General features: G+C 41.5%; 1 protein-coding gene across 1 annotated transcript; it reads right to left on the bottom strand.

Annotated features, from left to right (window-relative positions):
* Positions 1-34,196: 34,196 nt before the first annotated feature.
* Positions 34,197-40,365, bottom strand: LOC117493747 (cbp/p300-interacting transactivator 3-like). Its single transcript, XM_034144327.1, has 2 exons — positions 40,202-40,365; positions 34,197-37,653 (listed from the first exon to the last, which is right to left on the bottom strand). The coding sequence occupies exon 2, from the start codon at positions 37,638-37,640 to the stop codon at positions 36,825-36,827; it is 816 nt and encodes a 271-aa protein (XP_034000218.1). The 5' UTR covers positions 37,641-37,653; positions 40,202-40,365; the 3' UTR covers positions 34,197-36,824.
* Between the last annotated feature and the right edge of the window lie 31,724 nt (positions 40,366-72,089).

Below are 72,089 nucleotides of genomic sequence, written 5' to 3'. Positions count from 1 at the left end.
TTAGACTTTCTCAATGACTGAAAGGGATGACTTTCTACCTTGCTCTTGAAAGGATACGTTTTTTCCTTAAAGGTCCCGTATTATACTGTTTTTCATCAATATATTATAGGTCTATAGGTATATACAAAACATGTCTCTGAAGTGTTTGGCTCGAGATACCAAACAGATCATTGTAGCATCCCATAATCCCCTCTGTTTCAGCCCTGTTTCAAAAGTGCTGATTCTCTGATGAAAATAAGGAGCCACTCCCCACGCCCCTCTGAGAGATGATTGGTTAAAAAGAACACAATAGCCGCGTTCACTTAGTGCCGGCACTAATTACCCCAGGGCACTTAGTACAGATCGCGTTCACTCCGGAATAAGTTCCCTGAGGGAAGATTACGCAAATGAGCCGCTGACGTCACTTCGTCTTCTTCTGCTTTGGGTTTACTGGCAGGCCGCAAACCACTTCACGGCGTATCCTGCCACCCGGAGTCCCCGGCCGGAAGTCCCCGGAGTTGGGGAAGGCTTCAGTAGAAGCTGCTGGGACTCCCAGCAGCTTCTACTGAAGCCTTCAGAGTAAATCGCCAGAACGCCGACACCTCCTCATCTCCACCGCTCCCATGTTTTATTTTGTGTTGCCATAAGTTAGTCTCTCTGCGTTTGTGCGCTGGGTGAATGCTAATGCTAATAATGCTAATGCGAGGATAATAAAATGGCGGCTCTACAAAACATTTCAGAGTTGTACGGGGAGTGGTTTGCAATTCGCCCAGCCAATCAGAACTGGGGCATTTTTTCCCCCAGGAGAGTACCATCTCTCAGCAGGCACTAAATATGGGTGTAAAAGTTCCCGGCACTAAGTGCTCTTTTTGGTGTGAACGCGACATAAGGGGTACTAACGGAACTAAACGGGAAAAGTACGGGGAAAAGTACTCCGGTGTGAACGCGGCTAATGGTCCTCTAGGAGGAGATTCAGGTGATAAGGTGGGTGGGGGGTTACCTTGGTTGGTGATTGCCTAATGGTTACACAAAACATCGTTATGACATCATCAAGTGGCCAAAATCTGATCAGCTCATTTTCAGACAGGTTTTTATAGAAATGGATCAAAAAGAGAGAGAATCTTTGTTCCTGAAACTTTCAGAATCTCTTTCCACAGAGGGGACACATGTTGATGAAGAAGAGACATGAAGAAGAGGGGACACATGTTGATGAAGAAGAGACATGAAGAAGAGGGGACACATGTTGATGTAGAAGAGACATGAAGAGAGGGGGACACATGTTGATGTAGAAGAGACATGAAGAAGAGGGGACACCTGTTGATGTAGAAGAGACATGAAGGAAGAGGGACACCATGTTAGATGTAGAAGAGACATTAGGAAGAGGGGACACATGTTGATGTAGAAGAGACATGAAGAAGAGGGGAACACATGTTGATGTAGAAGAGACATGAGAAGAGGGGACACATGTTGATGTAGAAGAGACCTGGAAAAGAGGGGACACATGTTGATGAGAAGAGACATGAAGAAGAGGGGGACACATGTTGATGTAGAAGAGACATGAAGAAGAGAAGGGACACATGTTGATGAAGAAGAGACATGAAGAAGAGGGGACACATGTTGATGTAGAAGAGACATGAAGAAGAGGGGACACATGTTGATGTAGAAGAGACATGAGGAAGAGGGGACACATGTTGATGTAGAAGAGACATGAAGAAAAGGGGACACATGTTGATGTAGAAGAGACATGAAGAAGAGGGGACACATGTTGATGAAGAAGAGACATGAACAAGAGGGGACACATGTTGATGTAGAAGAGACATGAAGAAGAGGGGACACATGTTGATGAAGAAGAGACATGAAGAAGAGGGGACACATGGTGATGAGAAGAGACATGAAGAAGAGGGGACACATGTTGATGTAGAAGAGACATGAAGAAGAGGGGACACATGTTGATGTAGAAGAGACATGAAGAAGAGGGGACACATGGTGATGTAGAAGAGACATGAAGAAGAGGGGACACATGTTGATGTAGAAGAGACATGAAGAAGAGGGGACACGTGTTGATGTAGAAGAGACATGAAGAAGAGGGGACACATGGTGATGTAGAAGAGACATGAACAAGAGGGGACACATAGTGATGTAGAAGAGACAAGAAAAATGGATTTTGTAAAATAGGTGACCTTTAAAAACAAACTGGATAGGTTTTGGGAAATCTTGAAAACCCTTTAAGCTCTGATGAGAGCTTACACTTTAAAACAGCTTTGCAACGCTTGCTTACCCTTCAATAATCCTACACTCTTGTTAAGGGTTTGTCCAAAAGTGGTTTAGTAGTGCAGCAGCAGCATAATCGTCTTTAATAAATGTTCCCTAAAGGAGCACGTTGAAACGGTCCTGCACACATTTATAACAAATGAACAGTTTAATATTGCTTCAAATGCTCCAGAAGATTCAATATTAAATGTTCTATATGCATTGCACACGTATATTTTACTTGACTTACTTCCTACAGTCATAACAATTATTTGGAGTATGTTAGAAAAATATCACTCGTCCCCACTTTGAGCTTCAATCTCAGGATCCATGTATCTGTGATCCTCTCCAGAATGGAAGAAGTCATCACATACAGAGCATCAACTAGTTCCTGAACAGTGTCCTTCACATGCTGATATACAAGAGAGGGAGTTACACAGTCACAAGATGGAGGAATACCGGTTCTTCTAGGTATACATACATCCTGTCATGAACAAAATACTGAGTTTTTTCTCAAAATGTTGGCTTTTTTCTCAAAATCTCAAAATTATTACTTTTCCTCAAAATCTTAAAATCATTACTTTTCCTCAGAATTCTGAATTTTCCCCCAAATTATTACTTTTTCTCAAAATTATTACTTTTTCTCAAAATTATTACTTTTTCTCAACATTATTACTTTTTCACAAAATTATTACTTTTTTTAAATAATGTAATACTCACTCGTCACCGGCTTGAGCTTCCATCTCAGGATCCATGTGTTTCTGATCCTCTCCAGAATGGAAGTAGTCATCACATACAGAGCATCAACTAGTTCCTGAACAGTGTCCTTCACATGCTGATATCCAAGAGAGGGAGTTACACAGTCACAAGATGGAGGAATAGAAAGCAGTATTCAATGTTTACTTCAGATTAGCTCCATGTCAGAAATGAGCATGCTTGTCATATGTCTATCTCCATAGAGGCTGAATCATCATGTTAATCACATAGCTATCATATGCCTCAAACAGTCCTGATGCTCTTCTAGGTAATCACACATCCTGTCATGTACACAGCTACAGTCGGGATACCTTTGTTAGCATGTTACTCTGATGTTGGAAGAGTATTTTCCCAACAGAGTAACTTTTAAAGGAACTACCTACTTTGTGATTGAGTAACAGCCTTCTTGTCTCCTTAAATGAATCCGAAAGACCTGATTGGCCTGTATGAGTGGCCCGGGTCATGCTAACATGTCATGTTGACGCCCCTGCTTGCCCTCTTAGCGCCCCGCAGCTTCTGCCAATGTCTCGTTAGCATGCCGGTAGCCGCTCTTTTAGCAAGGTCACCAGAGACTGAAGGTGGTCTGAGAGCACTGGAGTGAGCGGGTGAGGCGGGGGGAGAAATGACGACGGTTGAGGGAGAGGGGGGGGAGTCAGTTTGAGATATTAGCATTCAGCGGCTCCTCGCGCATCGCTAAATTTTTCAGTAACCTCCAGCTGCTTGATGTTCGAGCAAATCACCAGAGAGGCTCAACGCTATCCGCCTCGTCTCATCCAGGCCTCTTCACTTATTCATGTGTTTATTTATTATTTCATCGGCTGCGTCTGAGCCGGAGAGAGGAGGCATCTAGTCGTGAGAATAGTCATTAATTCATTAAAGCCTCTTCCTCTCTGCTGTCCTATCCATCTCTCTCTTTATCTCCCCTTCTCCGTCAGGGACTCTTTCCCTCCCACACAAACACTCAGTCCTATTGCCATTCTCCTGTTGCCCTCCTGTCTCTTTCACTCCGTCTTCCCTCATTCTTTCTGGTTTTCTATTACAATTTTCCATTAACCAATTCCTTGCATTCACTTCTCTTTCCTCCCTGATTATTGATATTGAAAGACAGTTGCAACGTCAAAAAGTTGGTTTGAAAGAAACATGTTGGGTGGCAAACACGCCTCAACGGTCCCAAACTCTTCCATGATGAGAAACGCCCTGCCGGTTCAGAAACGATGCAAATGTAAAAACACAAATGGGCCATGAGGAAACATAGCTGGAACCGGAGTGCTTCAGGATTAAAAAGCTGGACAACTGTCTCTGGAAACTGGCTCATTTAAAAAATGTGATCACATGACTCCTTCTGATCATATTGCAGATCTGCTGCCTCCTTCAGGTTCTTGTTTTCTTAGGTCTGTCTTTGGTGAACGGAACAAGTGATGGGAAGCAGAAATATGTAAGAACGTCACACTGCGCATGTCTCCTCTCTATCATGTCAACATCAGGAGTCTGTGTGTGTGTGTGTGTGTGTGTGTGTGTGTGTGTGTGTGTGTGTGTGTGTGTGTGTGTGTGTGTGTGTGTGTGTGTGTGTGTGTGTGTGTGTGTGTGTGTGTGTGTGTGTGTGTGTGTGTGTGTGTGTGTGTGTGTGTGTGTGTGTGTGTGTGTGTGTGTCCTCAGGGGCCGGTGTGGGGGCCCCTGCGGCGGCTCCGAGGGTTATGTATTGGATCGGGGCTCCTAGGTGCTCGCGGGCCTGTCTGGGTTATTAATGACAGCGATAGACCGGACCTCACACACTCCATCACCTTGTGCCTCACACACACCAGCAGCTCATCCAACACACTGACACCTGGAGCCTCACCACCCCCAACTAACCCCCTGCCCCACCCCTCACCACCAGCCAGGACAAGAGCAATGGGGCCCCGACAACATTTTGGCTTTGCTGTCAGGCACATCTCAGCATATTCATGACATGAGGGTGGATGTTAGAGAAGAGGTTTATCAACTGAAGGTGACAACCAGTCTTTTTTTTAAACACTTAATGTCTCTTAAAAAAACAAAAACCCAACATGATCAAATAGAAATGGGAAGAATGTAAATGTCCTTGTCATATATGCACCTCAAGCTTCTTGCATGTAATTTAAAGACCCGTTTGCACCAGTTCAGCCCCGAGCCTGTTTTTCAGGCCTCAGGCTCGAAAATGATATTCCCAGAACAAATGACCATATCTTCACTTCTAAAAGGGGTAAATTCATAATCTTTTTACTCAAAGCAATGATAAACCTGTGAGTTGGATGTAGAGAAGTCAGAATCAATATAGAATTTTTTTATTTTAAAGTAAATTCAGATTGAACATAGTAAAACAATGTATATTATAGTGTCCGTCCAAAAAAAAACATTACTCATAGTGAACCCTTAAATTATGGGATCGGAGACTAAAAGCTTTAGGAATCCAAACTATAACATATAATAAGTACCCTGTATCAAGATTGATGGTCGATTTTGATGATTGACACCTCTTTTTAACCGTTAGAGCCAATAGAATCGAGGGGAAGTTCCTAAAATCCATCTAAACATTACCCATTGGTGAATGAGTGATGCACAGCCAGAATGCCCAAAACCGGAAGATGTCATACACCAGGGGTCGGCAAGTAAGTTTGACCTTGGGCCAATTATTTTCTGAGCCACTAGATGGCGGGCCGGAACATAATCAAAGGCTTATTTAAGTAATTGATTGTTGAAACATGTGACACGTTCGCCGCTGCGGTGCCGTTCTGTGATTCTCCAGATTCTACAGATGGCCAGTCCGCCACTGCTCACAAGCTTATTAAGATCCAAAGCTTTAGTGCGTTTTGAATCAATGCTGAGTACTGTAGGCTACAGCCAAACTTCACAGTCTCTTCTCTGTCATTGTAGACCGAATGCTGCTCGTTTTGCGCCGTCCCGTTCAAATAACAATCACATTTCCATGCTCGGGCCAGGGCCGGGGGAGGGGTTACAAGGCTCGCGTCTTGTGCTGCATTCACTTTCACTCGGACATTCGGGATTTTCTCTCATAAATGTCCTTTTCTTTCAAAACAAAGCTGGCAGCTGGAGTGGCAGCATATGCACCACCACCCCTCGCCCTCCATGATCAAGCAGCTTCTCAGATTTTGTTGCCAATGTTTTGACTGAACTTTGTTACTGTTCACATATAAGTAAACATTACGTTTGAATGATTTAGTGAGCTGGTGTTATTTGTTTCAAACCACAAACCGCATGTTGGCTATTTCAGCACCACGCGCTATCCACCTACTTATTGATCCACGATCAGCGTCAGTGCAAGCCGCTGCCAGATTGTGCCTGTGCTGTGTGTCACTCTCAACATGGATAAAAGTACGATAAGCATTCTTCAGGTGTAGGTAGATTCTCTATTCGGACATTATAGCCTATATGTGTGACTGTCGGTCCGATATTGTAAAAAAATAAATCTCAAAATAATCTTTTATTTTTATTCTCAAAATAATTTTCCGGGCCAAATATTATTGCTGGCGGGCCGCCAATGGCCCGCGGGCCGCCAATGGCCTATCGCCTATTGCCGACCCATGTCATACACTCTGGTAGCTATCATAGCAGCTATATATGAAAACCCCGTTATTGACATACATATGAAGATGGATTATCAGTAATCATTTCAAAGTGACACAGACACATTGGATTAACCTTCAGCAGCGTGTTTATTGCTTTAATGCCATTGAACACAACTTTTGATCAGAAACAGCAAAAGGTAAGACATTTCTCCCGTGTTTGCTCCGTAAAGCCACGTTGTGTGATGTCTGGGTTTGGTTCCCCTGTCGCGAGTTCTGATCGCTCAGTGATGATACTTATATTTCTGGATACTGTGGAATCTCAGCTTGCTAATCAATATCTTGTTTGTGCAGATCCGATAAGTAACAAGGGTATTTTACCATGAGTTCTGTGCTAAGTGCGTTAGCATTTTTTCGCTCAGGGCTAATTCAGAGCCTTTCTTATTACCCTTTTGTTCGTTTTGCTAAAAATGATTAATATTGTCTGAAAGCTGAGTTTCTTCCCGTTAAGTGGGTATGACACATTCATAGTTTGTTAAATGTTAAGAAGCCCTCAGACGCTGTTTCTTGCAAGATGTTGCGTTTTGCCCCTGGTACCGTGGGCATGGGGCTTAACTGGTTAATAAATCATCAAATACAGACCCAAAGTTGCAAGTTTAATTACAAGAGTACAATGGTTACGAACTTGTTCCTCTTAACTCTACTATAGCATCGTTTTCAGGGCCGTCCCTCCCTACAGGCTGATCATGCAGACTGCGTGCGGCCTCACCTCGTGGAGGGGGCCTCACCTCGTGGAGGGGGCCTCACCTCGTGGAGGGGGCCTCACCTTGTGGAGGGGGCCTCACCTCGTGGAGGGGGCCTCACCTTGTGGAGGGGGCCTCACCTCGTGGAGGGGGCCTCATCTTGTGTCTCAAATGCCTATGCGCTTATGCGGCGCAATTAGTGTGGTAATACACCCCCCCCCCCCCCCCCCCCTGTTGACGCTCACGAAACAGAGGGCCTCATCATATAACTTTGCGTGGGGCCTCCAGTTGGCCAGGGACGGCCCTGATCGTTTTGCACTTCGAGTGTTTGTAGTTTCCAACATGTACATTTAGTTTTGTTAACCTAATTTTCAGCATTTAAAGTCAGCCTTTTTTTAGCAAGAAATCTCTGAATTACTCCTCCATATATCATTCAGTGCAGAACAGCATACAGACGAGCTAGTAATCACACTCTTTAGCATTTAGAAGATTAAGAACCAGATATTTCTCTTGAGTTGGTGGAGACCAAAACAGAGGTCGAAGGACAGTTAACATTGACCTTAGTTTCATCAAGTGGGCAGAAACAAGATCAAAATGAAATGCTAGTGCCTCCATTTCTGTAGGGTGTGCACCTGCTTGCTAACATGTACGATGCAACCACTTTATAAGATGACAACCCAATAAGTGTTTTGTTTGCACCTTAGTTGATGACTACATTCGCTGTACCCTTTAAAAATGTGTTGTGAGACAACTTTCTTAACTTTTGATTGATCGATGCTCTCACCAATTCTTTGCTCAGTAAAATCAAAGAGGCAGATTTGATCCCGTCCACAGAGACTCCTCTTCACTGCCACTTCTCGTTCAGCTCAATATGAGAGGACAACTAAACACAACCAGGGGATCAGGTAGGGATTTAGTTTGGGGATATTTCAATTGATATTAAGAAGGGATCAAGAATACATTTGCTGCACAGCTTGCTACTCAGAAAATAATAACATTACCATAAAGCATTACTGATTTTCTAGGGCTTTATTATGATCCTTGGGCTTTAATTATCAGTTGCAAGGTCACAGTAAACTGAAAGACACAGTGTCTTATCAACAAAGAATAAGCTTTGAGGTATTAAGGAAGATTTTTAAAGAACTCCACTGACCACTGTAAGAAAAAGGATCCTACACAAGGATGATTGGTAAGCCTTTATATTGCGTTTTTTTGTGTGTATAAGGCACTAGTAATAACAACGAGATTTTGTTAGAAAGGAGGTAACAACTTTGTTTTTACGAGGGACTAATGTACCTTAAACATACGGTAAAGTAATATTAATGCAATCTTTCTGAAAACCTCAATGGCAGGTATAAGAAACGTACACTTTTCCCATTGGACCCAGAGATTGGTAACAAAAAATATGAATAATCATTGATTCAAAGACCCAATGGCTGCCTATTATGGACGACGGTACTCTCTACTCGGCCTATCATTGGCTGGCTCTTGTTACTTTCATTCTCTGGATTGGTATTGTTTGGGCATGAGGAGCTGGATTTGTTAGTTTGAGAGTAAGAATATCACGGTAAAGGCCCGGACACACCAAGCTGACACCAAAGAACTGGCACAGACGGACCCCCGACTGTTGTGTCGCCTCGCGTCTCTGCGTCTTGGCCATGTGTCGCACTGGAACACACCGCAAAGACTCCAGCCGACGGCCAAGAAGCACGTAAGAACTGCGCATGCGTGAGTGGCAATAACTCTCCTTACCAGCAGGCGGCGGTAGTGTGTATTCGTCATTCAAAAGAGGCAACAACCGGAAGACAGACTGCGTGATAACCGAGAGAAGAAGAACAGACTGCGTGATATAAACAAACAACAAATAGCGTGCGTTCCATGTTCACTCTACAGCGAGAAGCTCATGGGGCTTTCCCCAACCTGTGTCGAGAGCTGGAGTTAAATGAAATCTCAGATTTGCCTTCTTAATAGTTTGCTTGGGTCCCTCACTTCCGTTTCGCTTCTCATGCACTGATTCGCTAAGCTGAACAGCCAATCAGAGTGATTTGTTTTGCCGACAGCCTTTCGCCGACTGCCCACCGTTTTCGCCCGAAAGGTGTCGGGACGGCTGAAAAGACACAACGGTGCGGGACACACCAATCTGAGTAGGGCGTGTCAACGCTCATCGTCGGCCTGACGCCCATCGACAGCCAAAATCGGCTTGGTGTGTCCGGGCCTTAAGACATCATAAACTGAGTAGGGTATTTTATTTTTAATTGTATAAATAACTAAGTGGTCCATCAACCTCTATTTTCACTCTAATAACAGTGATACAAAGTGTTTGCACTGCAAAATGGTTCGATGTTCTCCCTATCTAAACTATATTGGGAGGCGTGTGGCGCAGTGGATTAGTGCGTTGGTGTTCGGATCAGGGGAGCGCAGGTTCAAACCCCACTGCAGTCAGCATGTCGTTGTGTCCCTGAGACACTTCACCCCAAAGTGCTCCTGTGGGGATTGTCCACAGTATTGAGTATGTAAGTCGCTTTGGATAAAAGCGTCTAACAAGTAACATGTAATGTAATGTATATAAACAGGGTCTTAATATAGCTATTGTCAATTATCATTTTGGCTTCTAGTACCCTGTATCTTCCATACTAAAGTATTGGTGTACTGGGTCATTTAATAAGTGATTATACTTTAGTCCCTAAATGCCCTTCTGTCTTCCTCTATTTCTTCAATGTTTTCCATCCCTTATTGTACCCGTTTCATACACAATGTTTGCTGTACCTTGCAGGCTATAATCTAAAGCCATCAGATATTCCAGTGCCAGTGTAGCTGCCAGTCAAACCAGACGAGGACGGAGGGCAGAAATGAATGGAAAGGAGCCGAGGAATGGGGTGAGATTGGCAGGAGCGAGGAAGGCCACAGAAGGTGAAGACATGTGAGTGAAAGAAGCAACAGAGTTGTGATAGAGAGGGGGAAAAGAGGGAGACCGATGAGAGACGAATGAGAGAGAGAATGAAAACAGAATAAAAATATAGGCTGAGAGGAATCCTCATTTTTCATTTCAGCCGGCGGACTGGATGCCTGGAGATCAGACAATCAGACCTGATGGCTTTGGGAGGCTCAGTCAGCTTAGGGCTCGGGAAATGATGGGAGGATGATGAGGAAGGTTAGAACATCTCAGCGAGGAATAAAAGCAGGAGGAAGAGGAGGACAGAGAAATGGTATCGGAGTAAACAACAATAGGCTTGGGGAGTAAACAACAATAGGCTTGGGGAGTAAACAACAATAGGCTTGGGGAGTAACGGATCACATGTAACAAGATATCAGGATACAAAAGAAAAGGTAACTGTAATCGATTACAATTACATCAAATGAATACGTTATCAGATTACTCGCAGGAATACAATACTTTTTTTAAATAAAGCTTGATATTATAGATAGACGTACTGAATACATGTTTCTTTAAGGTTTATATTTAGGCTACTTTAATTATTCTTTGTTTAGATGTCTCTACTCGACACCTGTGTCTTATCCAAATGTGTGTTTATATTAACTGTTGTGCCTTCTTTGTATGTATAACTCTTAATGTATGTATATGTGTCTATGTATGAGTAGGGGTACATATATATATATATATTAGTGTATATATGTATATTTACATATATCTATATATTTGTATTATTTGGGACTGAGGGAAACAGCATTCCCTTCTCCCTGTTTGTATCACACACACTTGGTAACAGAGAAGTGATCGGGTTACCTCGATATGATGTACTCAGATAGGTTACTGATACAAATTGTTGACATGTAACGAGTAACGTAATCCCTCCCAAGCCTGAATAACAGCACCACAAAAGGACAAAGGATTCAGAGATGGATTATTGCTGGAAGAGGAAGTGGGGTGATTTTTTTCCTGCTGTTGGTTTGGAGTGGTTCGGGCGTTTTTTAGTGTCACCAAATTCACCCCGAGGAAACTACCCCTCCCTGGGCGTCAACATCTAAGTCGGAGGTGAAGGGCGTCAGGGACGGACGGACAGATGGCCGCACGAAACGATGGAATTTCCTTATTTTAAGAAAGCCGTCAGCGTCCTTCACCCCAATCCTGCGTCTCCCCTCCTTCTCCTTCTCCCCCCTGTTTTCTCCCTCTTCTCTCTCAACCCCCTCTCTCATTAAAACTCTGCGCCTCGGCTTCTAATTAAATCCCACTTGAAAGTCTTAAAAGTCAGACTCAGATTGATTCAATTTGCATTTCTGAACAGGGAACATTGCCTAAAAGGATTAATAAATTGGTTGAAAAAATGCCTCTTTCTGCAACGTGCTGTTGTGGCTTGTAAGACAACAACCATTCAATACCTCTTTTACTCACATTCTTTCACTCTTTTCAACACACACACACACACACACACACACACACACACAAACTAGGCCCTCAAAGCATTGAACCTAGTTGCCCATTCATCCATTTGTCCTGTAACACACATGCACGCACACACTCGTCGCTGTGATTCTTCCCTTCAGTCGTCAATTGAATTCACATGTTTGCAAAAAAGAACGGTGAATTTACACACCAACATCTTTCCTCTGCACATACACACTTGCTTGAGCACGCTCTAGCATGCACACATTCACACACTCTTGGCAGTCTTCCAAATGTCTCCAGCAGAATGTGATGCATATAGAGGGGAGGATGTGTGTGTGTGTGTTTGTGTGTGTGTTGTAAGAGAAAGAAGAAGGGGGGAGGGAGGCAATTGCTCAAACGAGGCACGCCAAGGGATTAAAAAAGCAATAGGAAGATTGGCATGGCGAACCTCAGCGATGTTGACGTGCCGTTGATGACTCACTTGAGTGATAATATGAGAGGTGAGGAAGACTGGCCACGGGTCAATGACTCTCCTCTCTCTCCGGGGCTTAGAGAGTCAGCTATCTCACCCATCAGAGTCTAAAGACCTCCATATGAAGCTGCTATTCATGTCCACACACACACTCAGATGTTGCCGTCATTACAGGCTCCTAAAACTCGGAAAAGATGCTAGTGGAGTACTTTTGTACCAAGTACCGTTGTACAGACCGACGTTAACAGCAGCCCTGTCTGTGCACACGGAGACCGACTCTGTCGTCCGGTGATCTAACCGCCTTCTGGAAAAGCTTCACAAGTACGTCGGTACGCAAATGCGCTTTGTGACACAAGTGACGGTATGCATTTCAGATTGTTACTGCGCATGCGTACCTGCTTACCAGTTATGTGCACTCCTGTTTATAGCCCAACATTAGCCCCCTTTAGCTTAGCGGTGGTGACGTGAAGTCATGTGACCGTGCTGTAGTTCTTATAGTCTTACATTAGCCGCCTTTAGCTTAGTAATTTGACCATGATATAGTTTGCTAATAGTCTTCGTTAGCATTTATTTTGGTTGCATTTACACATCACAAGTGGAGATGATCATGCTATCAAAAAGGCTTAGGTATAATGAATGGCTTATAAAAGTTTATGTTCTGCAATATCTCGTAATACAATGGTAAAATCCCATCGGCTTTTTTGCCAAGGGAGCCGTTACGATGCTAACTTCTGGGTCATCACTTCACCATAAGACTAAATGAATAACGACCTTCCCCTGAACAGCAAATGTACAATCAAATCTTAAAGCAACTCTAACATGACTGAGGTTAGAATTCAACATATTTATCCTTTTTATACTGTATATTTTTAAGGAAAACAATAACATGTATTTTGTCACCTTGTTTCTTTATTTCCATGACTTAAACATTGATCATCACAGTAGAGATGTTTATTTGGAAAAGGTAACTTAAACCTCAGTTTTGCAGCGTAATATCATAAATGTAGCCATCAAAAGCAAATGTAGGAATATTCTAACTTTCCAGATTCAAGGAGTAAGTTGGCAACAAGTCAGACAGAGTGTTTACAACCAACTCATGCATAATGTTGACTTAATTAGCAAACTAGATGCAACTAATCAAATCCCTTAAATAGCTGAAACTAGACAGCGTCAGAAACCAATTAAGATTATACTCACTTTCAAATGTTAAAGGCATGGGTTTAAAGGCTGATCTGAGATTATTTAGACCAACATATATTAGAATGTAACTATGAGTATAGGAACATATTAACCCTTAATGGCCATTCACTATTTTGGAAAGTCAATTGATTGCCATGTTCTACATTACCCCCCCAAATTACACTGTTAGTACACCCATGTTACATCAATATCATACCCATGTTACATCAATATCATACCCATGTTACACTATTAATACACCCATAATACTCTGTTATTGGACCCATATTACACCGACAGCCTGTCAAATAAATATCCCCCAGGATACAGAAACCATTTAAGGGTTAATATTTCCACACACAGATACATCCTGGTAATGTAACAAAGGTTTTAAAAGAATGTTTTGGGAAATGAATTGTACATATATGGTTGGAAATCAATGGATATGTTACTTTTGGGGAAATAATTAGATAATACTGCAGGTTTTTTTTTGGTGTCACCTCATTTGGATTCATGAAATTCAGGCTGCTTTCTTTAAAGTAGGTATGGCTTATATAGTATAACAACTTACCCGTGTTTTTAAGTACAAATGTCTTCCTGAGTAAGCTCCAATGGAAACATTTCAACATATCCAATTAGAAGTCATCCCAATTAAGAGAATGGAAAATGGTGTAATCACAGCTCTTATTCTCACCATGTTCCACTAACAAAGCCACATCGGGAAGACTTGGCTTAAAATTCTATTTACAGGAACGCACACAACTGACATTAAAAACCATTTGGTGTGATTCATTCCTGCCCCCCAGCAACTCTCTGTCTCTCTCATCTGTTTTATTTTTCCATTTCCAAATCCAGTTTCATGTCTGTGTTACAATTAGTGCTGGTTTACTGTCAGATGTGTCCCCATTGTATTTCTGCTGCATGGAAACTATTGCCTCAGACGTTGCTGAATGCTTCAGAGATCCTTTGTTTCAGGAGCCATCAGCTTGTCACTGCTTCACACTTCATATTATCCTCTCAGTGCTCTGAGGCTGAAGCATGATGTTGCGTTTCCTCACTGAGGTCACTGGATGTTTCACATGACCTCAGATTCAGGACATCGACAAAAACCAGGGTTAAAACACGGCTCTTAAATCAGAACAACACTGACCTCAAGTGGTGGTTCCACAGCATCTCATTAAATGAATTGGAGCTCGACTTCCACATGTGTTATTTTGGGACGAAACGATCAAACGGATTACATGTGGATTACATTTATGTAATCAGGATTTAAAAAAACGAACTGTATCCATTTACCAGTACATACAAAATCTGATGAACTGTGGAGGAATACAATGTTACTAAAAATCTAAACAGAGGATAGAGGATTGTGTTTGTTGTAAAAATTATCTCAATTATATTATGTTGATATTATTTATTTTAATTAAAATTCTCACTTTTTTTCTGGAGATTCTCACTTTAAAAAAAATCACCACTTTATTCTCTCAAAATTCTCACTTTTTTTTGCCAGAAATGTTGTTTTTTCAAAGTTCTGACGTTTCTCCAAAGTCAAATTTAAATTGTAAAAATTCCCATTTTCTTTCAAAATTCCCACTTTTATAAAAAGGTATTGCCTATTTTTATAATTCTGTTTTTTTCCCATGAACTAAAAAAGAAAACCACTTTTTTTTTTCGTGTGGCCCTAACAACTGACGACTGGAGTGTTGTATTCCTTATTTGTAAGCTGTTCTGTTCTGCAGGCGAATACTTTACGTGTGAATCTATACGCCTACTTCCTGAATCTGCTTTATTGTTTCCACTTTCTTCGCTTCATTTGTTTAATTCAGCAGGTAAACCTATATGTTCATAGAATTGAACTGTGTGTACAATATTCAACTAAAATGGGTTGCATGCATTTTCAGCTCAGACTTTATTTCTGTTTTTTTAAACTGTAGTGTGCTCATGTGTTTCATTGTTGGTGTATCGGCTACATAATACACACAAGTAGTAAGTAGTATGCTGTTGTAGTCACATGGCCCCCTTCAGTTCCTCAAGAATTGTATTCTTTCAGAATTCTCAAATCATTTTGACATTCCAATTCTGGTTCCGGAATGGAATCATCATCATCATCATCATCATCATCTTCATCATCATCATCATTCAGAGAGATGTCATAGTGTTCTCAGTGCTGAGGTACTCACACTGTTAGTTTTAAAGGTCCCCAATTATACTGTTTTTCATCTATATATTACAGCTCTCAGATATATACGAACATGTCTCTGAAGTGTTTGGCTCCAAACACCAAACAGATCATTGCAGCATTACCCATAATCCCCTCTGTTTCAGCCCTGTTTCCAAAGTGCTGATTCTCTGTCTGTTACTTTAGATGAAAATAAGGAGCCCCTCCCCACGCCCCTCTGAGACAGATTTGGTTACAAAGAACACAATGGTGCTCTAGGAGGAGATTCAGGTGATAAGGGGGGGGGGGGGGTTACCTTGGTTGCTGATTGGCTAATGGTTACACAAGACAAAACATCGTTATGACATCATCAAGTGGCCAAAATCTGATCAGCTCATTTTCAGACAGGTTTTTATAGAAATGGATCAAAAAGAGAGAGAATCTTTGTTCCTGAAACTTTCAGAGTCTCTTTCCACAGAGGGGACACATGTTGATGAAGAAGAGGGGACACATGTTGATGAAGAAGAGGGGACACATGTTGATGTAGAAGAGACATGAAGAAGAGGGGACACATGTTGATGAAGAAGAGACATGAAGAAGAGGGGACACATGTTGATGAAGAAGAGACATGAAGAAGAGGGGACACATGTTGATGTAGAAGAGACATGAAGAAGAGGAGACACATGTTGATGAGAAGAGACATGAAGAAGAGGGGACACATGTTGATGAAGAAGAGACATGAAGAAGAGGGGACACATGTTGATGAAGAAGAGACATGAAGAAGAGGGGACACATGTTGATGAAGAAGAGACATGAAGAAGAGGGGACACATGTTGATGAAGAAGAGACATGAAGAAGAGGGGACACATGTTGATGAAGAAGAGACATGAAGAAGAGGGGACACATGTTGATGTAGAAGAGACATGAAGAAGAGGGGACACATGTTGATGTAGAAGAGACATGAAGAAGAGGGGACACATGTTGATGTAGAAGAGACATGAAGAAGAGGGGACACATGTTTGATGAAGAAGAGACATGAAGAAGAGGGGACACATGTTGATGAAGAAGAGACATGAAGAAGAGGGGACACATGTTGATGAAGAAGAGACATGAAGAAGAGGGGACACATGTTGATGTAGAAGAGACATGAAGAAGAGGGGACACATGTTGATGTAGAAGAGACATGAAAGAAGAGGAGACACATGTTGATGAAGAAGAGACATGAAGAAGAGGGGACACATGTTGATGTAGAAGAGACATGAAGAAGAGGGGACACATGTTGATGTAGAAGAGACATGAAGAAGAGGAGACACATGTTGATGTAGAAGAGACATGAAGAAGAGGGGACACATGTTGATGTAGAAGAGACATGAAGAAGAGGGGACACATGTTGATGAAGAAGAGACATGAGGAAGAGGGGACACATGTTGATGAAGAAGAGACATGAAGAAGAGGGGACACATGTTGATGAAGAAGAGACATGAAGAAGAGGGGACACATGTTGATGAAGAAGAGACATGAAGAAGAGGGGACACATGTTGATGTAGAAGAGACATGAAGAAGAGGGGACACATGTTGATGAAGAAGAGACATGAAGAAGAGGGGACACATGTTGATGAAGAAGAGACATGAAAATGCAGAGCTCTAACTCCAGTGTAACTGCGGTTGACTTTGAGCAGCGCAGCATTAAGGTAAAGATCCACTTGTATATCCACACACTCATAAGCTTTGTCATCATCAGCGTGGCGGCAGCATGCCATGCCTCCTGGCTTTGATTGATCATTGTTTTGATCAGCCTCGACTTTATGATTAATCAAGCCTCCTCGTGTTCATTTATCTATTTAGCTCACACTGACGCCCCCTTATTATCATCTCACATTTATGCTGAATCACACACTAAACCAGACCATTTACTGTATGAGTAAAAAACACACCTGGATTTTTATTTTTATTTTGCATTGTCCAACAGTAATTGTAATTCAGCTCATTTCACCCTCTGGGTTTACGGTTTTGCTTCAATATACTTTTTGTGTCGTCTTTACATGTAAGGTATACCCAACAAATATTATACATGTAGGACAATCACACATATCGGGACAGAACCCTACATTTGTCAAAAAACATCTGAAAATGTACCAATTTCCTGTTGGGTGTTTGGTTTACCTTCAATAGACTTGTTTTGTTGTCTCCTTCAGAGTTAGTCTGTTTAATTACTGTAAGTGTTTGTCAGTATATTTGAAATGAGTAGGTAAGCTACGTTAGCTAGCTAAAAATACCTATATTCAGAAGAGAACCTGAACACTATACATATACAGAATCAATGAGAATGTCATTAAAAGTAAAATATATCCTGTGAGGTAGCGTTAGCAGGCTACAGTATGTACAGTAACTCACCTTCCTTATATATTTGTATGTCTTCAGCATATGTTTTTGGTGAGCCTTCATATGTCAACACTGCTATCTGTTGTGCATATAATAAAGCCTCATCTTGACTGTATCATTGCAGTATGTGTCCGCGTGCAGCAGGGGGCAGCAGAGCCTCAGCTCAGTTTGCACAGTGCCCACTCATTGTTGATTACGTTTCTGGTGATGAGTCACGAGGAGGGGGTGGGAGAAAGAGAAGGGTTGGGGGGGGGGGGGGGATTGCATTTCCTCCAGGTGTCCTCTCACGTTGCCAGGAGGCGGACAGATTTCTGCTGTCAGGCCATGAATCTGCAGCTCTGTGCCTTTCCATCTATCCAGAGCGCATCCATCCCAACATGCACCAGTGATCTCCATCCACTCCATGCATCACAACCAGATCCTGCTGGAAGAAGTCCTATAGGTCAAAGTATTAATACAACAGTGTTGCAATACCCTTGTTACTGGAACAAGTCATACATTCAGAGGTATTTGTATTTTTGTTTGAGGTACTATTAATTAGCATGAGTCCATTTGAGACCATGACGTAAATGTGCCAGATTTAGCCACAGAGGCTCATTTTCATCTGGCACAAACATACAAGAGCACATATGCCTGGTGGAAGAAGCACTTAAACTTAAGTCAAAGTAGTGAAGCACTTAAACTTAAGTCAAAGTAGTGAAGCACTTAAACTTAAGTCAAAGTAGTGATGAGTGTAGAAATACTCTGTTATAGGGAAAAGTCCTACGTTCACTTGTTGATTATATTGTTTTAATATGATTGCATGTTATACATTTTTGTATTTATATTTTTGTATATGTTTTCATTTATTTAATATATTTGTTATTTTATTTATATTTTCTAACATTATTTCCTATTTTTTTATTGTTATTTTTTGTAATGTTTTCATATAAACATGTTAATATGGCAGCTTCAGCCACAGAGGCTAATTTTCATCTGCAGCCCCTGATCCTGAGTTTACAGTAAAACACCTTCATCACTCCACTTTGAGACGTTGTTTCACTTTGTTAATCTATCCAACTCAGCCTGCTTCCCCTTTCTGAGTTTCATGTCACGTATCCGGTTCTTCTCTTCTCTCAGCCCTGCAACACATCTGTGGAAGGTTGGGTTTTTTTCACTTCTTATCTCACATGTTTTATTAGTGCGGTTGACTTAACTTGAGCGTAACTGCACACACAGCTGTGAGTTAGTGTGGATCAGCTCACACGGGGGAGGCTGACTAACGTGACTAACTCTTCCTACAGGCAGAAACTCTGTGTGCCTCCAAGCCCAACGTCACGTTGTGCTTTGTTGGTCACATAGAGGAGGGATGGGAAATGTGCATGTTAATCAAGCAGGGAGGGTTACATGTTCTACTCGGTTTTTATACACACACACACACACACACACACACACACACACACACACACACACACACACACACACACACACACACACACACACACACAGTACAAGGTGCGCATGAACATGCATTTTTTTGTTATGCAAGACACAGTACGAATACACACAAGTGAACACATTAGTTAGAGTCCAGTTAGTCAAGTTATCCTCTGATTTACCTTGTCAACAATTGACAAGCATTAGGGCTCGGGGAAGGCAGCAAAATGATTGTAAGGGGATAATAATAAGTGCTTCAGAAATGGAGGATGTTTGAGAGAAGTGATGCTTGTTAGCGCGGCTCAGGAGGAAGACGGTTGTGGCTGCTGTGCTCCAATCAAATCGAAATGACAGAGTGACCTTGGAGAGGCGAAGAGAGGATATATTTTTAGCCTGCACTTCTCACAGGGATTTCCTGTCTTCTGTTTTTTATTTCATTTATGCTCCGACGCTGTTTACAGAACAGAGCTCAAGAGACATCAGCTGAGGGAGGGATTGACTGCTTCACATCACAAGTCTTTTTTAAAAGCACTGTCAATACAAAGCCTTTCTGTGCACACTGGGTGCAGGGGAAAGGGAGTCTATCTGAAATCTGGTCTCCACGGTGTCTTGGGAGCTGTTGTGCACTGAGCCGTTGGATAAAAGCACATTCTGTTCCTTTAATTTGATAATTGCTTGATGATTACAAGTATACAAAGCTATCAACTCTAAGAGGATAACAAAGTTATAATAGGTTGCACAAAAGAGTCTGGTTTCCCTGAAGAACATTTTAGGCACGACTAGACTTGCCATTCTTAACCATTTTCATTCATGTGTTTTAGTGTGAAATCAGAAAGAAATTCAAAGTTAATAATTGATGTTTGTGTCCAGTGTGAAAACATTATCTTAGGTTGAATTATAATAACTTACATACTTATTTATCCCAAATCATGACGTTTTCCTTAAGCTAACCAATGCGTATTTGCCTTAAGTAAACACTAAAGGGAACCGCAGAAGAAGACAGACAGGAAGTAAACACTGAAGGGAACCGCAGAAGAAGACAGACAGGAAGTAAACACTGAAGGGAACGGCAGAAGAAGACAGACAGGAAGTAAACACTGAAGGGAACGGCAGAAGGAGACAGACAGGAAGTAAACACTGAAGGGAACGGCAGAAGGAGACAGACAGGAAGTAAACACTGAAGGGAACGGCAGAAGAAGACAGACAGGAAGTAGAAAATGTCACAAAATCAAGTTCTACACTCAAATATTCTGATTCTGATAACCTGTGTTAGGCTTAGTTGAATACTCGATTCTGATTGGTCAATTTGGACATTTCAGAGTTTGTTAATACACACAAACAGACCGTTGCTAAGGAGAACAGACCGTTAGGCTAAGCTGAGGTGTTCAGAGGCAATACTCCGAGTATCTTAAGAATGTGATGATGTTATATCTGAATAATTAGTGTGCTTGTTAACACATAGAATAAGAATGAGAAGAGAGAGCGTGGTTGGGGGAGGGGAGGTTGTAGTTATAGAGTCCTGAAGGACACCGTGTGCAGAGGGAGTCGGGTGAGGTGTTTCAGGGAGGAGAGGAGGGGAAGAATGACTGCTGACGCATTTAGGAGCTGGTGGAGGGGGTGAGGAGGGGTGAGGAGGGGTGAGGAGGGGGCCGCTGACGTCCGGACAGCCATGCAAATCTAGGAAACCAAGGAGATGGCGCTGGGCCAACATGTGCCTGCTGAACCGTGGAGATTCCTGGCTGAGGATGAAATGAAGCAGCGGGGAGGCTCCAACAACAAGTCCTACATTTCTTTCTTTCTCTGTTTGGCAGCGTTCCTCCGGCTGCTCAGAGCGAGGGTCCACTTCAGTGAAGAGCAGCTTCTTGACAGGGGGTTTTGGACACAGATAACAGTGAAGCATGCTCAGATTTCCAGTACAAAGCTGGTAGGACAATGGCTAATTTCCCAGGACACTATTTGAATTTTTCAGTTCCTACCCTCTGTATTTCGTATAAAGTATTGTATTGATATTGCCACTTGTCTTTCAGGTCACTTGACATCATGTTGGGAAACCGATGACGTGTGTGTGGTATGATAAGAGATACCATGACTCTGGGGTTTCTCTTTGTTCCATCAGCACAAACAGAAATACCTCAGCAAACTCCATTTATAACCACTTTGTTTTGATTACTCACCACACTGACAACTACACAATCTGCTATCTGTGTAGGAACTGAATGAATATAACCCTGATGATGTCACAGTGATGTCATCGTGGTTATCCCGACTTTTAGGGAAGAGAAACTGTCGTGTTACACTTTGTGAAATGAAGGTATACTAAGATTTTAGAGTATTTTGAACTGAAAAGGTCTCAAACTAAGGATGCTCTTAATTTAGTTGGAATGCTGATACAGCATTCCAACTATATGTTATGCTACGGACGAAAAGTTTATTATTATTCCGTCCAATTATTTTGTCCGTCTTCTCCTCCCACATTCAACATCGTAGAAACTCCGTTCAAACATCAAAACGTTCAGCTCGGTCGGGAATCGATGGCTATTACTTTTATCATTCATAACTTTCATAATTCCAGAGATACATCCCATAATTCATCACATTTTTAACATTGAAGTCAATGGAGATATTCTTCAGACTTCAACAAATCTTCATGCGACTTCAACTGCTAACTGTTCATTCATACTTTCACTCAGAAACCTCATTCCAACTTTAAAATGTTACACATCTTTCTCACATTATTCGTGTAACACAACTTTTAAATCTGATTCTTACTTTTAGAGATATTAAACATTGTTCAGACCTTGGTAAAGAGGCTTTCTTCAGATTTTAACATTAACTAGAGTGCGTGATGTCACAGCTAGAGGGTAGGAAATCTTGAAATGTGCCTTCATATTTATTTTTAAAACTGCCATAATTCCCAAACCCTACATTCCTGAGACATCATTTTTCATGAGAAACGTAGGAAAACATCTTGTAGCTTGAAAAATGACAAATAATTAAGCAAAATAATTTTAAAAAATGCCTCTTGAGGGCATGAAGTGACAAAAACATTCAACATGTCTCCATTAAAGCCCATTGTAATTTCAGGCTGATATTTCCTCACAGCAGCAGCTGCACACCTTTAGTTAAACTGCCAAAAAGGCCACATTATTAACCCGAAAGTACACAAAGATTACACTTCAGATACTCAACTTCCTTGACATGCTTCACGTTTTGAAATTTCTCTCCCTCTCTCTCTCTGCCACACCGGTCCATGCCTCAACAGCTCTACGCCAAATCTGAAATCTCACCATATGCCGTTTCCATGGAAACGCATCCCTCGCCATAAAACACGATGTCCCTTTAACTCCTATGAAAATGTTCAAAAAGTGCTCAAAATTCACGTGTGCTAACAGTCCAGCCGTGAAGACATCTACGAGACAGTTTTGAGATTTCTTCAAATGCCGTTGCCATGGCAACACAATGCTCGCCATAAAACACGATGTTGTTGTGATACCTATGCAAATGATCCAAACACCAGCAGACTTCAGATGACAGTTAATGGTCCAGCCCTCAACATGTCTATATACCATTAGTGAGTTTTCCTCAAAAGCTGTTGCCATGGCAACGCATCCCTTGCAATAAAACACAATATTGCTATAACTCCTATGAAAATTGGAGTGGAAACGCCTCCCTCGCCATAAAAGACGATGTCGCTATAACTCCTATGAAAATGTTCAAAAAGTGCTCAAACTTCACATGTGTGCTAACAGTCCAGCCGTGAAGACATCTACGAGACAGTTTTGAGATTTCTTCAAATGCCGTTGCCATGGCGACAGACCACTCGCCATGAAACACGATGTCGCTGTAAGTCCAATCGACGCGCTCCAATCGTCCCCCAATCTTCACTTGTATATCACCGGTACAGCCCTCAACAGCTCTACGTAAATTATGGGGTGTCATCATCATATGCCGAACACGATGATGTCATAACTCCAACTGACAAATATTCTGCTGCTTTTCCAAGCCTTTTTACTTTCTTTTCTTCTCTCATCACACATTCAAGCCCCCAGTGTTCATGTATCATTTCAATCTAAATTCTTCACTTTCTTCTTACACATTACATTTCAGCATAGCAGTTTAGCGTCAGCTTTTCAGCATAAAGCATTCCCACTAGCAATTTCTTCAGGAATTGCATTCTCTAGTTATTTATCTTATCCCTTTCTTATCTTATCTTATATCCGCCATGTTGGCATTATGTAAACTTGACATCATGTTCTCTCTGTGTTGTTCTCTGACCGGTTCCCAGCAGCTTGTGATGAGCTCAGTGTGTGTACTGCCTGCGGCACGGTACAAATCGGCGTCTCCACACCACTCTCACCTTATTCCCACATGCCGAGCTGATTGTGACACGAGACAAATCATATTATTGTGTGGTAAAGAAAACCCTTGTTGGCATTACTTCCCTGAATATCACCTGTGTTCATTTACACAAAGTTTATTTAAATCTATAGAAGATTATAGTGAGATTCTCTGCTGTTTGTTTCGGTTTAGTTGTTGTAATCAGACCACACCTTCAGGTGATAAATGCGCGTTCAGAAACCTGTTATTATGATTGTGTCTGAGTCATGGCTCCACCTGAGTTTTCGAAGAATTTAGAATCAACCAGGTCTGCTTTTCGATCAGGTGACTGTATTCAAAGCTTCTGGAAACACACCTTGTGCAAATTTCATTCGAAATATAAAACAAAAGCCCGACGGAAGTTATGACAATGACCTTACGACTAAGGTGAGAGGACAACGAGAAAGACTGTCACAATTCAAGTAAGGTATATTTATAAAAAGTAGAGTTTAAAATGTTTTTTCTTTTATAAAAAACGTTCACTAAATCTCTTCCTTTCTCTTTCTTTTATTTGCCTTAACGATTGTGCTGCTTTAATGCGTAAAGTGATCATTTTCAAGGTTGGGTTGGCTCTCATAATGGGCCACACCTGACACACGGCACGAGCATTTCATTATACTTCATTTGGCTGACGTTTTTATCCAAATAGAATAACTGAAAGTGTAATCAAACATGAGGATACCAACTCAAAATAGCAAGAATCCTGCAGGCTTTATCAATAATACATTGAATAATGACTAATTAGCTTCAGACTACACTACATACTGATATACACCTGAACATCAGCAGGAGAGGACTCTTTGAAGTAGAGACACTACATACTGATATACACCTGAACATCAGCAGGAGAGGACTCTTTAAAGTAGAGACACTACATACTGATATACACCTGAACATCAGCAGGAGAGGACTCTTTAAAGTAGAGACACTACATACTGATATACACCTGAACATCAGCAGGAGAGGACTCTTTAAAGTAGAGACACTACATACTGATATACACCTGAACATCAGCAGGAGAGGACTCTTTAAAGTAGAGACACTACATACTGATATACACCTGAACATCAGCAGGAGAGGACTCTTTGAAGTAGAGACACTACATACTGATATACACCTGAACATCAGCAGAAGAGGACTCTTTAAAGTAGAGACACTACATACTGATATACACCTGAACATCAGCAGGAGAGGACTCTTTAAAGTAGAGACACTACATACTGATATACACCTGAACATCAGCAGGAGAGGACTCTTTAAGTAGAGACACTACATACTGATATACACCTGAACATCATCAGGAGAGGACTCTTTAAAGTAGAGACACTACATACTGATATACACCTGAACATCAGCAGGAGAGGACTCTTTAAAGTAGAGACTCTACATACTGATATACACCTGAACATCAGCAGGAGAGGACTCTTTAAAGTAGAGACACTACATACTGATATACACCTGAACATCAGCAGGAGAGGACTCTTTAAAGTAGAGACACTACATCCTGATATACACCTGGACATCAGCAGGAGAGGACTCTTTAAAGTAGAGACACTACACACTGATATACACCTGAACATCAGCAGGAGAGGACTCTTTAAAGTAGAGACACTACATACTGATATACACCTGAACATCATCAGGAGAGGACTCTTTAAAGTAGAGACACTACATACTGATATACACCTGAACATCAGCAGGAGAGGACTCTTTAAAGTAGAGACACTACATACTGATATACACCTGAACATCAGCAGGAGAGGACTCTTTAAAGTAGAGACTCTACATCCTGATATACACCTGAACATCAGCAGGAGAGGACTCTTTAAAGTAGAGACACTACATACTGATATACACCTGAACATCAGCAGGAGAGGACTCTTTAAAGTAGAGACACTACATACTGATATACACCTGAACATCAGCAGGAGAGGACTCTTTAAAGTAGAGACACTACATACTGATATACACCTGAACATCAGCAGGAGAGGACTCTTTAAAGTAGAGACACTACATACTGATATACACCTGAACATCAGCAGGAGAGGACTCTTTAAAGTAGAGACACTACATACTGATATACACCTGAACATCAGCAGGATATGTCTTCATGGTGTAACAGAGGATCATCACACTGTATTCTGTGACCTCGCTGCACACACTGTGGATTCTCGTGCGTCGCTGCTTTTCTTTTGTCCCCCGCCCAGCAGCAGCCTCCCCAGCAGAGGGGTGAGTCACAGCGGGTGAGTCAGTGATGGAGGCAGTGACGGCGAGAAACAACTTTCTCAGACGACGAGACGCAGCGAGAGAAAAACAGACGTGAGGAGTGAGACACGTCACTGCTGCTTCAGGCGCAGGGAGTGAGACCTACCTGAGAGTCAGAGTGTTCACAGGGATCAGGGCAAGGTTCACATCTATTGCATCATGATGTGCTTAACAAGGTGAACACGTTTATTTGAACTCTGTTTTTATCTCATAAAACATTCCTTCAACATAAAATAAGGTATTTTATTTTTATTGAATTTTATTTTCACTTTATCTTAGCAATAATCACATTTTTACTTGAACTTCTACATGTATATGAATATTTAATAGTTAATTTATCATTATTTAAAAATGAAACAAGATAAAATAAGTAAGATAAAATAAAGCAAGTGTCACTAAATATATATGGAATTTTTGTTCAGTTTAATACAGTACAATTTGCTAGTTTGACTTTTCGTATTGCAGAAACACTTGTAGTGAATCGTAAATAATAATTGAGTGGGGGTCTGTCCTTTGTTTTTAAAGGGCCCATGTCATGCCTTTCCGGTTATTACCCGTCCCCTTGTGTTCTGTAGCTTCTGCATGTCAACGGTCTGCAGAGTCACAAACCCTCAAAGTGCACCAAAAAAAAAAAAAAAAAAAAAAAAAAAAAAAAAGTTGGAGTGAGCTGGTAGCTGGAGAGGTGCCAGTTCACCTCCAAGGCCACTGCCGAGGTGCCCTTGAGCAAGGCACCTAACCTCGAAACTGCTCCCTTGGCGCCGGGTACCTGGCAGCCTCTCTGCTCTGCCACCTCTCCTATCTGCATGTGGTTGTGTGTGTGTGCATGTATATCCTCTGTGTTTGTGCATGTATATCCTCCCCTGTGTGTGTAATGTGTGTAAACACAACAGAGTGGGGAAAGAAATTTCCCTGTAAGGGATTAATAAAGTGTGTTTCTTCTTCTTCTTCTTCACCCTGTAGAGAGTAAAACTCTAACACAGAAAAGACCTGTCTATGCTGCCCCTGAACGCCTCATTGGAGATTTCTCTTTTTCCATTGTTTGCTTCCTGGGTTCTGTGACGTGTGAACACCCAAATCAACAACAAATGACCGGATTGGCCCAAATCGACCAATCCCCGGAGCACCTCACACACCAGGATCCCTTGGCTAACTAACAGGGAGTCCCATTGACTTGCATAGAGCTCCCTGAACGCTGGTAATAGACGAGTTGGGATGGCGGAGAAATGCTCTCTGCAGACCCATTCTCTCTGCAGACCCATTCTCTCTGCAGACCCATTCTCTCTGCAGACCCATTCTCTCTGCAGACCCATTCTCTCTGCAGACCCACTCTCTCTGCAGACCCATGCTCTCTGCAGACCCATTCTCTCTGCAGACCCATTCTCTCTGCAGACCCATTCTCTCTGCAAACCCATGCTCTCTGCAGACCCATGCTCTCTGCAGACCCATTCTCTCTGCAGACCCATGCTCTCTGCAGACCCATTCTCTCTGCAGACCCATTCTCTCCTCAGACCCATTCTCTCTGCAGACCCATTCTCTCCGCAGGCCCATGCTCTCTGCAGACCCATTCTCTCTGCAGACCCATGCTCTCTGCAGACCCATTCTCTCCGCAGACTCATTCTCTCTGCAGACCCATTCTCTCCGCAGACCCATGCTCTCTGCAGACCCATTCTCTCTGCAGACCCATGCTCTCTGCAGACCCATTCTCTCCGCAGACTCATTCTCTCTGCAGACCCATTCTCTCCGCAGACCCATGCTCTCTGCAGACCCATTCTCTCTGCAGACCCATTCTCTCTGCAGACCCATTCTCTCTGTAGACCCATGCTCTCTGCAGACCCATGCTCTCCGCAGACCCATGCTCTCCGCAGACCCATGCTCTCCGCAGACCCATGCTCTCTGCAGACCCATGCTCTCTGCAGACCCATTCTCTCTGCAGACCCATGCTCTCTGCAGACCCATTCTCTCTGCAGACCCATTCTCTCCGCAGACCCATGCTCTCTGCAGACCCATGCTCTCCGCAGACCCATGCTCTCCGCAGACCCATGCTCTCCGCAGACCCATTCTCTCCGCAGACCCATTCTCTCCGCAGACCCATTCTCTCTGCAGACCCATTCTCTCCGCAGACCCATTCTCACAGCGTTATAAACCTTTTTCTTACTCAATATCAAGCCTCACTTATTGTTTTTACTTCGGTGTTTGTGTGTTCAGGATGAGTTTCGCTTGTTCTCGCTGTATCGCCGACCCGGAAACCTGTCCGCTCCTCGTAGCAACGAGCCTCGCAACGTCCCGACCAATCAGAGCACACTGGGCTCACAGGGAGGGGGGGGCAGGAGCTCCAACAAGCCGTTTAGGACAGAGAGTGAATACACAGACTATACAGAGATGCTGTATGAGAAACCAATGTGAGTTTGGAAAATTGAACAATATAAATGTATTCTAGTAGACCTCAACAATGGAATTATGATCTGTAGAAATGGCCATGACATGGGACCTTTAAGTAAAAGCCCCCTTATTGTGCCTTCTTCGCTTGTATGTTGTTTGTATTTGTCTGGGTGTAGTATACAACAAACCAAACCCTGAACACACCTGGGTTTGTACATCTGTCGTCATCATCGCTGCAGGGACCTGACTATAACTCACTGTGACAAATTATCAATGTGATGTTATCCATAAATCAATCTGACTTTAATGAGGCACATATTTGACACATCTAAAACACATCCAAAGCATTTGGAGCGGAGATGGCTTCGACTTCTCTGCCGTTAACGCCTTGCTGTGTGAAGGGAACCTGTCTGGTGAGAAGGGACAGGATGATATTCAACACACACAGCCAGGGAACATATGACACATTAGTGTGTGTACCGTACACAGCGAGGTGTGTGATGTGGATTTCTGTTTCACTTCATGGTGAACAGTGTGGCCACTTTGACGTTAAAGATCTGGTATCACTACATCATTTCTCACTGTTACTCACAACACATTTGCTATGGTTTTCACATTGTGGAGGATGTTTGACCAATTTCCTTGTCTTATTAATTCACTCTGTGCCTGCCTGTCACTGTTTTAGACCAAAACTGGTGGATATGAGCCTAAAACCACAGAGTGTTCTCACTGTCTGACTCAGTAAACCAGACAGTAAAAGGGAAAGGTTCTCAATCATTCAAATTGCATCGATGCAATTACTGCCATTGTTATCTCAGCACGACTGCTGAACAGGATGTAGCATGTATTTCAGGACTTTGGTTTTGCCTTCAATTAAAGGAGCTCTTTGAGAAAAATGTTTCAATTTCTCAGTTTAATATTTGAAGAAAGGAGTGACTCCTGATTGAATGGGCTGCTCTGAGTGGACCATATGAGACCAGCAGCCTCTCATGTTGGGTTACACACACACACACACACACACACACACACACACGCACATGCACACGCACACGCACACACGCGCACGCACACACACACACACACACACACGCACATGCACACGCACATGCACACACGCGCACGCACACACACACACACACACACACACACACACACACACGCACACGCACACACGCGCACGCACACACACACACACACACACACACACACACGCACACGCACATGCACACACACGCACGCACGCACACACACACACACACACACACACACACACACACACACACACACACAGCTCGCTTTAGTAACTGACCCAATGATACAGTTTCCTGTTTATATTTAGTGGCGATAAGCTTCTCTTAACTTCAGGTTGTGTAGATTAAGTGGAGTTCAAGCTAACACTGGTGTGATTAAGAGAGACTGATGACCGATTTTGCAGTCCGACCCTGAAGGCAGCATCTCCCTGGTTTCTTCGACAAAAAGAAAAGAACGATTTTTCCATTGGATTTTGGAATATCGCAGAAAATAATCATAAATGTTTATAATACTTAAACGTTTAGTTCAGCAGGATAATCTCCACTTTATGATCTCTGAAGTAAAAAGCTAACGTGGTGCTATAAAGAAACTACAGTACACCGTCAACACTGCTAAGATCGCAAATGTTGGGCATAATGACGTTTAGTCGTCTCATTTAGACACTTTCTAGCAACCACCATTCTAAAATTCACCAGTGGGGTATTTACTGACGTAGTTGATGTCGTAGAATACAAATATTTTCAGCTTGTGTTATCCACAGACCCTATTTCAGGCTAACAACCAAAAGATCATTCAGAAAAACATTGACCTTCCTTTTCCTTTCAGCTTGTTTGTTCTTCATCATATCTCGTTGCTGACTGGTGACCACACCTCAGCCTGCAGCGTGGAGCTGCTTGTTACAGTCCATCATCTCTGTATTCATCAGCTTGTCTTTAACAATCCTATATCTCCTGACATGACTGACACACATCTGTATAAGATTGCTTATGTTGAAGACTGTGTCGCAGACAAGACTGAACATGTTTCTGGATCCAGTCAATTCCTGTGTGTTATTGTGCTTTAACCTTTGTGTTGTCTTGCCGTCACCTGTCTGCCGTTCTCCTGGTTTGACTGTTCAGAAAGCAGATAGTATAAATCATCACCCACATCTTTAAGTTACGCCTATTAAGCCAAATTATTTACAAGTCATCAGATCAGAAAAACATTTATTTTTGCATGATTGATTGATTGATTGATACATTTTATTTCGAACAAGTAAAATAAATAATTACAAAACAAAACAAATGTTGCAGTGCATACTGTAGTCATGTAAGAGAAATCAAAACAAAAAATGACATTTACAACAACAACAACAACAGCATTAGCAACATAAACAGTCCCACATCTAGTGTTCGAAAAGGAGTGAGAAGAAGTATAATTTATTTAATCTCACCCCCTTGTCCCTAAATGATTTATTTATAATCTATAATCTGCAATAATTATCATTATTATTAATTATTATTATTATTATTATGAATCTGCTTTACCTGTTGATTGACATATATACATATACACATATGTACATACACACATACATACACACACATACACATATATACACATATATACATATATGCACATATACATATACACACCTACATACTCACACATATACACATATACACATATACACATATACACATAGTCAAACACCTTCCCCATCCCTGTACCTCGAGAAAATAATTTCTCTGTATTTCCTCTTGAACTGGTGAATGTCTGGACATCGCTTTAGCTCCACATTCACACTGCTCCATAGTCTCACTCCACATTCACACTGTTCCATAGTCTCACTCCACATTCACACTGTTCCATAGTCTCACTCCACATTCACACTGTTCCATAGTCTCACTCCACATTCACACTGCTCCATAGTCTCACTCCACATTCACACTGCTCCATAGTCTCACTCCACATTCACACTGTTCCATAGTCTCACTCCACATTCACACTGTTCCATAGTCTCACTCCACATTCACACTGTTCCATAGTCTCACTCCACATTCACACTGCTCCATAGTCTCACTCCACATTCACAGTGTTCCATAGTCTCACTCCACATTCACACTGTTCCATAGTCTCACTCCACATTCACACTGTTCCATAGTCTCACTCCACATTCACACTGCTCCATAGTCTCACTCCACATTCACACTGTTCCATAGTCTCACTCCACATTCACACTGTTCCATAGTCTCACTCCACATTCACACTGCTCCATAGTCTCACTCCACATTCACACTGCTCCATAGTCTCACTCCACAGGCTGAGATACTAAAAGTTCTTGATCACGATCACAGACTGTATGTCTAAGTTTAGTTAGGATACTGTTGTGAAACCATTTTAAACATGAAATGGCTGTACATAATGACACCAGATGCTGTTCATTTGAATAAATGTACTGTCTTGCCATAGCAGTGGTGGAAGAATATATTCAGGTCCTTTACTTAAGTAAAATGGTTTCATCATGCAGTGTTGGAGAGCATCATAAGATGTGGTATCACTGCCTGGTATGGTTGCTTGACAGTTCAGTTGAAGTCACAGATCGCTCCCCTGGTATAGACAGCCATGAAAATGATGGGGGTTAAAAAACATCCATCTCTCAGAAACATATAAAGTCCATTATGAGACAGGCACAAAAAAAAATGGATCCCACCCACATTCTCCACCCAGAATTCAAGCTGCTACCTTCTGGTAGAACACATGTGTCAAACTCAAGGCCCGGGGGCCAAATCAGGCCCTTGGTGGATTCAATTTCGGCCCTCAGGATAATTTCTAATTCCTATTAGATCTGGCCCTCCGGTATATTGCACGCACACCTTCACTCCATCCTGAGGGTCTCCTCAGCTCAGAGCCTGACCCCAAACATTGATGACCTTGCACCCAAGATGAGATGCCAAGTATCTGAGCTAGCATCACAGAGCAGCACACTGAGTTGACATGTTTCCTTCTGCACTTTCTCTCACGACAACAGAGCATGTTTGGTTTGTTCTTTGAGGGAAATAGTTTTGTTGAAGCTGTTGTTGGCCTGTGGAGAAATGTACTCATAAGAAATGACTCTGGAGAAGCTGCAGATAGAGCCATAAGAAATGAATGCAACTGATTATTTAATGTTTAATGTTGTTTTTATAGGCAATCATTGAAGCTTTGTTAGTTCCAGGTTTAATATGTGCAATAAGTTCATTTCAATACGTTTTGCAATAAACATTGAACATTAAGCTTCTCAACACTCACATGACAAATTTCCTTTCGGGGACAATAAAGTATATCGTATCATATCGTATCGTAACAGCAAATACAGCACTGTAAAAAAAATACTTTTAAACATAAAAGTACTGCTTTGAAAAGGATACTCAAGTAAAAGTAAGTATAATCAGCAACGTCTGCTCAAACTCAAAAGTAATGTAGAAAACTCTAAAATAATAATAATAAAAAAACAGTTTCCTCAGTTTTTTTATTGGAGGTGATGTTTTACATTTGATGAATCATTTTAATAATAATTTCTAATTCTCATAATTATTTGTATTTCTTCCAGTTTCCTCAATTGTGGGCTTTTTACTTTTCTTTCATAGTTTTATCATTTGTAATTAACATGAATTTTTTTTTCCTTATGTCTTGACTTGGTTATTTTAATAATATTTTGTTTTTAACATATTCAATTCATTCATATTTTTTTTTCAGTGTCCTTGATTGTGGACCTTTTGCATATTTTGCATTCAAATAAACTTTTTTTTTCATGGTCATTCTAAAATAAGTCCCACTCATATTTGCCATGTTTTTCCGCTGCACGTCCACAAGTCACAGATAGTTTTAAATCCATTAAAAGCAGCTCAAGGACAAAGCGCTGCCTCTCAGAGCATCCGGAGTATTTCAGGTCCTGTTAATATGACTTCACAGCTAATTAGAATTTTAATGAGACTATTTTTCACATTTTTCACATAAATCCCAACGGAAACGTTCTTCTCACGGTGAAACAAAACTTATCAGACGATGTGCAGTCACATTGAGACGTAAATGAGGGTAGTATGAGGTCGTTTAAGATAGATGTTTTGAAACAGGTTTCCTATAACAATACAGTATGTAAATGCACATCTTAATCACATTAAATAAGTCAAGTTAGAATACAGCCAGACAAAAACAGCAGATTTCTTTATGATTACTTTTAAGGTTTTTATTATGTGGATTTTTTTCTAATTTATACAAATATTTTTAGGTAAATCTAGTTTTTTTTTTGTTGACAAATGTAATTTTGAATAGCTTCCAAGTTGCATTAATGCCGCACCGATTTCTACACTCAAAAAGTAGGTTACTCTTCTTTGTATGGGAGTTTTGAGCTGTATTTTATATTTTATATGAATATTTAACTGAAAATTCTGCATTTTTTTTATATCATTCTCTATCACTAGCTTCCATGTTATCCTAAACCTGTGTCAATAGAATTTGTTTTCTATCATTTGGGAATATTGTAATGAAAATGTTGCATTTATTTGCTGAAAAATGTTATTTCTTTCAATACCATCCAGAGATGAAGTAATTACAAACACGACACTGTACATGTGTACAACACGATGAAGTTAAGGAACTAACTGTGTGTGTGTGTGTGTGTGTGTGATTACAGTGTGCTGTGCAGAGTGCTGACTCACTACAGTTTAGGATCTGTTTGCACTTTGCTCTTGTGTTTGATCATCACTTCGTGTGGGTGGAGAAGAGTCTTAAACCAACAGATACAATTCAAATAGGAAAAATATACAGCACCATGGTTCACAGTGCTATATATAATAAGCAATATAAATGTATGGCTCCTGATGTAAAAATTAAAAGCATTGACCAACAGTAGAATCACTGACATCCAAGGAAAAACATTTCTTTAAATAAATATTTTATTTGAAAATAAATACATTTTCTTAAAATAGAATCAATAACATTACAAAAGCTTTGTGGAGGTGGGACAGGAAGAGGGGGGGGGTTACCCAAATGAATGATGTGTTGTAATTTGGAACAAGGAGTACAATCTCACACGTTTATCTACCATCTGAAGACGCCACCACGCGTACATTCTCATCTGCATTGTGGGAAAGTGTTGGCATCCCGAACATGCAGTCCGCCCATAAACCATCCCTTAACCCACACTGAATCTACACACCAGTTTGTAAAAATGTAGGATATAATCTCTCGTTAACACATCGAAAAATCAGCCACTGATTTACATTTACATCTGACAATGTTTTTTATCGAAAAAAAGTACCTTAAAATGTGTGTTCACCTCTAGTCTACAGTACAAAGATACGATACACAAGAAGGCTGCGCTTTGTCGTACAGCGGTAATCAGAGGTCTCGAAGGCCAGGAGGATTTTCTGCGAGCTCGTAGGCAGGAAGGCGTCTCTTTGAGTCCAGTGTGAAAAGGAGGCAGATCTTCAGAAAGACAGAACATTGAGGAGCGATGCAGGAATGAGTCCTCAAACCGGGAAACTAGTTAGCATTTTAGCACTTCTGGGCTACCTTCAATGGTTTTTGGAGCGTGTTTTTGGTTGTTAGCCTCAAATAAGGTCTGTGATTAACACAAGATGAAGAGATTTTATTTCTATGACATAAAATACGTCAGTAAATACCCCACTGGTGGATTTAAAAACAGCGGTTGCTAGCAAGTGTGTAAATGAGACGACTAAACGTCATCACGCTCAACATTAGCCACCTTTAGCTTAGCGGTGGTGACGTGAAGTCATGTGACCGTGCTGTAGTTCCTTTATAGCCCAACATTAGCCACCTTTAGCTTAGCGGTGGTGACGTGAAGTCATGTGACCGTGCTGTAGCTCCTTTATAGCCCAACATTAGCCTCCTTTAGCTTAGCGGTGGTGACATGAAGTCATGTGACCGTGCTGTAGTTACTTTATAACCCAACATTAGCCACCTTTAGCTTAGCGGTGGTGACGTGAAGTCATGTGACCGTGCTGTAGTTCCTTTATAGCCCAACATTAGCTTTGTACTTCAGAAATCATAAAGTGGTGTTAATATGTGGAGATTTTCCTGCTGAACAAAACGTTTAAATATCATAAACGTTTGTTTGACACAGAGATTATTTTCTGCATAATCCAAAATACACAATGCTACCTTCAGGGTCGGCCTACAAAAATACGTCATCTCTGCACCACTCCACATCGCCGCCCTGACCCTCTAACAGCACCACAAATAGCTTGAAACCAGTGCAGGACGTTTTCTCTCCACCAGCCGACAGCAAAGCAGCAACCTCGACAAAAACCTAATTACCAACTGCACAAAAAAAAAAGCCCTACAGAACATGTCCGTGTTATAATTATTGAGTCATTGGAGAATGTGCAAGCCGACCTCAATTAAGACAAGTGTGTGAGAACGTGTAATTTAAATGTAATCAGTGGAAAAGCAGCAGAGTAAGCTAATCTAGGGCAAGAACAGAATCAATGCCACAGGTAGCAGATTTAAATAATGATTAAACTAAGTGCCGCAGGGAGGGGGGGGGATGCATCCACACATTGTGTCCACAGTTTAAGACCTCTCTCCGATCTCCTTCAGCTCCCAGGGTTTAAGGGAGGATGTCGTTCAGCGGGTTTTAAAATGCCTCACTGCACTGACCACACAGACGTGCACAAACAACACGTGCACAAACACACTTCTTTTTTTGTCTTTTTGGAAATAAAAACCCATCTCAGATCTGTGACTTCACCCTTTCTTTGTTTGGCTTTTCTAGATCTTGTAACAGGCCACAGTTATTTCTCCCTCATTTAAGATTATTGTAATCCTGCTAAAGCAATAACCCCAACATTTTCTTTTGTCGTGGAGCAGAGGCCATTTTCTAAAAGATAAATGCTTTGTTTCTAAGCCGACTTCTCGAAGCAATGCGATACTTTCCCCGATGATTCAATCACAGTTAATTAGCGCGGAGCAGATGCGGTGCGTTTAATGATTGCTGATTTAATCCAGAGTCAGGTAAATGACACTGAATGAATCAATGCAGCACATTTCACCCCAGATAAACCTCATCAGCAAAGATCCTCCTGCCTTTCATGGAAATGTGGACGTTTTCCTTTTTTTGTAGGAACTCAATTTTTGAAGAGCCAGCCTTCAATATGCACGTCGGAAAAAAGAATCCCTTCATCCTTGTACAAACAAACTCAAGAGGACTACCTTTTATAAATGTCTCTGCTACTGTTTGAAGGTGTCAGTTAGAGGATGTAGCAGATCCCGATGGACAGTCTTTTCAGGCCTGTGTTTGTTTTAGATATCCCAAAGCCTTAGCAATGCAGGCACATGTGCTGAAGGGCCAGATGGGTCCAAACAGGACGCCTCGTCAATTCAGCCGAAGATCTTCCTGGCAACGGCTCAAAGAGGAGAAACCCAGTGTGTTTTCCTCAGTGTCAACGTAAAGGCGGCAGAAAACACAGAAACAGCCGAACAACAGAACAGAGAGATTGTCTCCTCCTCGCTGTGCTACTCATTCTTTGGGGGGGTCGTCCAGTCTTAAAACAAAGCAGCTTGGTTCTCAGCAGCTCACCGTGCTCGGCTGCTGTTTGCACACAAAGTCTGAAATGAAGTCGAACTCGTTCTGTCCCAGGTAGAGCTCGGGCAGCTCCTGAACGCGGTCCAACCCGAACTCCAGCACCAGCGACGTCAGCACCTCCTCGTCGATCAGATCCATGTCAGTGTTTTGTCCCTGAGGTCCTCCGAGGTGCTGCATGCCTGAATGAAGCTGCGCCGGATTCACCCGGTACTGAGCTCCGTTCTGCATGTGGTGACCGTTGGAAGCCAGAGGGTGTCCGTGGTACTGCGTGTTGAGTTTCTGCAGGTGCATGCTGGCCATCAGCTGCTGGGAGGTGAGGTTTCCGGGGATGTACTGCTGTGGGTGTCCCTGTTGCTGTTGTTGTGGATGCCCCTGTTGCTGTGGTTGTTGTTGTTGTTGTGGGTGTCCCTGTTGTGGTTGTGGTTGTTGTTGTGGATGCCCCTGTTGCTGCTGCTGCTGCTGCTGCTGTTGTTGTTGTTGTTGTTGTTGTTGTTGTTGTTGTTGTTGGGGGTGCATGTGGTGCTGCTGCTGCTGCCCGTTGTACATCATGTTCCCGGACATCATCTGGTGGTGGTGGTTGGCCATCGGAGCAGCGTTCACGGGGGCCATGCCTCCGGGGCCCACCATGCCCTGCCGCTGCCTCATGGCGGCCTCCATGTTGCTCTGAGGGTTTCTCCCATAATGCATCACCTGGCCATTGTGCATTGTGCGCAGGCCGGGCTGACCCTGGTGCTGAGGGGGTCCGTTCATGCCCATCCTGAAGCCGTGCTGCATGGGCATCATCATGTGTTCAGCCATGGCCTCTATCACCCTGGAAAAAAAACGACACAGAAAATTAGATTTCAAATATAACCCATTATAATTACAATATGCATTATGCCTGAAATACCCATGATTTAAAGGGGCCCAATTCTGCTTTTTGGAGTTTCCCCTCTCTTGTCAGGTGATAGAGGTTTTAATGCATGTAAATGATCTGCAAAGGCTAACATCCCAGTGTTCCCTCCAGAGGGAGTTTCTCCCCCCCACCCACCCACCGCCTGAAACGCCTCCATTGGATCGCTAAGCGGTCGACAAATCACAACAGAGCCGGCCAGCTAACCAATCAGAGCAGACTGGGCTCTGGTTTCAGACAGAGGGTGAAAAGAGGTGCTGCAGCACAGGCAGTATGAGAAAAATAAAGAGCTTGTCACAGTAGAGGACCTAAATACAAATATGAACCTGAACATGAGCAGAATATGTCCTCTTTAAATGGGCCAATTCACAATTTCCCTCATGAAGTGCAGCCTACTCAACACCAGCAGTGCTACTCAGCCTGGTTTCATGATGTTCTGTGTTTTATATCGTACTAAAGTGAATATCTTTGGACTTTGATAATTGACACATTTTTCTGACATCTTAGAGACCAAACTATTAAACCATGAAGTTATCCACAGATTCATTCATGAAGGATGATAACTGTGAGGGCTTTACAATATAGACAAGACCCTATGGGACATTTCACTATTAGAATAGTTGAAATGTTCTTGTTCTGCCCCAAAAGAGCCTTAAACAGGAGTGAAACATACTTTTAGTACTATTTGTATATGACAGAAAGATGAAAAAACGATATCTTAAATGCACAACATTATCCAATAAATGTCAGAAACACCCCCAAAAAATGAGGAGACTGCACTGTTGAGAACATTAAAAACATTACAGTCGGCCATGTTTTTTCTCCAATTGGTGTTGTGAGCCTGGAAAGCTAAGATGTGAAAATTAGAACATTTGACCAGAAAGAAAAATGAAATCAGAGTTGTCCAAATTGCAGAATTAGGATCATTTAAACATTGTAAAATCAAAAACATAAATTGACTAATCAAATGAATCCCATACATCCCCCAAAGCCTTCGATGTCACCAGGGTTTCCTGAGTTTGCTTGATATTTTGCGCATATTTTAAACCACATTTTCATCACAAATATGAGCATTGAAGAGGTATGGGCGATCAAACAAGTTAACAGCCACTATCCAATTGCATTATAGGAAATGCAGTATCCAATGCCTTGGGATTTTTACCCAAACTAGAGATTAAAAATCAAATATCTCAGCTTCAATTCAGCCCACTAATACTAAAGCACTGGAGTTACCCTTTAAAAACACTCAATCTCTGTTGAAACTCCTCTCCCTCCTTCTCTAGTTTCTATTTCTCTTCTTGAACCACATCAGAAGTATCCTTTTTTTTAAAACACTAATCTCTAACCTCCACACCAGTGAGTGTATTATCACACCGACGAGGGAGGGCAGTAATACCCTTGCTTGCAGCCAAAAGGACGCAGAGGAATGCTCCCCCTCCCCAAACCAGTCATTACAAAAAGATCCTCAATTAAGATTACCAACAGATGACAAACAGATCACACTGAAACTCTAATGTGCTGTGATTGGCTTGTTAAAGCGTTAAGCGATTTTAGCTGATAAAACAAGACACTTCCCTGTCCAATAAAACCCCGAATCCTCCTTAAAATCATGCTCTGGAGCTTCTCATTCAGACACTTGAAATTACAATATAACACAAGCATGATGTACAAAATGTACTGTTTTTGCCTCTTCACTGCTTCAATTGAATCCTTCTGGCTGATAAAACAAGACACTTCCACCTCCAACAACAGACTAAATCCTCCTTAAAATCATGCTCTGGAGCTTCTCATTCAGCCACTTTGTAAATGACATGAAACCTCTTTTTTCTCTGCAAGGTGAAATTCATTACTTTATGATCCTCCAAAAATGAACAGTTTTTACCCCTGAACCGATTAAAGCAATTGAATCCATTTAGCTGATTTGTAAATGTCCCTGCTGTGGGACAAATAAAGGAATTCTGATTCTGATAAAACAAGACACTTCCAGATCCAGTAACAGCCTAAAGTCCTCCTAGAAATTATCTGATTCAGCCACTTTGTAAATGACATTATTACACAAGCTGCCATGTAACGCTGCAAGGTGAAATCCAATCATTACTTTATGATCCCCCCCAACAAAATTAACTGTGTATCTACCCCTGAATGCTTGGAGCAATAACAGCCTAAAATCCCCCTTAAAAGCATGCTCTTGTTACCTAATTATATCGCTTTTAAAATCCAACGAAAAGGAACTGTGTTTCCCTTACTGCTTGAATCAATTGAATCCTTTTTAGCTGATAAATCCTCCTTAAATCAGGCTCTAATGTTACCTAATTATATCCGTGTAGCTTCTCATTCAGCCACTTTGTAAATGACATACACAAGAAACCATGTAACGCTGCAAGGTGAAATCCAATCATTACATCAAACAGTCCGCGGTGCGAAACCCTGTTTAAGGAGGAAACACAGGAATAAAAACAGCACCTACCCGATGTTTAAATGTGGATTTGTGGAGAAGTTTCCGTAACGGAGGGGGGTCTCTGTGCAGCTGGTGATCCGGCTACATGCAGCCCAGCAGCGGATAGGAACTGTGCGGCGTCTCGGCAGTCAGTTTGTTTTCTGGGTCAACTCAGGGATTATATGCATGTGGTATAAAGCCGAGAGAGGGAGAGATAGGGAGGGAGAGAGGAGGAGCCAGCGTCCCTCTTCTCTCCTTTGTTGCCATTGGTCCTCCCCCCTTAATCACTGAGCAAAGAAACACTCACTCTAACCTCCACTGATCCTCCGAGCAGCAGATCACTGTGACCGGGGGAGAGAGATCTGTGTCCGGGGAGAGAGCTGCCTCTAACCCGCCGGCCTTCGCCACCCTCTCCCTGTAATGATCCATAATGATCCATACTGTGTTACCGCCTTAAATATGTCTGTTTATATTGCAGCTTGGATCATGTTTAACGACCACTTCCTGCTCCTGAGAAATGATATGTTGACATGTTGCATTACACTGGGGTTGATCTATGAACACCTCTATGAAATCCTTTACAGAACAATACAATAGACATATAAAGTCAACAATAACATACATCAAATCATGGAACATAAGACCTGATAAGAAGAGTAATAACTTACAATATCTGACATATTAAGTAAGAACTCATATTGAATACCAAATATTAAACCTATTTACACCTCCAGTTGAATAAGCTACTGGCTGTGACTGAAAGCTATGTTGCATGACACCAAAACAACAAGCTAAAAGAGGCTAAAAAGCTTCATAAAGTTGTGCGAAAGTGCTGAAGTTAAGTGATCATTCTCAGTAGGGTTAATAACACCTTTCACATTACAAATTTGATCCATTATTCAATCATCAGGATCCTTTATTTATCACAAAATAGGGACATTTACATTGTAACAGGAAAGGGAATGTGCAAATAAGAGGAACACACAATCAGTAGACTAACAAATCAAAAAAGTAAACTCAGCTTTAATAAACATGTTTTGCAGTCCAACACTTGATTTACCGTTCTCCCAAGATATTTCTGTGCTATGTTATTTGTAAACGTTTGCTGCAGAGACTCAGAGGAACACGTCTTGTAAGCTTCAATTAAGTTGGATTGGACATGGATTGAATATCCGCAGGGTTAAAGTGTTATGTACAAAAAAATCTATACAGGTATAAAAGAAACAACCTTATCGACCAGAGGGAAACAATTGCCAATGAACATTATCTCTGCAGCATTTACATTCCCTTCAGAAAGTGTTAAGCAAAACCACTTGGTGTAAATATGTTATTTTTAGCAGATTGCACAAGCACACTGTCGAAGCCAAAACCAACACAACAGAAAATCCCACAAAATACAACTGTGGTGGTTTGGAAGAAATGCCAACATTACCCAAGCAGAATTGGTTTTGTCTTAGGGATTCTTATGGAAATTACAATTATAATTTGTCAAGATTAAAGAGTATTTTGACACTTTTTAACAATTTATCTGTTAGCTATGTGCCGCTCCAATATCAATGGTTAACTTGGCAGTGAAATATTTACAATCCAAAGGTTAGACATCCTCAAAATAGTGCTTTCACGTGATTTATTTTGTACCACTATCTGAAAACATACTTACATTGAATACACTGCACTTCTGTGGGCTATAACTGACCTTACTGTTTTCTTTTAGCTCAGAGAGACTCTGTCCCCAAGAAAATGTCAATTTTTAGCTTCATTTTCATGGAGTTAAAGCAAGGTTGGGTTATGTTTGAAACAACAAAAATGGCATAACCTTCCTCCTTCAAAATAGAGCAATAAAAGGCCCCACAGTCAATTCAATCCACTTTTGCTGCACCAGGCTAACTTGGTACTAAAATTGCTTTTCGAAGCTGTAGGGAAGAATTGACACATATTCAACCTTCCTGTCGTAACACAAAGAGTAATATTTGACCCTGTCGGCAGGTGAAGGTGTCCTGTCAACAGTGTTACTGACGTCTATATAGTGAAGGTCTAAGGTATTTTCTTTAGTCACATAACCACATAACTGGAAGCCAGACTAGATTGCCAATTATACTCTGTTAAAGTTTGTTTCCGAAAGTGTTATAAAGACTTTAGTGTCACCAAAACAAGCTGTGTGACGCCCCAAAAACTAAAGGATTACAAAGTTAAACTTAAAACAATTATTTGGACTTGGAGAAAGAAAGAAGTGACTTTACCAGAAATATGTAACTAGCTGCTCCTTTCTGCAGACTAGACGTGTAAGGCATTAGGACAGATGGAAGACTGACTGAACTGTTTGCAGTCCAGTTGCATTGAAGAAAAATACATGGAAATCAAAAGAATATCTGCTGCTGGTGACTATTTTGTAACTGTTAATTGTAGGTCTGACAATGATATTGGAATGCAATGATACAATGTTAAATAAATGCTGTATAATATCACTATAATAATTATAATAGCTAGCCTATCTGAAATAAAAACGGTATTTCCTGGAATGGCCACTTGAGGCTGGCTCCAAAAGCGAGTCAATCCCCATAGACCTTCATGTTAAAATTCCCAACTGTACAGCAGAAATAATAGACATGTTTACAGCCAGGTACAAAAAGCTGTTACGGTCTCCATCGCTACTTTCCCTGTTCATGACAACTGTACGGCGGTGAAATGTAATATAACTCAGCCGTTTAAATGATGTTCAGACTTAAAGTGCTGCATCATTAGAGGCGTGTCTGCTTTAGGTGACACTGATCTTGAACCGAACCGTAAATTGCATCTTAATCACGGACATAATATGTCTTGTTGTATGTCTAACTGTACCAACCAACTGTCTATGAAGCCTGTGCCCCGGTGAGTAAAGTTATTATTTCATTTAGGCCTTTACGTTAGCATTAGCAGGTAGCAGTGTCTGCGCTCATTATACCTGGCTTGTTAGCTTAGCCGTTGTACTAAAACACACACAAAGATGTGGGTTGTTTATTTATTCAATGAAACACATTAGAATCACACCAATTATTTTGTTAACCAACATTATAATACAATAGAATTTTACAATTAATATCACATTTAACATGAACTAGGGACACTTTGATAACCAAGCTAGCTAGCTAGTTAGCGCTAGCTTGTAAAGGTTTGTTATGCTAACGGGAACTAACGTCCATGTACTCAAATGTGTACTTGAGTACAGTACTAAGTTGAGTAAATGTATTTAGTAACTTTCCACCACTGCATCTTTATAATATTATATTGTAGAGACTGTCATTCTCTCTGAAGTGCTGCTGCAATCAAACTGAGTAAAAACGTCCCCACCCAGCCTGATGGTAATACCTTTTATATAAACAGTCATTGGTTAATACTAGTTTACATCTGAGAAACAAAAGGAAATCAAAGGCAGTAATCCACACGGCAATCTGCCAACAACACCAACATCTCTTCAATGGAGAGCATTTTAAATCTTTAAGACTAACTCACTTACCACTACTTAAGTACGGTTTGAGCATTATAGTCGGCTAATCCTTTAGACTAAGAGTATCAGAAGAGTTTTGCAGTCATAAACCCACCACATTTATCTATTTCTCAGTCACCTAAATACAGAAATCTACCCAAAAAATATGTTGTTTCTCAATGACTCTAGGGATAATGGTTTAGGTTATTTAGTTATCTTCAAACAACATTACATTAGATGTTACTTGTTAGACGCTTTTATCCAAAGTGATTTACATACTCAATACTGTGGTCAATCCCCACAGGAGCACTTTGGGGTGAAGTGTCCCAGGGACACAACGACATGCTGACTGCAGTGGGGTTTGAACCTGTGCTCCCCTGATCCGAACACCAACGTACTAGTCCACGACGCCACAGCCTCCCTACAACAAGCACACTACAAGTTAATCCACTTTAGATTCTTTAGAGTTTATCCCTCTGTTTTATGTGGAAAAACTGCGAATGACAACTTCCCTGCCTCGTGCACCAGATTTGAGTTTTGAGTCAATTTCGCAGAAACAAACCCCCCGTGGAGCTAACTATCCCTTAAACACTTATGCAACCGACTCATTTATGTCTAACAAAATCAATTAAAATCTTTTTACTCAGGGTTTTAAACAAAGGTCGAGGGTCAGGGGCCCTTCAAGGGGTTCCAGACAGGCATGGTGGAGGAACAGAAGGCTACAGGAAAACAGCATAAGCATATTGCATTGCTTGATATTAAATATGACTTTTAAAAATATGGTTTCTGGCTTTGAAGCACTATATTTAGTGTTTTATATCATTAAAAATTAAAATGTGAAATTCCAAAATAGGTGAAAAAATAATTGAAAGTATATTATCTTTGGTTAGTCTGGGCGCTGGTTCCTAGCAATGAAAACAAATAGAAATTCAATATGCATTTATTTTCTTTTTACCAACATTAGTTGCTGTTTAGCACACGTTACATATATGTTTGGGATTACAGATAGCTTCAGTTATTTAGTCAATGTAGAGGTGATGATTTCTGAATGGTTTTACTGTTTCTAAGGTTAAAACATGCCATGAATCCACATCTTATCACATTAAAAACGAAATATTTATTTTCAGGTTGAATTTCACCTGAGATCAGTTTGTATACTGCATGAAGCTTTCACCCCTGATTTTCTCATTTATTTACTATCTTCGATTTCATTTGCATTGGTAAAACCTAAGAGATACTGATAAGCCATCGATGCAAACGCCATTACCTTCCCCTTAATCATGTTTTAATAACAGCAAATCTTGTCGTTTGCAGCCTGATGGAAATTGAAGCACCTCCAGCCAGCCATGCAGTCCTTTTGTTTTGGCCTCCCTCCCGCTCTCTCTGTGTGGAGAAAGTCAAACCCCCTCAGCAGGAGCTTGGTATGTATTCCTGTTGACACACACACACACACACACACACACACACACACACACACACACACACACACACACACAGACACACACACACACACACACACACACACACACACACAGACAACACACACACACACACACACACACACACACACACACACACACACACACACACACACACACACACACACACACACACACACACACCCTCCGCTGCAGAGGAATGTGTCCTATTTTTGGGCCCCTGAAGTCAGCTCGACTCTCAGCCTCTTTCTAATGCACCGTTCACTTGACCATTGTGTTGTTGTGTGTTTCTCCTTCAGGAGGACGCTGTGTGTTTCTGATGAGCAGCAGCCTCCTCCACTTATTAACAAGGAGCTGAGTTGTTCTCAGCAGTGCCTGAGTCAGAACATTATTGTTTATTCTGCCAAATACAGCTGGCCTTCAATTTGTAATTTTTCAAGCGTGCATATTTCCAGCAGCTTTTTACATTGACTGTAGAATGTATTCACAATTATGAAGTACTTTTATGTAATTATATCCAAATCATAGTATTTAGTTATTGTCTAACTCTAAGCAAGCCAAGGAATATGTGTATTTCCAAATATGTTCAACCAGTTCTTTTAAAAAGAGCTTAAGCCACTACAGCATTAATACTTTGCGTATGTTAATTCATTACCAGTTATATTTATCCAGATGTGTTTGATATGAGGATGGAGGGCACGAGAAATACGCTTTTTTAGCTTTCTCCTCAGGAGTTAAAAGGTTGATACCACTCATGTACGCTAAATATGAAACCAGCAGGTGGTTAGCTTAGCTTAGCACAAAGTGAAAACAGCTAGCCTGGCTTTGTTCAAAAGTAAGGAATAGCAATTTATTAGGGTTCAGCATTAGTTGCCGGATGTATCTTTACCTTTGGGTTAACTGTATGTCCTTGTGTCCAGCCTTTGTGCTAAGCTAAGTTAGCCAACTGCTAAGAAGATGTTAAGGTCCTATTGTTATATGCATAGTAGCTACAGTAAGTCCCAGGCTCCTTAAACATTGCAACATAAATATATATATAACAATAAAAATAGTGCAAAAAGAAACAGAATAGAAATAAAATAGTGCAAGAGAAGGTGTGAGCATGTGTCTCAAAATGTCTATCTTTTCATTAAGGTATACTCTGAAAATGCAGGACATCTTAAAAGATGTGTTCCTAGATGCCATGGCACAACACATCAGTCATTCCTGCACTGCCAATCTGTCACATGCTGTTAGCAGCGGCTGCCTGTTATAACGTGACAACCCTTCAGACTGATCTGCTCGTCTGAGAGTGGCTGCTCCGACAGAGATGTGTTCTGACAGGTCACCACTGAAACTGTTACTCCTGGTTATCAATCATTACTCATAAGATCATGACTCAGCGCTCCACCACACTATACTCTCTGCAGCCTGGAGCCATGCTATCAGGAGAATATGATTGTGCTGCGTGCCACATTATGTAATGACCACAGCTTCTATGCAAAGGCTAGAGGAGGGATTGGATTTCATTTGTTTATGTGCAAATGCAACAAAGACAACAACAGCACTGATTCACCCTCTGCCTCTTTATATCTAGTTGTTTTCTTGTTTTACCCCATCACAACGTATTTACGTCCAGGTTTCATATTACTCACTGTTACTGCATATTCCAATAAGGCTTCATGCGTTGTCACAACATGATTAATGCCGTTTTTTGTTGCAAAAGGCAATTATTATTAATCACAACAGCTCTGCCAGTTGCCCTCATCCAGACAGAGCGTGGTGAAATAGATTTATAAAAAGGTCATTGGAATAAATGGCCTGTTAGGTACAGTAAAAGGTGTTGTTGTGTCCTCGGGCGACTTACGCTGACTCGAGTCGTATTCATTAGACAAGCTGTTTTGTCAATCATGATAAATAACAACATTACAGGTGTTTCTTTGTTTAGTGGTTAGTCACTAACTGCTAGGTGCTAATTAGCTGGTGCAATGACTGATATAATATACTTTAATTTAGAATCATATTGGCTATTTGTAAGGAATCTTTTTCTTATAAAAGTGTAACAAGCAGGAACCATGCATCCTGACATGCTGGCCACGTTTCATGGGATGGTTAGAAAACATAGAATAACTTCCAACGACTGACTTCTAAGCTTCCAAAACATCAGTTTAAGGGAGTTGTGTAAATGCATTTCTGTGAAGTGACAAAATAACACAAGAGACAAATAGTATGTAACTAATAACTTAAATTGGGATTCAATAAAGTAGAGTATCAGTATTTAACGGTATTGAAAATAACTGAACACTAAATACCACTATGCGTAATCATGCTTTTGTAGAGTTATGGTAACAGCCTCTCTCCACCTCCCTACGTGATTTAGAGTGTAATTCATTTCAAAGTAAGAGGAATTCACAGCATGGCGGAAATCAGATTTTGTTATTTCAGAGCTACCCAGGTTTTTGTAATCATGATGTATGATAACCACTTGGATATTAGTTTAAAAACCTTACTGAGGTCACCTGAACATTGTGTTTGATATTATAGTATATCATTAAGACAAAGATTTGACACTAAAACTCCACAAAAAACAGGATTCAACTTTAAAAGTTGACGTGACTAAAATGCATTGAAATGTGTATAAAGAAAAGGGATGAATACTTTTAGCCATCACGATGGAATGATCTCAGCAGTATATATCTTTCTAAAACCAGTGAATACTTCCTTGTAATTGTCCAACAATAGAGACCCCTCCTCCCTCTCTCTCTCCCCCTCCTCTCCTCAGGGGGGGGCGTCCCACCTGCTGCTTCAGGTAGTAGCAACAGGAGCATATGTTGTTTTATTAGTGTGTGTTTGTGTGTGTGCAACCACGTGCGTTCATGCGTGTAAGTCGAGGTGCTGTCTGTGTTTGCACGGGAGGGGGAGGCTCAGATTCCTGGGTCTCTCTGTGTGTTGAGCTCCAGAGGTTACATTTGGCCCAAAACACCCCCCCCCCACACAACACACCTCCTCACCCCCATCATCAGACAACCTTTACAAGTCCTGATCAGTTTGATCCTCGTAACTCTTTTGCTTGTTAGAGAAACATGAAGCAGCTAAATGTATCTGAACACAAATCTGCAACAGGAAACTGGTGAAATGTTCTCAAGCAACTTCTCTTTTCAAAACACACTGAGAAATGTCTTATAAGGGATTACTTTGTTATCTTTATGTTGACTTTACTTAGATTTTCTAAGCTCTTAAAAAGGGCTAATTGCTTTTATTTTGACCAAGTATTTAAATGTGACCCTTCTTCCTTATACTACTACACCACTGCATCTTGAAAGCCATTATGGTCTTTTCTCCACTACATTTATGTGTATCTGTTATTTGTTTAGCTTTAAACAAATGTTTTGCTTCATGCAGCTTGAATATTGCACTATTTCAAATTGGGATTTTGTAAAAAACTATTATTGTGCAGCAATGAGAAATCCTTTATTCGTCCCAAAGAGGGGACATTTCGATGTTCCATGTTCACTCTGCAGCGAGAAGCTCACGGGGCTTTCCCCAACCTGTGTCGAGAGCTGGAGTTAAATGAAATCTCACATTTGCCTTCTTAATAGTTTGTTAGGGTCCCTCACTTCCGTTTCGCTTCTCATGCACTGATTCGCTAAGCTGAACAGCCAATCAGAGTGATGTCTTTGGCCGACGCCCTTTAACCGACAGCCTCCCGATTCAACATGTTGAATTGGCGGTGGAAGGTGTCGGCACGGCCGAAAAGACACGACGGGGCGGGACACACCAAGACACACCAAGACACACCAAGACACACCAATATGAGTAGGGCGACACGACGCTCATCGACGGCCCGACATCTATCGACATCTATCGACGGCCGAAATCGGCTTGGTGTGTAAGAGACTTTACACCAAAGAGGACAGTAAAAAAAGTATTAAAAAAGAGTCAATATAGTACACATTTAAGATAGAAAAAGATGATTAGTTAGTTAAAATTAGTACTGTTATTAACATGAAGTAGAACATATAAAAATGTATGAAATAGCTTTGTAGTAAATAGTGAAAGTAATCTTAAAAGGCCTCTATAGTAATATCTAGCTATGCAGATACGTCTGAGTTAAGTTTTCCAGGTTTTGAGATTTCCAAAATATAAATGTCTGCCTCCCTTCAACACAACAGCGATCAACTGAATCTGGTTTGAGGTGCTTCCCCTTCTCAGAAAGCTGGATAATCCACAAAATACTCCCTCAAAACTTCTATAGAAACGTTTTCTTTGGCCAGTTGGGCTGAGACCTATTCAAAGCGTTATCAGGACAAACTGACTCTCTGTAACATGAGGACAGTTTAGCTTCTGCCTCGAGCCGGACTCACAGCGGTTTGCAGCCTTTGGCAACACTAGTGCGATAATTACAAATAAGCTCTTGCAAGCTGATGCAGAAAACACAACTGTTTGTTTTGATGAGTGAAATGTGCTAAATGAGCAACAATTGCAAGACTTATCTCATGTTGCAAAATAAAGCTGGCAAATTTGGTGAAACTGTTCATGAGCCAATCTCTTAGCACATAAGTTTGTTATCAGCTTTCTAAATGTGGGTAATAAAGATCCCAAACAGGAACACATATTTCAATGAGAACTGAGCCATCTAGGATTAATGGAAACATAGCTACGTATAGTCACAAAGTACATTGTAAAAGTCTAAATAAGTGAGTTCCTCAAACTGAACATGCCAAATGAACCAGATTTTTCCAAGTAACCTGTTTCTAAAATTATCTGCATAGCGACATGCCACTTGGAAAAATGGCCAATACAGAAAAGTGCTAAAACAAGAACAACAAGCAAACAAATTATCTTATGACTTTGTCCTTTACTAAAAAGGCTAAACATTAAAATAGTTTATGTTTTTCTCAATTGCAGTCACGTGAGTAAGGACTGACCTTTACCAGAAGCAAAGGTGGAAGTAGTGTGATGTTGTTATATCACCACCAAAAGTCACAGGAATGAGGTTGAGGTGTGAAGCATTAGATGGCAACATAAACATCAGGGTGTGTCTCTGGCCTCAGCCAATTTGTTTTGCCAGTGCTGCGAGAATTTAATTTGTATTACTTTCAGAGGACAGTTTGATACAACAGTCTTGGTCAAGTTTGTGATAAAACCTTCACAAAATGTCAAAAATCACAAAAAGGAAAGTTCCATAACATCATTTAGCATAATAATTAGCTGTGTGCTTCTGTACAATGGGCCATTGGACAAATGCAGTTTTTTTTCTGCCATATTGGTTTTGTAATAATGGGCCAATAGGAAAATAGCATGGCATCACCTTTTGGCTTTAGCTTGGACATGTCACTTATAGAGTGCCACAGTGACGCGTCCTAAAACCCGTAAGTAAGGGGAAATAGCTGGATATAAGGTCTGTGGTTGAGACACATTGAAGAGACGGATCACGTTTTGTTCAGCCGGATAATCTCCACATGTCTACCCTACTTTTATAATTTTCTAATCATAAATCTAGTCGCCAGAAGCAAAATGCTAACGTTATGCTTTAAACAAACTACAGCAGGGTCGCTGCTTCAACGTCACGCCAACTTCAGATCCATATTCAAACACACAGATTCTAAATGGTACGAGTTGAAGCGTTTGTTTGAACAGTCTGCAGGAGGCAGGGACTTGCTTTCAAGCAGAACACAGGCAAACTAACTTAGAGGAGTGTTTACGTGTTCGGCGTAATGACGTACAACGTCCTCCACGACTTCTGTAGTCCTATTCAGCCACTTGGTAACAACCATCGTTTTTCAGACACGTCAACTCTTCAGAAATCACCAGTGGGGTCACTGCTGATGGATTTAATGTCGTCGAACAAAACGTGATCCGTCTCTTCAATGTGTCTCAACCGGAAGTGGTAAAATGCTAACTTACTTCCGGGTTTTAGGACGCGTCACTGTGGCACTCTATAGCCTTTTGGCTTTATCTCCTTAAACTGACATGTGAGTATTATCAAATTATCAAGTTTTATCAATCTTTGTGTATATCCTTAAAGCAGGGGTGTCAAACTCAAGGCCCGGGGGCCAAATCCGGCCCGCGACTTCATTTAATGTGGCCCCACAAGAGCTTGCAAAGAATATAATATGTTTATTATACGGTTACATGCTACTTTACAGAAGCACATTGCCCATAAACTACATATCCCACAATGCATCTCAAATTTGACTTTTTTTCTCAGAATTTGACTTTTCTTCTTCAAAATATCCATTTTTTTCTTAGAACTTGCCTTTTTCTCAGAATTAGATTTTTTTTTTTAAATCATTTTGTGACATTCTTACTGAAGAGACTTGCAATTATTTGCCCTAGACTTCTGCTTTCAGACGTAGTTAATTATGAAGTTATTACCCTATCCGATAATAATCCAATGCAGGTTTACACTTAAGAGGAATTTGCTTCATGTATATCAAGAACTCCAAAAAAAACGTATAGCCTAAAAAGAACGGTACCGGTATAAGGTATACTGTATACACTTTTTTTTTCACGACAGCCATGTGTGTGTATTTTTGGATCAACGGCCATCGGACAACTGGGTGTTTTGTTTTTTGGATATCGAATTGTTGGACAAATGGGTTTTTCTGCTTTATTTTATAGTCACGGCTTGGAAAAATACGTGAAATGAAGAGAGAAGGGAAGACATGCAAAAATGACTGAAATCAAGCCCTATGTGGTAAGTACTCATCCTGGATATGATCCATTGTGTCCCTTTACTATGATGACCTGTTGAGAATGAGCACTTCCCCACTGGCACTTGTTTTCTCACTTGAATTGAGAAAACTACAGTTTTACCACCGATAACAGCCTGTGGCTCTGTTGGCTCTGCAGGGCTTCACGGCTTTTGTCTGATGCTTTGGGATGACTATTTAAATCTATTCTGGTACACAACGCATATCTGATACCAATATGAGCTGACAGCAAGGTCGAACAGACCCTGCTGTCAGCTCAGAGGAAGGATAAAAGATGTCACATTTGTTTTTGTACCTACACAAAGCCTTCCTGCAAAACATCTCACACACACAGTGGGATTTCATCCTGTGTGAATACATCCTTTTTAGGTGTTTTATTGAACAGTGTAATGAGTAATATGGGCACATTGTGCTGTTTGTACACAGAGTGAACAGACAGTCTTGATGGCGGAGTTGTGTTAATGCCCTATGAGTCACTCCGCTGTTGAAATACATGTTTTCTACACAGACAATGACGTCATGCGGGAGACATAATGTTCGACGCTGGTCTAATGAACGTCGGTTTAGCTTGTGTCTGACATTCATATGATGATGTATCACAGGTTAACCTCCTGTTATCACTGCTCTGCTGCTACAGTTTGATAATGTTGATGCAAATCCAAACAGAAATACATTACATAAACAGGAAAGGCAGTTTATCCCTTCTCCACACATTTGATTTCAACCAACTTTTTCAATCTCTTGGTCTTTCTGGGTAATTTGGGTAGTTGTTATATAAATTAAAATGTCCATCCCTAATAAAAACGATTATATATTGGATAGAAAGGCTGAGGTTGATTTAACCAATCTTAAGGTTAAACCCTCATTCCTGTGGCGGTCTGAATGGGATTTTAATATATGAAGATTATATTCGTTGCGATGATATGATGATTACCTGAATAGCTCCTGACATTTTCATCAAATCAAGTGAAAATATTAGCATTTGGTTAGCTAATGAAAACACAATGGTCAAATGTTCTTGAGATTGGATCTTTTGTTTCCAAATTCTTAGGCAGCATGTGGCAGTCCTCACATAAGATGTCAAATATTGTCAATGTGCGCTTAAAGGTGGGGTAGGTAAGTTTGAGAAACCGGCTCGAGATACACTTGTTGTTATATTCCATGGAATGCTCTTAACATCCCGATAGCAATGAATATCTGAAGAGCTTTGACAACAAATCATCTGTGGAAGCTGTAGTACTGTAAAAAGCACGACCAATCATGTGAGCCGGCCGGCTAAAATAACTGGATGGCCTACCTGCCTGTCAGCCTTCCATCTGTGCACAAACTTATCTGGTGCCCTCATTGGTCATGTGCGCGTTCGTGTGTGTTGGAGGAGGGGCTCTGTGAGGAAGTGGGAGATTTGTTCCGGTTGTGTATTTTCAAATTCTAGCGATCTCGAGCCGGTTTCTCCAAAATTACCTACCCCATCTTTAATCTATCTGCATCAAAAGTAAAATGACTAAACTGTTATCCATTTTATATTTGATAGCAAAGTGCAGGTGCTAGAGTTTACCGGATAGCAAGTCAATGAAACTCAGTCACTTCTGCAATGACTACATAAATTAAAAAAAGTTACTGCCAACCGAGTCCTGGGGATGATGGGAAAGTAGTAAACTATCGTCACTATCATCACGTCCAGGAAGGATAACAGATTTTTTCCCAGATACATTTTGAACAACCAATCATTGTTGAAATAGGCATGTGTTGAGCTAGTTGACTTTAGTTTTTAGCAGCCGGTGAGCAGAGGAGGTTGTTTTTAAGGAGTCGTTCCACAGCTGGTTAAACTTCTTAACAATGCTCGTATGCAACCGTTATTAAAGCAGTGTACATTTGAAGTACATTGGATTTATTGTTTTGTATTTACCTTGATATCGAGAAAATTGAATTTCACTTGTATTGGTGTCTACTTCTTGCATTCTTGTATTGTGACGTCCCTACTTTATGCTCTAAGAATTAAAGGTCCCCTATTATACTGTTTTTCATCAATATATTATAGGTCTCAGATATATACAAAACATGTCTCTGATTGGCTGAAACACCAAACAGATCATTGCAGCATTACCCATAATCCCCTCTGTTTCAGCCCTGTTTCCAAAGTGCTGATTCTCTGTCTGTTACTTTAGATGAAAATAAGGAGCCCCTCCCCACGCCCCTCTGAGAGAGATTTGGTTAAGAAGAAGACAATGGTGCTCTAGGAGGAGATTCAGGTGATAAGGGGGGGGGGGGGGGGGTTACCTTGGTTGCTGATTGGCTAATGGTTACACAAGACAAAACATCGTTATGACATCAAGTGGCCAAAATCTGATCAGCTCATTTTCAGACAGGTTTTTATAGAAATGGATCAAAAAGAGAGAGAATCTTTGTTCCTGGGACTTTTAGAGTCTCTTTACACAGAGGGGACACATGGTGATGAAGAAGAGACATGAAGAAGAGGGGACACATGTTGATGAAGAAGAGACATGAAGAAGAGGGGACACATGTTGATGTAGAAGAGACATGAAGAAGAGGGGACACATGTTGATGTAGAAGAGACATGAAGAAGAGACGACACATGTTGATGAAGAAGAGACATGAAGAAGAGGGGACACGTGTTGATGAAGAAGAGACATGAAGAAGAGGGGACACATGTTGATGTAGAAGAGACATGAAGAAGAGGGGACACATGTTGATGTAGAAGAGACATGAAGAAGAGGGGACACATGTTGATGAAGAAGAGACATGAAGAAGAGGGGACACATGTTGATGAAGAAGAGACATGAAGAAGAGGGGACACATGTTGATGTAGAAGAGACATGAAGAAGAGGGGACACATGTTGATGAAGAAGAGACATGAAGAAGAGGGGACACATGTTGATGAAGAAGAGACATGAAGAAGAGGGGACACATGTTGATGTAGAAGAGACATGAAGAAGAGGGGACACATGTTGATGAAGAAGAGACATGAAGAAGAGGGGACACATGTTGATGAAGAAGAGACATGAAGAAGAGGGGACACATGGTGATGAAGAAGAGACATGAAGAAGAGGGGACACATGTTGATGAAGAAGAGACATGAAGAAGAGGGGACACATGTTGATGAAGAAGAGACATGAAGAAGAGGGGACACATGTTGATGTAGAAGAGACATGAAGAAGAGGGGACACATGTTGATGAAGAAGAGACATGAAGAAGAGGGGACACATGGTGATGTAGAAGAGACATGAAGAAGAGGGGACACATGTTGATGTAGAAGAGACATGAAGAAGAGGGGACACATGTTGATGTAGAAGAGACATGAAGAAGAGGGGACACATGTTGATGTAGAAGAGACATGAAGAAGAGGGGACACGTGTTGATGTAGAAGAGACATGAAGAAGAGGGGACACATGTTGATGTAGAAGAGACATGAAGAAGAGGGGACACATGTTGATGTAGAAGAGACATGAAGAAGAGGGGACACATGTTGATGTAGAAGAGACATGAAGAAGAGGGGACACATGTTGATGAAGAAGAGACATGAAGAAGAGGGGACACATGTTGATGTAGAAGAGACATGAAGAAGAGGGGACACATGTTGATTTAGAAGAGACATGAAGAAGAGGGGACACATGTTGATGTAGAAGAGACATGAAGAAGAGGGGACACATGTTGATGAAGAAGAGACATGAAGAAGAGGGGACACGTGTTGATGTAGAAGAGACATGAAGAAGAGGGGACACATGTTGATTTAGAAGAGACATGAAGAAGAGGGGACACATGTTGATGTAGAAGAGACATGAAGAAGAGGGGACACATGTTGATTTAGAAGAGACATGAAGAAGAGGGGACACATGTTGATGAAGAAGAGACATGAAGAAGAGGGGACACGTGTTGATGTAGAAGAGACATGAAGAAGAGGGGACACATGTTGATGTAGAAGAGACATGAAGAAGAGGGGACACGTGTTGATGTAGAAGAGACATGAAGAAGAGGGGACACATGTTGATTTAGAAGAGACATGAAGAAGAGGGGACACATGTTGATGTAGAAGAGACATGAAGAAGAGGGGACACATGTTGATTTAGAAGAGACATGAAGAAGAGGGGACACATGTTGATGTAGAAGAGACATGAAGAAGAGGGGACACGTGTTGATGTAGAAGAGACATGAAGAAGAGGGGACACATGTTGATGTAGAAGAGACATGAAGAAGAGGGGACACATGTTGATGAAGAAGAGACATGAAGAAGAGGGGACACGTGTTGATGTAGAAGAGACATGAAGAAGAGGGGACACGTGTTGATGTAGAAGAGACATGAAGAAGAGGGGACACGTGTTGATGTAGAAGAGACATGAAGAAGAGGGGACACATGTTGATGAAGAAGAGACATGAAGAAGAGGGGACACGTGTTGATGTAGAAGAGACATGAAGAAGAGGGGACACGTGTTGATAAAGAAGAGACATGAAGAAGAGGGGACACATGTTGATGTAGAAGAGACATGAAGAAGAGGGGACACATGTTGATGTAGAAGAGACATGAAGAAGAGGGGACACATGTTGATGTAGAAGAGACATGAAGAAGAGGGGACACGTGTTGATGAAGAAGAGACATGAAGAAGAGGGGACACATGTTGATGTAGAAGAGACATGAAGAAGAGGGGACACATGTTGATGAAGAAGAGACATGAAGAAGAGGGGACACATGTTGATGTAGAAGAGACATGAAGAAGAGGGGACACGTGTTGATGTAGAAGAGACATGAAGAAGAGGGGACACATGTTGATGAAGAAGAGACATGAAGAAGAGGGGACACGTGTTGATGTAGAAGAGACATGAAGAAGAGGGGACACGTGTTGATGTAGAAGAGACATGAAGAAGAGGGGACACATGTTGATGTAGAAGAGACATGAAGAAGAGGGGACACATGTTGATGAAGAAGAGACATGAAGAAGAGGGGACACATGTTGATGTAGAAGAGACATGAAGAAGAGGGGACACATGTTGATGAAGAAGAGACATGAAGAAGAGGGGACACATGTTGATGAAGAAGAGACATGAAGAAGAGGGGACACATGTTGATGAAGAAGAGACATGAAGAAGAGGGGACACATGTTGATGAAGAAGAGACATGAAGAAGAGGGGACACATGTTGATGAAGAAGAGACATGAAGAAGAGGGGACACATGTTGATGTAGAAGAGACATGAAGAAGAGGGGACACATGTTGATGTAGAAGAGACATGAAGAAGAGGGGACACATGTTGATGAAGAAGAGACATGAAGAAGAGAGGACACATGTTGATGTAGAAGAGACATGAAGAAGAGGGGACACATGTTGATGAAGAAGAGACATGAAGAAGAGGGGACACATGTTGATGAAGAAGAGACATGAAGAAGAGGGGACACATGTTGATGTAGAAGAGACATGAAGAAGAGGGGACACATGTTGATGTAGAAGAGACATGAAGAAGAGGGGACACATGTTGATGTAGAAGAGACATGAAGAAGAGGGGACACATGTTGATGTAGAAGAGACATGAAGAAGAGGGGACACATGTTGATGTAGAATAGACATGAAGAAGAGGGGACACATGTTGATGAAGAAGAGACATGAAGAAGAGGGGACACATGTTGATGTAGAAGAGACATGAAGAAGAGGGGACACATGTTGATGAAGAAGAGACATGAAGAAGAGGGGACACATGTTGATGAAGAAGAGACATGAAGAAGAGGGGACACATGTTGATGTAGAAGAGACATGAAGAAGAGGGGACACATGTTGATGTAGAAGAGACATGAAGAAGAGGGGGCACATGTTGATGAAGAAGAGACATGAAGAAGTGGATTTTGCATAATAGGTGTCCTTTCAAATAAGTAGTAATACCCAGCGGTGAATGAGCAATAGCATGTTGTTTAAACTTTAAATGTAGGCACTTTTATTTGCTTTGAATTTTTCTTTTTCCATGCATTTATCGGGAGCCTCAAAAGTCCGACACTCAGCAAACCTCTGGACTTGGCAGAGTTCAGTCGACGTGCTGACTCTCACTCTGCATGTTGCCTAAGACTCCATGTGAACTTAGTGCCGGGAGCACAGGGTCCAGTCTGCTATTCTTAGCGCTGCAGGAATGCTGATTCTCCGCCCTGTTATTTTGTTTGCGCTCTCTTCACTTCGGTCATGTTAGGAAACTTGTGTTCGGCCGCTCTGAGCCAGGATAACAAGCGGCCCCCGAGGCCCGTGACACTGCTGTTGTGGAGAAGAAGAGTCATGAGGAGGTGAAAAACAAGCTGCCCGCCGTGTCTTTGTAAGGAAATCCCTTTGAGATAGTGAGAACAATACATTCTGTTCTCTATAAAGTTTAAACATTTACAAATACGTTCCTGGATTTAGTTTTGAAACAATTAAAATTAGATTGTTTTTGATTTTGCATGGATTAAATAAAAAGATTCAGATTCAAGTTTCAAGGCTTTTATTGTCATCTGTAGCTGCAGTGTAGATATGACAATGAACATTTTAGGTCACAGGCTCCTCCAACAGTGCAACACAGATAATAGTGCAAGTAAATAAAATAAAATAGAATATAATAGAAATAGTGCAGAATAGTCTATATACAAGTAATTGGAATATTGCTATGAGTTGCAAACAGATGAATGTCATGTTGTGCCTTTCTAAAGGTTGATATTATTAATAGTGAAAACACAAATTGAATAATGGCATGCTATGAACTCGAGGAAGAAGTGAAGCAGTGTGTGTGAGCAAGTGATTACAGGTTCAGACACACTTTAGGAAATGACTTGTAAGAGAAATAGCACACTTCCTTAAGCATGCACTTAGCTCCCATAAAAACGGTGATTAACAAATAAGATTAGATTGACTTTATTGGTTAAATACTTTGGGAAACTGTATGGTTACAGAAGCATATAGACAAGGCAGTGCACATGAGTTAAAATAAAAAATAAAATGGAAAATAAACATTAACCATGTACATATCAACAGTAGTAAGATGTATTGCTATAGAGCAGGGGGGTCAAACTCAAATACACAGTGGGCCAAAATTAAAAAATGGGTACTAGTGGAGGGCCGGACTGGTTCAATGTTTATTGCAGAACTTATTGAAATGAACTTATTGCACATATTAAACCTGGAACTAACTAAGCTTAAATTATTGCCTATAAAAACAACATTAAACATTAAATAATCAGTTGCATTCATTTCTTATGGCTCTATCTGCAGCTTCTGCAGAGTCATTTCTTATGAGTACATTTCTCCACAGGCCAACAACAGCTTCAACAAAACTATTTCCCTCAAAGAACAAACCAAACATGCCCTGTTGTCGTGAGAGAGAAAGTGCAGAAGGAAACATGTAAACTCAGTGTGCTGCTCTGTGATGCTAGCTCAGATACTTGGCATCTCATCTTGGGTGCAAGGTCATCAATGTTTGGGGTCAGGCTCTGAGCTGAGGAGACCCTCAGGATGGAGTGAAGGTGTGCGTGCAATATACCGGAGGGCCAGATCTAAGCAGTGGGCAGCTATTGTACAGCGCCCAGGGAGCAATGGGAGTGGGGGGGGGTGGGGGGTTGTCCGGTGACTTGCTCAAGGGCACCACGGCAGGGCAGGAGGTGAACTGGGACCTCTCCAAGTAGCAGTCCACACTCCATATTTAGGTCTGGTCGGGGACTTGAACCGGCTCCCAGTCCAAGCCCCTACCGACTGAGCCACTGCCGGATTTGTTAAACTTAAAAACATTTTTTTTGTAGAAGAAGATCTTTAAATACCAATTGAAGGTAGTTGAATATCTGCTGACACTACAGAACAAAACACCTTGCATAATACTCGTTATTATGTCTTGTTTTTGTTTTATTTAGGTTCTAGGATACCCTATTTCATTTGCATCTCCATAGTTTATTTAAAACATCTGGCACTGGCTCATTTACATGTTAGCATCAACATATTATCTGTTGTTGCGTGTCTTCAGAATCTGTCTCCAGTCGCTCAGTGGTTCTCTGCTTTGGAAACTTGGCAGAATGTTTTCTACAGCAAGTAAAACCATGAATTTGTCCTTGAGGGGAAGTCACAATATCACAAAGGTTTGCTACTCTTGGATGAGTCTTGTTCTCTTTCATTTTGGCACACTGTCAGTCGAAATCCATACTACATATTTATTCTAAGATGCTGTTAATATAAACTGCTGAACCCCATCTCAATGCAGTAAGGAGACTCTGCTCACGGCTCATGCAACATGGAAATCAATTGTCGGTGGTGGTGAAACAGCCTCAGGAAAACACAACTGTCAAAACCTTTAGCTGTCTTTGTCTGCTAGTGCTCAAGTTGATTGGCTTAAAACTGTGTACCTTGTCTATTTTTTTCTGTTAGTATAAAACAATAAACTTTGTCAACCCTAGAGAACCACACCCAATGTGGCTAAAAAACAATTAAGTCATAAAACTAAACAGCCCTGGAGGTGTGTCCTGTGTGTACACTCTTTTAGATGTTTTTCAACTATAAAGGTCCTTACACACCAAACTGACACCAAAGAACACCAAAGAACACCAAAGAACACCAAAGAACACCAAAGAACACGTCCCGACGGAACGTCGCCTCACGTGGCCTCACGTGGCCTCACGTGGCCTCACGTGGCCTCACGTCACCTCACGTCACCTCACGTGGCCTCACGTGGCCTCACGTGGCCTCACGTGGCCTCACGTGGCCTCACGTGGCCTCACGTGGCCTCACGTGGCCTCACGTCACCTCACGTCGCCTCACGTCGCCTCACGTCGCCTCATGTCGCCTCACGTCACCTCACGTGGCCTCACGTGGCCTCACGTGGCCTCACGTGGCCTCACGTGGCCTCACGTCGCCTCACGTCGCCTCACGTCGCCTCCCGTCGCCTCCCGTCTCCTGCGTCTTGGCCATGTTTCGCACTGGAACACACCGCAAAGACTTCAGCCAACGGCCAAGTTGCACGTACGAACTGCGCATGCGTGAGTGGCAATAACTCTCCTTACCAGCAGGCGGCGGTAGTGTGTATTCGTCATTCAAAAGAGGCAACAACCGGAAGACAGACTAACCGAGAGAAGAAGAACAGACTGCGTGATATAAACAAACAACAAATAGCGTGTGCGTTCCATGTTCACTCTACAGCGAGAAGCTCACGGGGCTTTCCCCAACCTGTGTCGAGAGCTGGAGTTAAATGAAATCTCACATTTGCCTTCTTAATAGTTTGTTTGGGTCTCTCACTTCTGTTTCGCTTCTCATGCACTGATTCGCTAAGCTGAACAGCCAATCAGAGTGATTTCTTTGGCCGACGCCCTTTAGCCGACAGCCTCCCGATTCAACATGTCGAATCGGCGGCGGAAGGTGTCGGCACGGCCGAAAAGACACAACGATGCGGGACACACCAATCTGAGTAGGGCGACACGACGCTCATCTACGGCCCGACATCTATCGACGGCCGAAATCGGCTTGGTGTGTAAGGGACTTAATGGCTGCACGATTTTAAAAGAAAATCACCATTTACGATATTGTAACTACGACATAAGAGGAAAAAATCGATTAGTTAAATCTGTAGAATACTATTTGTAGGCCGGTATACTCTGCCGCTTCACGATACTTCATTGAAATGGACATTTAGCCTTTATTGTGGATCCTGCATTTAGTATTATTGCAACTTTGATAACATTTTGATTAATTGTAAATTAATTAATTGCCCTAATACCTGTCAACGTTAACGCTTGAGATACATCTGGAAACCTTAACACAAATGAATCATATTACCAAGTTTGACCTCTAACTCCCTAATTCCAGCGCAGATGTTAAAAATCAATTGCATGGCAGTGAAAAGGCAAAGAAGTAGATAAGAGGCACAAACTGTATTGCACTGACGGTACAATTAAAAACTGAGTAAAGGCAATTAACTGAAGCATGTGCTATTTCGTGCTGGTTTCTTGAAGTTGCACAGCGGCTCTGTCGATGCTTTAGCGAAGAGTCGAAAAATAACCAAACTTAAAGGTCACCTATCATGCTATTTTTAGGCAATAGCATAGGTCTCAGATATATACAAATATATAAAAAACATGTCTATGAAGTGTTTTGCTCAAAATACCAAACAGATCATTCTAGCCATGCCTCATATCTCTCTATTTCACTTCCTGTTTCAAAAGTGCTGATTTGGGTATAAAGCTTTAAAAAGTAGGGGTCTGAGCTCATGCGGGACCCGGCAGCTACCGTCTAAACTAAATGCTGCCGTGATGAAACGCCATATCATGGATTATCAAGGATTGTCTCTGAAACAGTATGGAGCTCAAAGGCTTTCTCTCTTGCCGGTTATACCACAAGGTGAGTTCCTTTTTATTTCCTGCTTCTTCACACACATGCTCTCCAGTACAGGTTAGCTCTGAGTGTTAGCGATGCTAATGTAAACACCGACCATATTACGTCCAAAACAGTCGGGCATTGTTTCTGATAGCAACGTTTCTGATAATGCTGTGGGTCCACATTTCAGATATTACGTCATATCGGACGCAAATCTGGATCAGCTCCGTTGTTCCCCCGTTTTTAGAGATTTGGGTACGGAGGAAAAGAGAGAGGGTTTTATTTCCTGACGCTGCGTGAGTTCCCCGACACACCGGGGACACACCGGGGACACACCGGGGACACACCGGGGACACACCGGGGACACATGTTGATGTAGAGAAGACATCAAAAAGTGCATTTTGCATGATAGGTCCCCTTTAATGCTGATAATTCAGAAATCATGTTAAAAGAAAGTAAAAAACCCTCTGATTTCTCTCTCTAATCTCTCTCTAATCTCTCTCTAATCTCTCTCCAATCTCTCATGCATTTCTTTATTGCAACACCACACGTGTATTGTTTTATCTCCCCCCCAAGTAAATACTATTATTTTTAAACCTAATCATGATTTATCGTTTGACACCACTTGTTTAAATGCAAACTGAGTTGTCCAATGAGATGCATCTTCAGCTCGAACTGTGTCAACTTTCCAAGCCCGAGGGAGTGATCGTCCTGTACTTTGTAGTGTACTTAAATATTGAACTTGACTCATCCCTGTGCAGTGTATTCAGTATCTTCTCAGGTCGCACTGAATGACCTGATAGCCCACCACAGATTGTTTTCCCTTTTCTTCCTCCTCTTGCAAAAACACCGGCTGCCTGGAGTTCTTGGTATCCAGCAGAGATCACATGTCTCCTGAGGTGAAAGAAATACTCAGATCTGGTACTTGAGTAAACAACCAGGAAAACTCCAGATTGTACATGTTCTCTTGTGCAGATAAAGCTTTCTCAAAGTGCACGCTATTTTCAGAACATTTAACAGATTATCCGGTAACACTTTATATTAAGGTACACTTATTCACCATCAACTAGTTGTTTATTAACATATTAGAGTCAAACTACTAGCTTATGTGTTATGAACAAGACTTCACTTTAAAATAGGGAAGAGTCTGGTCATATAGAATAAAGCACTAATAAGTGTTTAATACTGACGAATAAAGAGCCAATATACTGTTAACATGCATGTTAATTAACATGCATGTTAATTAACAACTAGTTGAGTAACCGTGTAACCGATTATCCTAATGCAAAGTGGAGAGGACAACATTGGCCATTTCCAAAAGTGTCTGAGACATGTCCCCAAAGTGTCTGAGACATGTCCCCAAAGTGTCTGAGACATGTCCCCAAAGTGTCTGAGACATGTCCCCAAAGTGTCAGAGACATGTCCCCAAAGTGTCTGAGACATGTCCCCAAAGTGTCTGAGACATGTCCCCAAAGTGTCTGAGACATGTCCCCAAAGTGTCGGAGACATGTCCCCAAAGTGTCGGAGACATGTCCCCAAAGTGTCTGAGACATGTCCCCAAAGTGTCGGAGACATGTCCCCAAAGTGTCTGAGACATGTCCCCAAAGTGTCCCCAGTCAGAAGGAAGCATATGGTTACTTTCCACATTGCTCCCAGGCTTCATCACAGAGCAAGAAGGGTTGGACAAAAGGAAAACAGGCTGATAGCGAGGGAGCTGGTGGTGGAAAGGGGGGGGGGGGGGGGCAGGGTGGCATGGAGCACGTGTTTGAAGAAGCCATGCTCTTACCCATCCAGATGAGCACGTGGAGCGGAGGAGGAGGGGGAGGAGGAGGGAAACACCTCTCCAACAGCAGCTCCTCACCCATGTGACAGCGCCATTGTTGGAGCAAATGACTTCACTCATGGTGGATGATAAGATGTGTCGTGTGATAGACAGAGATGGTGGATGATAAGATGTGTCGTGTGATAGACAGAGATGGTGGATGATAAGATGTGTCATGTGATAGACAGATATGGTGGATGATAAGATGTGTCATGTGATAGACAGAGATGGTGGATGATAAGATGTGTCATGTGATAGACAGAGATGGTGGATGATAAGATGTGTCGTGTGATAGACAGAGATGGTGGATGATAAGATGTGTCGTGTGATAGACAGAGATGGTGGATGATAAGATGTGTCGTGTGATAGACAGAGCCCAGTGTTTCCTATCACCTCACAAAACACCTTTGAAACGTTGACTTTAATTAAATGTATTATGTTAACAGATCATTGTATTAGGTTAGTTGAAAGCAATAATATTACGTTTAAATATAAAACAATTGGTTCAACTTAATATTGTTGCTTTCAATTATACTAATACAGTTATGTGAAATCTGTTGACATAATACATTTAATTAAAGTCAACTTTTCAGTTTTTTCAGTGTAGCTCAGAACTGACTGGCACCTGAAAGATAGATGACATCCACGTGGATCCATCTTTTTCTTTTGACATCAAGACACAAGATATTGTTCTAACATTTAGACTGTTTATGTTGTACATTTATTATGTTTTTCATCTACACATGACATCGCACTTCGAGCGATAGAATTACTAACAAAGAATTACTAACAAAGCACTTATATACTAACAAAGCACTTATATACAGGGGTGCACATAACTGGTACGCAGGTACGCATGCGCGGCAACAATCTGAAATGCGTACCGTCACTTGTGTCACAAAGCGCATTTGCGTACCGACGTACTTGTGAAGCTTTTCCAGAAGGCGGTTAAATCCCCGGACGACAGAGTCGGTCTCCGTGTGCACAGACATGCTGTTAACGTCGGTCTGTACAGCAGCCCTGCGCTAAAACAGCTGATCACAACGTTCACACGCTCCGCAGTCATGAAGCTCTGCACTCCATTACCACCACCCCCCCACCCCCCCCCCCCCCCCCGTTGACAATCGCGAAGCGCTGTACATCCACACCCCCCCCCCCCCCTGTTGACAATCGCCAGAAGTTGGAGTACCAAACACTGACTCCAGGTACTCATCTGAGTACCTCACTGAGAAAGTTGTGTGCACCCCTGCTTATATACTAACAAAGCACTTATATACTAATAAAGCACTTATATACTAACAAAGCACTTATATACTAACAAAGCACTTATATACTAATAAAGGACTTATATACTATCAAAGCACTTATATACTAACAAAGGACTTATATACTAATAAAGGACTTATATACTAATAAAGGACTTATATACTAACAAAGCACTGGCTTATCTAAAGCCAGTTGAGTAGCACTGGAAATGTGTTGGCTCTTTGAAACCTGATGTACTTATATGATTCTGTTTTCTTCAAGTTTGTATCTTCCTGGTCGAATGCACTTTATATTAAGGTAAGTCTCTTTGGAGAAAAGCCTCAGCTAAATGTAATGTAATAATGTAATGCAATGTAATAATGTAATGTAATCAATTGCACGTCTCACTCTGTTAATTGTGGGGTTTCATGGGAGTTTTCTAAAGACAGAAGGTGTCGCACTGTAAAGCCTCCTGAGAGTAATGTGTAATTTGTGATATTGTGCTATAAATACAACTTGAATGACCATGACAGCTTGGCTCCTATTGAAGAAGTATAAAGAAGAACACACACTCACTCTACAAACACACACATGCATCAAAACGAAGGGGCTGCCATGGTCCTTAGAGAAGTCGAGGATTCAGTGCCTTGCTCAAGGACACTTCAGTCGGTTTTGGAGGTGAAGCTAGCAGCTAGCCGTCCACAATGTGTTTTTTCGCTCTATAATGAGACTGAACAATATTTGCAATTCTCTCAAAGTGTTAACAACCACACTGGAATCACAACGGACCGGCTTAACATGTTTTTATGAAACATTTCACACCTTTGGCAAAAACAATTAACATTTTTGTCACCCTTTCACACCATTAGCTTGTACCTTTCTTGCTAGGTCGGCCACATGTTTTTTGTTATTTAAAACACCTGAGGCCACATGGAAAACATCATGCAACTGAAAGCAAATGGGAGTTCGTTTCACACCTAAAACTTTGAATATAAGATCTCTTGACCTGACAAACTGAACTACACTCACCTTTATCTTAAAACACAGGGCTCAGATTACATCATGTTAGATTGCTATCTCAACAAAAGCAAGCTACCATTTGTTTTCCAGGCTAATATCAACAAGTTGCCTCCTCTGTGAAAATGTAAATTATTTTGTTTTTCAAGTAACATGAGGCTAGCAGCTAGCATTGGGCTATTTCTATCAGGTTAGTCATGTAGGGGAAAAACAACATTAAGGGTATTTCCAATGTAAACTCTCCAGAAACATCTGCACAGTCCGTCCTCTGGATAAAGCTGACATCCTGACTGACTCATGTAAAGAGAGCAGAAGACGAAGTGAAACTTGAATTGGAAATCATATTAGAGCATAATTCTCTACCAATGTCCCCCTCTAAGCTGATACTTGAGCGACCTCTGTTCAAAAATCTGTCCCACTGACAAATTACCATCATTTATATGATGAGTGAATGTGGAGTTTTTGGGAGCAAATGATATTAAATGCAGAGTCTCTGCCAAAGCTCACGGTTGAGCGGACAAAAGGCTCTGCTCGGCAAGGTGAAAGATAAATCAACATCGGTGTAACCTTGTTAAAAATGCACTGTATGTTTCTGCATAGGCCTTGCTGACACATTACAACACCTGCTGGGTTTTGGTCTCCTTCTGCCTCCCCTCCCCCTCTTTCTAAACCCAACCCGGTTTCCTGGCAGTGTGGTGAGAGAGCCGTTGGGCTGCGTCTTTGTTTGCCTTCCCTCGGCTTCCTCTTATTTTTTTACTGAGAGCTTCAGCAGATAGTTAGAGCTCCCCTCCCCCCCCTCGGTGTCCACGCCTCATGCCAAGCGACCTGAGACGCTCCCTGACTCACGGTTCAATCCACTGACTTTTATTGACTGTTTATCACAAACACCACGGCCAGAGCACGTTGCACTGCAGGTTTATGCATACAAATACATAATGAGGTGCAGGGCTGGAACAAGTATTCAGAATCAGAATTCATTTATTTGTCCCGCAACGGGGAAATTCACATTATTACAACAGCATATAGTGCAGATAAAGTGAGACTTACATATATTAAAGTATGCACACGTTATTAATAATAAAAGAACACAATAAGTAAAGAAACTAATAGCATATATGTACACCATGGTAAAAAAAGAAATAGTACATTTGTTTGGTTTTGACCATATCAAATCAAAGAGATAGTACTGTATGCCAATTGTAAATAAATTGAGAGAAGAAAGTCAATAAACGTGAATTGCACATCAGGGGTTTTTCCAGTCTATGTATACTCCGATGCTTTACTTAAAGGGGACCTATTATGCAAAATAAACTTTTTGATGTTTTTTATACATCAATATGTGTCCCCGGTGTGTCCCCGGTGTGTCCCCGGTGTGTCCCCGGTGTGTCTCCGGTGTGTCAGAAAACAAAACCCTCTCTCTTTTCCTCCGTACCCAAATCTAAAAAAAAAGGGGGGTGCTAACAAGCAGATCCAGAATTTTCGCTCCTATAACGTCATTGGCGCGACATCCGGCCGACGTGACACGTCCCAACCTATCGTCTCCGTATACAGTCGCAGCTGTGTTTCTGTGCATTCAGCAGGATGTCTGCTGGAGGCTTAGAGTAAAGTTGTTATATATATAATACATATAATGGCACTGTTCTAGCGGTAAGAACATGTCAAGCTATGTGCTGTATCAGAATCAAGGCGCGGCGTGTTTTGGGAGTAATATGCTCTGTGGTTACAATAGCACGCATGCTAACACTCAGAGCTAACCATGGAGCTAACGCTGTAGGCTACTGGAGAGAATATGTGTCACGTAATGTCCTTGTGGAAAACCCTGCGAGAGAAAGGTTTGAGCTCCATACTGTTTCAGAAATAAAGCTTGAAGTGGTTAGGAGCATAACATTTAATCAGCGCAGCGTTTAGCTGAGCTTCTCCCCGTAGCAGGGGAAAGCTGTGTGACGCTACAAAGGGGCGTGGCTAAAGCAGCTACAAAGGGGCGTGGCTAAAGCAGCTACAAAGGGGCGTATGAGCAGTATGAGGCATGGCCAATGGGTGATCTGTTTGGTATTTGAAGCAAAACACTTCACAGACAGGTTTTGTATAGGTATGGCCCTACAATATATGTTTCCAATATAGCATGATAGGTCCACTTTAAGAACAAATGGATGAGAAGTGGTAGCACCGGCGGTAACACAACACTTTCCTGTCCCTTGAGCCTTAGCTTTTAAAAGTTTTAATTTGATTGATTTAATAGTGTTTTGTATCAGTTAGTTGTTTTAGGTAATATATTTGTTAGCTTTCTTGCAGCGAGTTAGCTGAGAAGATTAATGCTACTTTCATGTCAAAAAGACCACAGCTAGTTAGCTTAGCATAGCTTAGCACAAACACTAGAAACGGAGAGCCATCCAAATATAAAAAAACTCCAGCATCGTACACAAACATAAATATGAAGCAGTACACGACGTTAACAGTGATGATTTGAACATGCTCTGTGGAAAAACAGACTCATTAAATTCTCATTATCTAAATTACATCCATATTTTATTAATTGTTTACTGGCTTCCCGTAAAAAGCAGGCAGCACGTTAAAGATTCATTGAGAAGCACAATGAACCCCCGGGGGTCACAACACAGAAGGAAGCAGAAACATAATGAGCTGTACACTGTTCAAAGAGACGCCCTGCAGAAATAATCTGATTGATTAATTAAAATCCAGACTAAGATTCTGTAACTTTATATATCATTCTGTAAGTATGGCTTGTTTGGTGCCAATTTAGTCTAGAAAGATATGATGAGATACTCTTCAAGTAGTACTAAATATCCATTCATCTATCCATTTCTTACCCATGCAACTATTTTGGCTCGAGAGAAGTCAACGTTGATTGGTCGATCCACAACCTTAGTTCAAATTGAAATATTGGCATCAAAGTTTTTACTATGTTTTTGAAATATCTCAGTGACAGACTTCATATGGATCCTATTGATCCCAGACCATCTTTTCTATAGAAAACTATAGTTTTACAACTATGGGACAATACACTAATTTCCTCTCCCTTAGAATTAATTGAATTAATATAGTATTCCCTTTTTCCTCTAAAACCACCATGAAGTAGATTTTGTTGAATAAAAAAGAAAATTACATCTTTGCTGTTTTTAAGATATTTAAAATAAATCAGGCAAATACCCATTTGGGTTCAAATCACTTGTTAAATCGTCAACAAATCACCACACTCTTTTTCGGTTTTAGGTAGAGCTATTAAGAAGTATGTCTTCAACTTTCAGTTCTGACTGCTCATGTTAGTGAATGCACTCCACAATTGAAAGTACAAAATTAAATCCTAGGTGTAATAAATTGTAATTTTCCTTTAAAAACAAAAACTTGTATTTGTTTTGGCCACTTGGTACCCATGTAGTATTCATTGAAAGTCATGTTTATGGCTACTTGATGGATCCAAGTCCAATATTCACACTCCTTATTCCTTCACACTGTCAACTACCCCGAGGAAATATTTGATTGGCTCGGTTGTTTCTTTTGTTGGTTAGGGCTTGTTAAGGTGCTGTTTACACGAGAACGCAAACGGTTGTATCCGCTACTTTTCTCTTTCGTATAACCTGTTCGTTCACACGAGGCCGTAGCGGAGACGCGGAAACGGACCCCGCAAACGATAACGGGTCCCAAGGTGGGTAGATCTGCAACCGGAACGCTCTGGGGGGCCAAACGGCTCCGTGTGTACGCCCTATACGATAATTTCCTGATAGCGATTAAGCCATAGCCCCGCCTCTCCCCACCTCTGCTGCTCACTGCTGTAGCATGGTCAGTAGCTACTGGCTACTGACCATGCTACTGATGTTAGTGCAAAATCTCCAGCTCCTCTTCCACAACCATCAGCAACAAGTGGACATGGAGAACTACATGAACTACATGTTGCTAAATCCACCGCGGAGAATAAACAGAAGGGCAACCATGGCAACCATGCTCGGGGGTCTTCTTCGCTGCTTTTGGTGTATTTTGTGGCGCCACTTACAGGCCCGGCATATGTACTACAGCGTCTCCAGCGCTTTCGAGCGGTCTCGTATTCGGTTAGTTTGCGTTTCGTATGCATTTGCGTTTGCGTGTAAATGGGGTCTAAGTTAAGGTAAGAAGAGTGAGATTGGTTCGGTTTAGGTTGAGAACCTCAGGGTTAGCCAATCAGAAGCAGGGAAAGTGTGTGTTTTTGGGGGCAATGGGACGTTTTTGTGGGTTTCCAGATAACTGGCCATCGTAACAATGGCATGATGTAGCAGGTAGAGGAAAGAGCTAAGATGTATACGTTGGAAGATGGACATAAGATTGATAAGAGCTTTAAGACTCAACCAAAGAGTTGTGAGCCCTCCCTCCAATGAGCTGCAGGGACTGTAGGGTTAGTGATAAGTCCTTGTAGATTATTCACTTGTAACACCATTCTAATAGTCATTTTATAATTTAGTATAATTGTTATAAATTAGTGCAGCTTTGAATAACCTTTCTGTATGTTTGAACCTGAACACCAAGGCCAGCACCTCAGGGCTGAGGCTTGTTTTGCTTCTCTGCTCACATCCAGTCCTCCTGGAGCTTCTTGTTTTCACACCGAGCCTCAGACACATCAACAGAGCGGAGGAAAAACAGCCCTCATGCACCTTGGTTTCTGGCTTTGTTCCACACTTACTGTGTGAATGAATCATCCTGAAGGGCTTGTTTTCATGACGCTGTTGCTGCTCTTGTTTTCACCGGGGTGATAATGATGAGGAACAGGAGTTATTAATACATACATTTCCTTTGGGGGCTCAGTCTCGCAGTCAAACGGAAGCTGACAGAGCATTGGGAGGTTTCTACCCACTGTTACGCTGGTTGCTCAATTACAACAGAGGATACATATTTATGAAGTTTGTGATCACTAGGTATGTCTAGGCGTGTTCATTTGACGTCCTTTTAACTAAATGCAATCATAAATGTAATTTACTCTAGGTGGAACTAAAGTCTGATTTAACACTTGGTTATATTTCACATCATGCATCCAGATCTGTGAAGTAACTAAAGGTATTAAATACATGTAGTGGAGTAGAAGTACACCATGTACCTCTGAACTGTAGTGGAGTAGAAGTACACCATGTACCTCTGAACTGTAGAGGAGTAGAAGTACACCATGTACCTCTGAACTGTAGAGGAGTAGAAGTACACCATGTACCTCTGAACTGTAGTGGAGTAGAAGTACACCATGTACCTCTGAACTGTAGTGGAGTAGAAGTACACCATGTACCTCTGAACTGTAGAGGAGTAGAAGTACACCATGTACCTCTGAACTGTAGAGGAGTAGAAGTACACCATGTACCTCTGAACTGTAGAGGAGTAGAAGTACACCATGTACCTCTGAACTGTAGAGGAGTAGAAGTACACCATGTACCTCTGAACTGTAGAGGAGTAGAAGTACACCATGTACCTCTGAACTGTAGAGGAGTAGAAGTACACCATGTACCTCTGAACTGTAGTGGAGTAGAATAGAAGTACACCATGTACCTCTGAACTGTAGTGGAGTAGAAGTACACCATGTACCTCTGAACTGTAGAGGAGTAGAAGTACACCATGTACCTCTGAACTGTAGAGGAGTAGAAGTACACCATGTACCTCTGAACTGTAGAGGAGTAGAAGTAGCAACACATTGAAACACTCCAGTCAAGTATCTCAAAATTGTCCTTCAGTACAGTACTTGAGTAAATCTATTTAGTAACTTTACAGCTAACATCAGGAAGTGTTCAGTGTGTCAAACTCAAGGCCCGGGGGCCAAATCAGGCCCTTGGTGGATTTAATTTCGGCCCGCAGGATAATTTCTAATTTCTATTAGATCTGGCCCTCCGGTATATTGCACGCACACCTTCACTCCATCCTGAGGGTCTCCTCAGCTCAGAGCCTGAGCCCAAACATTGATGAC

The sequence above is a fragment of the Trematomus bernacchii genome, unplaced genomic scaffold (genome assembly GCF_902827165.1).
Source record: "Trematomus bernacchii unplaced genomic scaffold, fTreBer1.1, whole genome shotgun sequence".
Taxonomy (NCBI): Eukaryota; Metazoa; Chordata; class Actinopteri; order Perciformes; family Nototheniidae; genus Trematomus; species Trematomus bernacchii.
This window is presented reverse-complemented; position numbering and strand designations above follow the sequence as displayed.

What these genes read in the sequence shown, in the direction of transcription:
- LOC117493747 (XM_034144327.1), bottom strand. Translation starts at nt 37,640, where the DNA reads ATGGCTGAACACATGATGATGCCCATGCAGCACGGCTTCAGGATGGGC.